Here is a 56,580-nt window from a genome sequence, read left to right as displayed (position 1 = left end):
TGTCGTAGAGGGATGAAAGTGGTGTCTACGTGGGGATTTTCTGCCGCTCCGCACGCGCTGGTGAAGACCCCATGTCGATAGCACCAACGGTTCTGGACTTGGTGTAAATGGGTCCAAATTTGACGGAATAAAAAGGTCAAAGTGGCAGATAGGAGTGTCCGATCGGGCCGATTCCACCACCACTGTACTCAGCAGGCCCTGCCGGGTCGTTAGACACGCAGCATGGCAGGGATCGGTGACATAACATGTAGCAGTTTCCCTTCACAGAAGCGTCTGCAGCAGGTGGGTGGAGGAGGAGGGTTAGGGGTTAGGGTTAGGGTTAGGGGGGGTTAGGGTTAGGGTTAGGGTTAGGGGTTAGGGGGTTAGGGTTAGGGTAGGGTTAGGGTTAGGGGGGTTAGGGGGTTAGGGTTAGGGGTTAGGTTAAGGGGATTTAGCCAGAGCTTGACGGAATAAAATGGAATAACTGGGAAAGTAAGTGTCGTAGAGGGATGAAAGTGGTGTCTACGTGGGGATTTTCTGCCGCTCCGCACGCGCTGGTGAAGACCCCATGTCGATAGCACCAACGGTTCTGGACTTGGTGTAAATGGGTCCAAATTTGACGGAATAAAAAGGTCAAAGTGGCAGATAGGAGTGTCCGATCGGGCCGATTCCACCACCACTGTACTCAGCAGGCCCTGCCGGGTCGTTAGACACGCAGCATGGCAGGGATCGGTGACATAACATGTAGCAGTTTCCCTTCACAGAAGCGTCTGCAGCAGGTGGGTGGAGGAGGAGGCAGCAGAACCAGGCCTTTGGAGCACTGTGTCATCTCCTGGTCCTGATGCTTTGAATCTCCCTCTCTGTCTGTCTGTCTGTCTGTCACACACACACACACACACACACACACACAGAAGCTGGTCAAGTGCTGTGCAACTGGGATTGCACCTGTCGTCCACAGGAGGGCGCCTAGCTGGGAAGTCCAGTACATTCCATATTAAAGTTGTTGCAAGTGCATTTTTTGTGTAAAAGACAGACACACACACACACACACACACACACACACACACACACACACACACAGTAAGGTCTGAAGTGCAAAATTTGAATTACATTCCTTTGTATCTCTCCCTCTCTCTCTCTCTCTCTCTCTCTCTCTCTGTCAACACACACACACACACACACACACACACACACACACACACACACACACACACACACACAGTAAGGTCTGAAGTGCAAAATTTGAATTACATTCCTTTGTATCTCTCCCTCTCTCTCTCTCTCTCTCTCTCTCTCTCTCTGTCTCTCTCTCTCTCTGTCAACACACACACACACACACTCACACACACACCAAAGCACACAGACAGAAGCTGGTCACAACTGCTGTGCAGCTGGGATTGAACCAGGGGGGCTCCCTCTGCTGGCTCAATGCGGTACAAAGTGTCAGAAGCTGTTAGATATCTGCTTTTGACAATCAATTGCACCTGTCATCCACAGGAGGGCGCCTAGCTGGGAAGTCCAGTACATTCCATATTAAAGTTGTTGCAAGTGCATTTTTTGTGTAAAAGACAGACACACACACACACACACACACACACACACACACACACACACACACACACACACACAGTAAGGTCTGAAGTGCAAAATTTGAATTACATTCCTTTGTATCTCTCCCTCTCTCTCTCTCTCTCTCTCTCTCTCTCTGTCAACACACACACACACACACACACACACACACACACACACACACACACACACACACACACACACACACAGTAAGGTCTGAAGTGCAAAATTTGAATTACATTCCTTTGTATCTCTCCCTCTCTCTCTCTCTCTCTCTCTCTCTCTCTGTCTCTCTCTCTCTCTGTCAACACACACACACACACACACTCACACACACCAAAGCACACAGACAGAAGCTGGTCACAACTGCTGTGCAGCTGGGATTGAACCAGGGGGGCTCCCTCTGCTGGCTCAATGCGGTACAAAGTGTCAGAAGCTGTTAGATATCTGCTTTTGACAATCAATTGCACCTGTCATCCACAGGAGGGCGCCTAGCTGGGAAGTCCAGTACATTCCATATTAAAGTTGTTGCAAGTGCATTTTTTGTGTAAAAGACAGACACACACACACACACACACACACACACACACACTGTAAGGTCTGAAGTGCAAAATTTGAATTACATTCCTTTGTATCTCTCCCTCTCTCTCTCTCTCTCTGTCTCTCTCTCTCTGTCAACACACACACACACACACACACACGCACACACACACGCTCAATGGAGTATAAAATAAAGACCGGGGCAGTTCTCTCACTGGAGTCTCTTAGAGTGGAGGCTGCCCTTGCTAGCAAGAAGTTCTGTGTGTTTCTCTTCTCTGAGTCTTTACTGAAGAAGTGTTTTATAACATTTTCCTTAACAACTGACATGTGTTTTTTGTGTAAAAGAGAGAGAGACACACACACACACACACACACACACACACACACACACTCACACTCAGCGGCTCAGAGATGAGGGAAAAACAACAGAAATCAGGATAGATTTTAATGTCAGGAGATGCCCTGTGATGCTGGGGCCATTGTGTAAGATTGGAATGTGTACCAGTGGCTGGTGGGTGGTCCTTGAAGGTCCCAGGAGGAGGCGGCGAGGAGGCAGCGGGTGGCTGGGCTTGAGCTGTGGATCAGGGACGTCATTAATTCTGCCTGGTGCTGCGTGTGCCCTGTGCAGCTTGGATGTCTGCCGCTGACGCTCTGTGGTTCCTGTTCTGCTGATCTCCTGGTCCACACACGGCTTCAGGGTGCACTGTACAAGGGAAGAAGAAATGCATCATTGGTTACCAAAATAAAACAGTGTCTTTCTGCCTGTGTCATTCTGTTTGGTTTCTTTGAGCGTTTGTTTCTTAAATACACAGCAAGTGTCACTCTCTCTCTCTGTCACACACACACACACACACACACACACACACACACACCAAAGCAAACACACCAAAGCGCACACACACACACACACACACACACACACACACACACACACAAGCTGGTCAGCTGCTTTGCAACTCAATGCGGTACAAATCGACTTGTGTGCCTCTTTTTCTCTTTGGGTTTTCTGTGTGTTTTTTAAAATTTTTAAATCCACAGCAAGTGTCTCTCTCTCTGTCTCTCTCTCTCTCTCTGTCACACACACACACACACACACACACACACAAGCTGGTCAGCTGCTTTGCAACTCAATGCGGTACAAATCGACTTGTGTGCCTCTTTTTCTCTTTGGGTTTTCTGTGTGTTTTTTAAAATTTTTAAATCCACAGCAAGTGTCTCTCTCTCTGTCTCTCTCTCTCTCTCTGTCACACACACACACACACACTCAGTAAGGTCTGAAGTGCAAAATTTGAATTACATTCCTTTGTATCTCTCCCTCTCTCTCTGTCTCTGTCAACACACACACACACACACACACACACACACACACACACACACACACACACACACACACAGTGAGGTCTGCAGTGCAACTGGGATTTAACAAGAGGGGCTCCCTCTGCTGCAATTGCATCTGTGGTCCACCGGAGGGCGACCAGCCGGGACGTCCTGTGCTTTGCATATTAAAGTTTTTGCAAGCGCATTGACATGTGTTTTTTGTGTAAAAGAGAGAGAGACACATACACACACAGAGAAGCTGGTCAGCTGCTTTGCAACTGGGATTGAATCAGAGGTGCTCCCTCTTCTGGCTTTTTCTTATGCACACTATTAAAAAAAGTTGGGCGCACCCAAATCAGCGTTCAAAGATTGATGGCTCCCTGTCAGAGCACTGGCTATGAATTTCAGATCGATCAGGCCTTAACTTGACAAAAAAGTTATCAATCGTTCTTTTCATCTTTTCTCATTGCCCACGGTCAGTTATATCCACTTCTGTCGGTCCTAGGATATTCACAAGGCCTGTGTATCATCACTGATTTCTATAATCCACTTGATTCCGATTCACAAGGTCCAGATTCGATTTGGTGCAATTTTTACTCAGAAAGTGAGAGATCTTATAATTCTGATCATTTATCAGTACTGACACTAAACTTTATCAGAGATGTGACCATCACAGCACATGCCGTTGTGTCAAAGTAACTGAGAATAAAATAAAATAAAAAACATAAAGGAGATTTTCCTGGCATGGATTTTATAGCAGATAACCTTAAAAATATTCTGCAATTATACCTAATTTGAAAAAGTTTACATTTCTTCAGTATTAAACAGCAGAAATTAAGCTTTCTTATCCGACGTCATTTAAGTACAAAGGAAAGAAAAGACAGCGGCCGCCAGCGCTGTAAACAACGGTAGACTGATGGGTAATAAGCGAATGAGTAATGCAGAAAACACATGTTTGAGATGGGAAACTTTTCTTGAAGTTTCTCTCACAGTTCACGCACAGCTCGCTGTGCGTGAACTGTGGGTTTTATCGTGTTGGAAGCAAAACAGCAAAAGTAAGAAGGAATTAAGGATGATATTAGCCCCCACGCCGACTAAGCTAATTCTGATGCGTCGGTCCGCTCTGTTTACGTCTTCGTGTGGAATGCGTTTCCTGCTCTCATTTGCTGGTTGTTGTTGAAATAGTTTTGTGAGCTTTAACCTGAGATTCTGGCGTTTCTGGTAAAACACATTTATATTCATTCAATTCAGGATTTAATGAATCGATATCGCTTCATTCAAGCTACTCACCTGTCTATATCCACCTCCACTTCCAGCTGGACCACGGACATTTACTGATTGGTTTAGACCACGAAGGGGAATCACGTGTGTCTGTTGTTGATCACATGGACGTCTGTGGCAAATTTTACAAACACTTCTCATAATGAACGAACTCAGGAGGTTCAACGTTCCAGCGGTGAGCTGCTCTGTGCCACTTCCTTGAATATTAGCTGGGGAAATCAGCCAGATCAGCAGCAGGTGGACACAATCACACAGGTGCGTGGGCCAAGAGCGAGAGCCCGTAAGGATCTCCACCCAGGCAGAGAGGAGGAGGAGAGACAAAGAAAACAAAAACGAACAACAAGAACAACAAAACCTGTAGCCAGCGTGAGCGAACCAGAGAGACACGGGGACCGTGACACATTTTCCCCACCAAGTTGAAGTCACTGATTTTGCTGTTCCAGACTTTTGGACTGAAAGTGAACAGCGGGTCCTGACTCCGCGTCCGTGGTAGAGGTTGACTGTCATGTTGTGTAAAGGTGGCATCCTCCTGCCCTCGTAGGAGTTTTTTGAGCTGTGGATCTAAACAGCTTTTTTTATTATTATTTTTATTTTTGCTTTGCCAGACTTCTACAACCTCAACTGAAAACTGTACGCTCCATGGTAATCCGCTGTTACTGGGAAAATATAAGTCAATGCAGTACTGTGTAAATACAGGGAGTTTATTGAAACACAAAGAACTTCAACAAAGCATAGCATGTTAAACCATGCAATCTGAATGGGAAAAAAAGCCCCCCCCCCCAAAAAAAAGTGGCATTTAACATGATGATATTCTATTGCCTTCTGGGGGAGGAGGTGGTGCGCTCTTTCGTTTTTTCGCCTCTTTGGTGCCGCTCTCCTTCTTCTGTTTATTGTCCTCCTGTAGCTGTAACAAAGAGGGACGAAATAACAAAAAAGAGAAACATATTTGTCAAGTAATTTTACCCCCCCCCCCCAAAGTGGCATTTAACATTTAACATGATGATATTCTACTGCCTTCTGGGGGAGGGAAGGAACAGCGGTTTTTCTTTTGAGTTTATATTCAAGTTTTCTCCTTCTTGCCCCCTCTGGTGTACAATTTCTTCCTTTTTCCTGTTTAAAAAGAGTTCATATATTTTGTCATTTGACTGTAAGCAGTGCAAGGAGGAGATGCTTGCTTTTTGCATGACAGTCTGCCACTTCAGCCTTCCCTTTCTTTATAAGGCTGGAAAATACTTCAGACCCCTCCTCAGGCAGTAAGGGGCCTGAGGTGGGGTCTGAACTGTGGGTACCGGTATGAGGAGAGAAGGGGCACAGGACTGGATGGTGGGTTAAGGTTAGGATTTGGTTGGGGGAGGGAATTGCTAAAAGTCCTCATCTCGTCTTCAAATCCCTTCTTTCCTGTATTAATGAGAATCCTGCGACAGTCTGTTCAGACCCCTCCCTGACTGAGGAGGGGTCTGAACCGGGTCGGGTAGAAGCTGGAGTGGAAAATGGGTTAGGGTAGAAAGGGAAGGGTGACAGACAGTCACACAAAAAGCAAGCATCTCCTCCTTGCACTGAAGTGGCTGCAATCAGCTGGAGGTCCAGGCTCCAGTGGATGAGGGTACAGGTACTCAACAGGTACAGGGGGCAGCCACGGCATGTTGGTCATGAACTGTTGAGATGGAGATGAATGGCTGCTGGGGTAAAAACCAAACAACCCAACTATGGAAGGCTCCTCACATACCCTCGAGGATACTGGGCAAACCCCACTCAATGAGGGCACCTCAAGAGCCGAAAGAAACATCCAAAATTATTGTTTTATATTATATTATTTTATATTATATTGTTTTATAAAAAAGCAAGAAAAATCTTTTCATTTCAGACTGTTGAGGCACACTTGGTTGAGTGGAGCTTCAGTGGCACTGTAAACTATCTGAAAACACATTCACTTCAGTAATTATAATCTTTTAAATGGAAGTAGATCAAACAAGCAACAAGAAAAACTACTCTCGTTCAGTGTAACAAAAAGCACTGTAACAGCTTCATATAGCAGAAGCTTCTCCTGACCACTGGAGCATAGCTGATTCTATAATGAACAGAATAAACAATTATTGAAAGAAGAAGAACTTATTTCTGTCCAAAGGACCTACTGAGCATTGGAACTTAAGAAAGGTGAATCACTCCTCCCACTTTTCCAAGGCTTATGGGGATGGCTCATTTACACACTGGTTCCACTGTTCTAACATACACATTGCTGCTCTACTAGTCGAGTGAATGTTGTCCTTCTGTGCCGAATATCACAGTAGGAAGTGCAGGAATCTGTTCATCTAAACCTGTAATAAAGTTGTTAAGATCCAACATTGTGGCTTGTTCTTTACAGATAAGGGCCTTAGAAAGATTGCTGACTGCTCTGCCTTTAGTCCCATTTTCAGCTCCATCACTGGTATTCAGTCCAAAGTTATAAAACCAGATTTTCCACAGGGTGCTTTCTCCAACTGGGCCTCACCGGGTGGCAACATTTCGCTCATGGAAATCTGTCGATCTGTACCCCTCTGCTTTATAGGACGGAGGAGTCTGTGCACATAGGAGTCACCGATGATCACAGATATTTTCTTCACATGAAGATTCCAGTCCTGCAGTTTCCTCTGTGTGTTGGGGTCTCTCGTTGGAGTGCAGACCTGTCGTTCTGGTGAGGATGGTGAGGAAGGAAGACAATAAGAGGAGGAGTCCTCTGTTATTCTTGTTTGGAGGCAGGTCTGCACACAAGGTTTCAATCTGTGTAGGTTTGTGAGTGTAACTCAAAGCTGTATTGTTTCAGTGAGGGGTTGACACGGTTATTCAGCTGTGTCGTTTCCCTGCTCACCTGTGGCTGTTGTTCTGGTTTACTGGGTGTGTCACTGCTGGTGTGGTAGCTGGATTCCAGTCTGCTAGCTCGGCTATAACCACCGCCTGGTTCTGGTCCAACGACTCGGGCTGGAGACGGCGGCCCAGGTTCCGTTTCTCCCAGGATGCTGCCATCTCAAAGGGGCCTCTCTAGAAAACTGAAAACAAATTTTAAACTCATACTCTATGCTTTGGTTATAATAGTCATGAAGGATAAAAATTGATCTCTGAGCTGAGTTTTTAGCATCTCCTCAATTAGAGTCTGTGTCCTTCTATTGAGATAGCTGGTTTAATCAAAGTTACTAAGTTTGTGGTTATTTTTATTCAGAGATTGATGATAACGGTCTTCTGAAACATTTTTCTGATGATCAACCGCTTTAATAAGTCTGTAAATTTTGCAAACTTTAATAAAAAAAGTGTGGATCATCCGATTGTACTCTATTCCTCCGAGGTTCAGCTCTTTCATTCAGGGTGGATTTTACATACCGTTTGTCTCTGGCCACTCCTCGTTAAAATCTCCGATCTCCACCAGTCTGTACAAGGTAACAGATCATGTTGTTTTTTCATGTTAGGCTTCTTCTGGGTTAGGCCTTCCTGTTGCTCATGGTGGAAGATGGGTGCCTTTGTTGACCTAGGAGGGATAGCTGGAGACAGGTATTCTGAAATTGCCTTCTTTATTTTTTTTAACGTAATTTGAGATGGGCTACGTAAAAGGTATTTGCACATACCAAGGCAACTCTTTGGATTCCCCGTCCATAAACATCCGACAGTTCTGAAACATGGTTTTTTCCACACAGAGGATGGGAGAGGAGGAGGGGTGAGGAGGGGAGAGCTGGATGGGGAGGGTTCTGTGGGTTCATAAAATGGAGGTGGTCTGGTCTGATGGATTCCTCAAGCAAACGTGTCCGGTGGCAGTTTTATTTTCACCTAAATAACATTTGGGTGGGAGGAATCGGATCCACCGCAAGGCTTCTTTTTAAACAATTTTTCCCCGTTGTTGTAGCCGTTAACTTTTTAAGTGTCATGAGGGACTGGTTGTCTTGTATACTGGGCTGCGGAGCAACCCAGGCCTGCAAGATGGCATTGACAGTGGGCTTGTTGGTGTGCCATTTCTCCTTGTCCAAAGCCATCTGCACACGTGCAGGCTGAGGTGGGTAAAAGTATTTTCATTCTGAAATACATACAAAACAAACAAAGCAATGCAACAGAAGAGGCTTCTACTGAGCTTGATGCTGACTCAGCCATAGCATCCCCAGGTTCAGTGCTCAGGTATCTGTGGTTTTTAATGCATGCAAATTAATTAGAGCCCAGAGAGATGAAAAAACCAAAATACAAGGGGCGAACATCTCTGACATACAGCAACATATGTGGCTGACTGTTATGAGTCCAGGGTTAGGGTTTCTCTGTCAGATCAAAGAAACAAATCTTTCTTAATATGCTATTGATCCAGTTAGGTCAAGCACTCACCTCGCTTTCAGGCGTTTTACATCTAATGATGGGTTGGACAGTGGGACCCCACATTCTCCTAGGAAGAACTTGCCCCTGTCATCGCTGCCAGCAATTTGATTTTGCAAGGACACTGGACGGATGTTCCTAAAATAGCAGTCCAACAACTGCAGAGAAAAAAAGGAATCAATGTTAAATATCTCATAAAATCAATTCACAAGGTGCCTATAGAGCAAGAAGAGAGTCGCTGCTGAGAATGAATGACTTACTTGTTCTTCCTGGCTGGTTATCTTCAAGTTACCACTCAGCTCAACACCATCAGCTACTGCTTTCCGCGCCATCCAGTCCTCTACCTGTGTATGTAAAAAAAAAAGGTGTTGGAGCTTAAAGAAATACAGACTTACATCAGCTGTCATTTCACTTATCGTGCACTTTGGTTGTTGGTGGCGCACTTACACAAAGTTCTTGAACAGCATTTCCTGTCAGTCCATGTTGTAAAATCAGGATGGCCTCACAGTACTGTCTGAAGGTAGTCATTGCATATGTGGGGATGCAATCACCGCCAGAAAGTCTTGTGTGGAAATATTCAATATCCTTCTTGGCCACAGCAAGAATTTCCTTCTTATCAGACCTATTGCAAATGTGACAGAGGTAAGACATTATTGAAAGTTTGTATGTGTCATCCAATATGTGGAAGTGGCAATAAGGTCATCATACCTCGCTGTTGGCACGACTGTCGAAAACGCTTGGGGACTGTTCGTGATGATAAATCCACGTGTTTGAAGGCGAGTGCAGAGTTTAATGCAAGATTCTTCATCCTTGCAGTACTCCTGGAGCTCTGAGAAGTTCCAGACTCTACCTTCATTAGAAAACAGCTTCTGTGAAGCAATGGCTCTGGAAGCTTCTTCCTCACATTCCTGTGGTGTGCAGTCTTTCAGGCACACTCTGCTCAGGTGTGTGCGAATGGACTGTTGCGGCTTTTTACAAAGCAGGCAGTAGACAACGTTTCTCTCCATCTTGTTTGCACTGTAAATACAAAGAGTGAGAGGCAGAAAGTGAGAGAGAAAAACTGCATATCAATTTAGTTTATTTTGATAGTATGAGAAAACAAACAAAGAACAACAACAATACATCCACACACAAACTTTGCTTCCATCCCACCCCCCCAAAAAAACTTAAAGAAAAAAAAGTTTTAAAACAAGTTTTAAAGTTTAAAAATGAGGAGAATGGCACATGCAAGTTTTACATGTTCAACCTGTCACGGCTGCCGAGGCGAGCCGTGTGGATTTAGAAGGAGGACCCAAGATGCAGGCAGTGGATGAGATACCGGTGGTTTTATTTACAGAGGTGTAGAAGCAAACAAACAGTGGGGCATAACAAACAACTAAAGACACCTAAACTGGGAGAACTAAAATAACAGACCTGGGAGCATATGACAACGGATGATGAATAGCAGAGAGACGCAGACGAGGAACAGGACTCCGTGGAACACAGGGTAACAGACTGACACAGAGTTACACAGACTGACACGGAGGAACACAGACGAACCGGCAACAGGCAGGAGAACACACAGGGCTTAAATACACACACCAGTAATCAGGGGTTGAGAGACAGGAGGGCAACACAGCTGGGAGGAATCTGGGCTGACGGGACAGGGGAAACGTAAACTGATCACACTCACATACGACGCGGACCTTCACAATAAAACAGGAAACTTGCATTAAAATATTCATTAAAATACCTCATTTGTAGATACCATCATTTTGTAGACCGCGGCTGAATACCCGCTAACTAGCTTTAGCATCCAGCTTCACCACGAGACAAAGAAATCACCCAAACACGCATAAATTCCAATCCAGGCAGAGAGACATACGCATAAATAAATCACTTTCAAACCGGGAGACGCTTAATATCCACTAAATAGCTTTAGGTGCCGAACATGACCACGACAGACAAAGAATCACCCAGTCACATGAAAATAATCGCGATCGCCAAGATACACATACAAAGAAAAAAAATCACTTCGCTTCTTACAAGTTTTAATTACAAACGATACCTCTGGAATAAAGTGACGTCCAAGTGCTAACCACACCATCATTTTGTAGATACCTCATTTGTAGATACCATCATTTTGTAGACCTCGGCTGAATACCCGCTAACTAGCGTTAGCATCTGCCGAACATGACCACGACAAAGAATCACCCAGACACATTAAAAAATCACTTTCAAAGCTAAATTTTAAACCGGAGAGAGAGAGATACACTTACCTTGTCAAACCTTACACTGTTGTTCCGAATACTTCAGAAAATGATGTTCAAATCTCAATTTCAAAACGTAGGAGAGGTGGACAGATGCATGCGGGTCCAGCATACGCTACGGTGTCTTCTAAGGTCAATTTCAAACTGGAGGAGGGGCGGACTGACGCGCGCCGTTGATAGTGTCATCATTACGTTAATCCGAATAGGCCGCACCACTCCCGGCATACCACTAGAATAAAGGAATTATCGGCCCATATTAACGAAAAATAAGTCCAGTGTGAAACAGTCGCTTGGCGAGCGATCGGGTGGTTTAGCGAGTGTCAGCCTCTTAAGTTTAAGACAAGCCCGGCTGCTTTTTAAGCGACGCGGCGCTAGCTACCCAGCTAGCGTCAGTACACAGGAACTACTTCCGGTAGTTATACAAAATAAAAGCGTCCCCCATTATAATCCGCTATAATGCTCTTATTGTGAAGGGCAAGCGGGACGCCATACTTCCGCTGCAAAATGTATTCTAAACGCTTTTAGGTTGTTTTTTTAACTCACTTTATGTGTCTTCCATAATGTTATTTCTCTTTCCTACAGTGTCTGTTACAAATGCTCAGGCAGGACCAATTAAGTAAATTATGGGATTAGTTATCTCGCGACTTCTTGGACAGCCAATAGCGATCGTCCTTACGTAGGCGTTGACAAAACTGGGCGCGATTGGGAACTGCTTTCTACAAATCGTCAGAGGACAGGATGCCTTCGCTGACTCTTAGGGGAGTGACAGTGAATTTCCCCTTTTCTCCGTATGAATCTCAGAAGGCATACATGAACAAAGTAATCGAATGTCTTCAGGAGGTAAGAATCGACTGTCATGTGTATGTCTGTTGATGGAAATGGGGGCAATACCGAGTAGTCATGGCTGCTGGGCTTTGGAGTTGACACATTTCTTGCAAGTATCAGCTCGTCTCACAGCTGCTATCCAGGCTAGATGACTTCTTTTGGTAACATCTGATACACGAGCTCCCTCATGATGCTTCCAGGTGGGGAAAGAATAAAAATAGAGCCGATTTTCCAGCTTATTCCCTTCCCGATCGTGCGATTTAACAACCAACAACACATTAAGTGCGAGCCATTGCTGATGCTTTCGCTCCTTCAGCCCTTTGTTTGGCCTGCTAAAATGGCACTTCGGCAGTCACACCCCCTCCCGTGACATCACGCTCCAAAGCCCCATGAAGCCACCATGCTTACCATTTGCCGAAAGACAAGCCGTCTGACGTCTGCTTGTCCAAAATGTAGCTTCACATAATATAATGATAATAATGGGGAAAAAAACATATGACAAAAGAGGCTTCATGTCATTGACCTGTCCTTAGAATTTCTTTACAGTTTCTATGTAATACAATAAATAGCACTCTGCTGACTTGTCTTGGGTTTACCCTGGCTCTTGACAGCTGACAAACAGCTCAAATACCCCCGATGTTTAATCAAGAACTGATTTAAAAATCTGCCTTTTCATGTGTATGAATGATTACAATGTTTTTCAATCATAAAATATTTGCTCTGGCAGTGAAAGCTTACTGAACCTGAACCATCCTTATGTTAGGCTCCCGAGACAGTTTTGCACTAAACATGTGGTTGTGTACTCTCTCTGATAGTTTTTTTCTACTTCTCACCACACTACACATCTGGCCAAAGGTCTGATCAGTTTATGCAATTGCAAGGTGTATATCCACATATCAGCCACAAGTCACAAGAATTTCTACTTCTACAGTGCTGGTCAGAGTTTGATCAAACTTGTACACAATTGTCACCTAATGGATCTTGACACACGCTGTGCTGTTTTATTTATTTATTTATTTTTCACCTTACCTTTTAACTGATCTGTGCAGATATCTGCCCTTTTATGAACCTGATCTGCTAGATATTTCTTTCTGCTAAAAGGGAGATCTTTTTCCACAATGCCAAATCTTTGCTCATAAAAGCGTAGTCTAATACCTGGAAGTCTCTAATATTTTAATGTTGTTACCATCACAATTTGTGTTTTTGGGTTTTCTCCGTTTGTTTTTTATTTTATTTTATTTGATGTATATCTTTACCTGTCTGGTTATTTCAGAAAGTCAATGGGGTTCTGGAGAGCCCAACAGGCACAGGTAAGACTTTGTGCCTGCTGTGTGCCACCCTGGCCTGGAGGGAGAACTTCAAGGACACCATGTCTACCTGTATGATGGCAGAGAGGCTGGGCCAGGAGATGTTTCCAAACACACCTATGTCTTCCTGGGGGACAGCTGACGGTGACAAACCATGTATGTTTGTATCATCTGCAAATCAAGAGTCATTTGTAATTTTACTTGTCAAAGAAGAATAACAGATACATATACAAAAACGCAAAGGATATAAGCTACGAAGACATGCTGTGTGCTTACATCGCTATGCAATAGAAAATGAGCTAGCACTGATTTCTTTATATTTTGATAAATGGTAAATTGACTGCTTCTTCTATAGTGCTTTTCTACTCTTTTTGAGCACTCAAACCACTTTATATTTTGTTAGGAAAATAGGATTTAACGATTCACTCAAACATGTAATGTTTCCAAACATACATGGAAATATTCTACATATTTCAAGACAGCATTTGTACTACTCTAACAAGGTTGTAAGTCAATATTTGGTAGGATGTCCTTCTTCCATTCCCTGTCAAGATGGGTTGTCATCCCCATGTTTCAGCTATGCATTCAAATCGTACAAAGAATGGTTGAGATGTAGGAGGCTGCTCAGCTTGGTGTTCAGGGGCTCCATGAGGTGGTAGCACAGCTAATAGCTGTGGCAGGTGCTCAGTCTCTCGCTTTGGGAAAACAGCTGTTGTAGAAATGTCAATCTGGACAGAAGGCTGATATAGAAGTTTAGAATATACATCATGTTGCAACTTTTGCATATTTATTGCTCAGCTGTTTAATCTGTTCAAACTGTATTGTCTGTGTTCTTTTGGATCATTGCATAAATTCTCAAATTTCTTCAAAGACAGATTTGCGCATATACACTGTTAGTAAATGAGGCCCAATATCCCAGAAGTTTGACTTGATGGTATACTATGTTAAAAAGTGTTCAGTTAATTTTTTTCAGCAACGTATAAAGCCCTAATTGTCTTTTCTTATTGTTGTCAAGCCTACTACACTGATGTCCCCAAGATCATATATGCAACGAGGACACATTCTCAGCTTACACAGGTTATTAATGAGTTAAAGAACACTTCATACAGGTAAGCATTTCTAACTTTTTGATCATGCATGATTGTCTGAATGACAGCTATTCACAATATAAAACAACATTTCTAATAGGTTTTGTGATCATGGTGTAATGAGGACACCAAACCCCTACTGTTAGTATATACTAGGGAGATACAAATTTTAATTACCAGGTTTACAGTATACATTTTAGTATAGCTGAATTTGATCCTGGAATGGTACAATAGCTACCGTTTTTATTTTGTTTTGTTGTGTAATGAGTTCAGTTTCACAAAAAAACACTCAGGCCTGATAACTGAAACCTAATAACAGAATGTATCTGACAAAGTTTAACAGGCTAAAAGATCTCAAAAAGCAACACACAAGTCCCAATTAACCAAATACTACTGGTGCTTTAAAGGGTTATTACATAAGCTATAATCATTTTGAAGTCTTACTGAGTGCAGCACCTTTTGTCTGTTCTGGTTTTTTTGGCTATTTGTGGTAAACCAGTTCTCCCATGTCTCTTTCGATTCAGCCCAAAGGTGTGTGTGATGGGCTCAAGAGAGCAGTTGTGTATTAACCAGGACGTCATGTGTCAGAAGAGCAACCACGTCAAAGTAAGTTATAAAGGCAATATTAGAGATATAAATATAATGGGATGTTTTAACTGCTATGTCTAATGAATTGTTTTAAACACAAAACAGTGAATTTCTTCAAGCTCACTGCTGGAAAAAAAGGAGGAAAATCTACTTAAAGTTTGACTACATTCACAAAGAACAAAAATCAGTTGTGCCAACTGTATTCTATTGGACTTCCACTCGAAACAGTAACTTCATCCTTGTTCTGGTCAGCCGCCAACAGTAGCATTATAAAATCAGTTCTCCACCTGCTGCAGGTTCTGGTTGGTGTGGTGCCTTCAGTGTGCATTAGATCTCAGGAACACAAGCACTACTATCGCCCGCTCTAGTTCAAGACGGTGGAGCTTTATTATATCTGAGAGCAAGATGAATTCCTCATTTTTGTGGAAGCAGCTCAATGAAACCAACGGCCACCACACCAGCCCCTTTACATGAATTCCAAATCCTGCTCCTCACATACAAGGTCTTAAATAATCAGGCCCCATCTTATCTTAATGACCTTGTAGTACCATATCACCCTATTAGAGCACTTCGCTCTGCAGGCCTACTTGTTGTTCCTACAGTATTTAAAAGTAGAATGGGAGGCAGAGCCTTCAGTTTTCAGGCCCCTCTTCTGTGGAACCAGCTTCCAGTTTGGATTCAGGAGACGGAGACTATGATCATGCTTAAAACCTTCCTCTTTTCTAAAGCGTATAGTGAGGGCTGGATCAAGTGACCCTGAATCCTCCCTTAGTTATGCTGCAATAGGTGTCTACTGCTTCTACATTTTAAATATTTACAACATTACATCATGACAATTTTCTAATTTTGGTGGGCTCAGGCCATTTGCTAGTAGTTGTCTTTCTACTGCGTGCCAATAGTGCCTCTACCAACTTGTTATACTTGTTCAGTGTCAAACAGGGAAACCTATCCAGGGTAAATTTTCTCAGAGTTTAAAGTAGGCTACTCCTCCACATTCAAACGAGCCAGTTGAGGTGGTTTGGGCATCTTACAAGACCTCACCAGCATGTCAAAAAATAGTTATTTCATCTGCAACAAGAGTGTCTCAACCGTGTTTTTCACGTAACAGTCACATGAAGATTCACCTTCCAAGGCCTCGCCCCGCAGGCCCTCTCAGTCCCAAAGGTCAGAGACGGGTCTCCTCTTCTCCAGTGATTTATGGTGCCTGGGTGTGCCAGTCTACATATAACTTGCAATACCTAACTGTGTGTGGAATAAAGCATAAAAGACATATGTGACGCTATCCTTTCTAATGTCTGTATGTGTACTATTAAAAATGAGCCAATGAGCTAGCTGGTGGAAAAAAAATGATAAGTAACGGGTTATGGGTAGATAGTTAGTGATTTTTGTCTTATTGTGGAATCAATTTTTTTGTTTTTCAGGTTCATATGTGCAGAGGAAAAGTTTCCACCAGGTCATGTGTCTACTACAAAAAACTTGAAGGTAATGGTCTAACAGAGTGACTATATCCGTGTAGCATAATAGTCTAGAAAAGCATGTAATTTACCTTTTTTGTTTGTGTTGTACAGACTACATATATCATTCAAATATTATATTATTCAACACTAATAACTTTCTATGTATCGCACAACCTTGGCCTCACGTACTACTGTGAGGAAGTTTGAAGTCCAGGAATGTCCAAAATGTGGATATTAATGAAATGTCTACTGCCTGCTTTTAGTGGCTGTAAAAATTTGAATGAAAATTGTTATGTTGAGAATGTGGTCCATGCATTTGTTACTTCGAGGATAGCAAATTATAATAACTTGTTATGACGCCGTTCTATAACTTATATAAAAATCCCCCATTTGATAGAAAACAGGAAACTTGACACGTGTCATTTTTATACATCTCTCTGTAAATTTTTATCTGCACATATGAATTTGGTTTCTTGTGTATAAAGGACTACTTGTGTTTATATCTGTCTTGCTATAAGAGCTGTGTAACCATCCCAAATTTCTAATTTCTGGGAATATAAAGGTTTAATCTATTCTATTCTATTCCATCAGTGATTTATAGCAATTTATCTTATAAATACTCAATCTTAAGCTTGATCTTCTTTTTTTCTTCTAGAAAAGAGCACTGATAGAGACTTTGTTAGTTCTATCCTTGATGTGGAGGATTTGGTCCAATTTGGCAACAAGCAGAGGTGTGTAATTGATGTGTTCTTTTTTTTTGTAAATTTCTGTTTCACTAATAAGTCTCTGTTCTGCACTTTCTTACTTTGGTAAGAAATAATCAGCATTGGCAGGTGGGTATGTCTCTGTGTGACACCAAAGTATTGTCTTAATAGTAGCTAATGAATCAAATAGTATTTTATTAATCAGTCACTTGATTAGTAGTATCCTCTTTACTTCAGTATAAGATGCTATTTAGCGCTGTCCAGCAAAACCCTTTAAAACTGTAGCCAGTGTGAAACCCCTGTAGGTAATCTATAGATGGGTCACAACTTAAAGTTAAGCTGAACTCTTGATTGGAACAGTGAGGTGACCCAATAAATATGTTACAAAATAGAGGCATTTCATTATAGTGGGTGGAGTGGGTTAAGTGACTTGCAAAATGAATGGGGCTTAACAGATATTTGGTGTTAACCGTTTAGGAATTGCAGCCATTTTTAATGCATCGTCCTCTATTTTTAGCAGTTTAAAAGTAGTTGGATAACTGACTGATAGACAGTTTCATGGCCAGGTAAGGACTGGTCTTTCATCATTTCATGACAAATTAAGCAGAAAAAAGATCTAGAGTTGATCAAAGTGTTGAATTTGTATTTTGTATCAGTTCACTAAAACTTTCAATACAAGGACCAAAGTCATATCAATACAATTGAAGGAGAAACATCATAATGCTGAAAAAACCCAAAGAAATCCATCAGAGGTCGAAAACAAAAATAAATAAGAGTGGTCAAATCAACAATCTAAAAGTACCTGGGTGTACCATAGCCGAAATAATAAAATGGCCACTGACACCTTATATAGGCTACTGATATCAGGACATACGGTGTCCTCACAGTTTATAGAGATCTTCACCCAAACTCCAGCACCCCAACCAATAGAAAGAGGCAAGGTGATTAGTGAGTTCAGGATGAAACCCTCAGCATCCATGAAGACACTAGCAAGATGGGCCACCCGAGATGAGCTGCTTGGGTGACTCAAATACATGATAAGGAATTGTCATGCACAATCCCTCTAGCACACGCACCATTGACATGGCAACTAGCAAAGGCTGGCTTAAAGGACAGCACAGAGGCTCTGATTGTGGCACCACAACAATAGGCCCTAAGCACCACTTCAATAAAGCCAGGAGTCAACCATAGCGCACAGGACCGAAACTGCAGAGTGTGCAATGGCTCCCCGGAGACTATCCAACACACAGTAGCAGGATGTAAGATGTTATATAGGCCTGGCTACACTTAGACCCAGCTATCAGGATGGGTCTGTTTTTGTTTGAAGTTCATGTATTTGATTTCGGATTTGCACATTTTTCCACAGAGTCTGTCCTTACTACCTCTCTCGTTCACTGAAACAAGAAGCAGATGTCATTTTTATGCCATACAACTACCTGCTAGATCCAAAGGTGAGCTCAGTCATCCATCCTCATTACATCTCAGGATGATATATGTGACCATAATTGAGCATTGAAAGAGACTTTAGTGTTATGATTGGCACTGTCATTTCCAATTTCCATGAATCCTAATATTCAACTGCCACTCTCTCGCTCTCTCCGTCTTTCCATTCCACAGAGCCGTAAGGCACTCAGTATCGACCTGAATGGAGCTGTGGTTATCTTTGACGAGGCTCACAATGTGGTATGGTTATATCTTTCCTTTGTTAAATGTATTCACTAAGTAAACTAAATTAAAGCTTCGAAGACCAGAAGTGACCCACTACTAAGGCTTTCAAATTCATTTTAACTTGTATGCCACATAGAGCCTAAATAAAGACCGCTGGGCTGCTCAAACCCTAAGCACATATTAAAACAAATGCTTCCAGATTTTCCTTTTGTTTTAGTGTAGAGAAATACAAGTACATGCACAAATTCACATTAATGAACTATCCTTTTGCAAGCCAGATATTGAACAGCATAGCTTCACAAAAAAATGCATTTTTTAATAAATCCCATGTCATTACTGTGCATTACAAGTGATTGATTACAGTAGATCTACAATTTCACAAAATGCTCAGTGTACAGTATTTAAACATGAACAAATATTTTCTTTTATTAATTAAAGAACCTAAAAAACATAAATTCAAACTCCTGTATGAAATGTACTCTTGGGCATACTAAAGTACTAATGTCATCATCATGCCATAATAGTTGAAGTGAAATGTATTAAAATTTCCAGTTACTTAAGCTTTACAAACAATTTGTAATAAATAAAACACAATGTGGTGCGATCACTATTATTTATAGGCTGATACATATTCCATTTTCAAACATGAAGAGAACGTTTGCAGACCTTTCAATTTGGGGTAGCAATGTTTATATTATATTATATTAGATAAAACTTTATTAATCCCTCCGGGAAATTTTACTTCTTTTATTTGCAGGAAAAGACATGTGAAGAATCAACATCATTTGATCTCACTCCCTACGATGTAGCCTCAGCCATTAATGCTGTGGACAGGCTGCTTGTGGAGCAGTCTAAAGAAATCAGCCACAGAGACTCTGTGAATGTAGACTTTCATGGAGAAACCTCCGCTTCTGGTAAGAAAACCTACTTGTCTCAATTTCTCAGGTTATATACATGTTTCTAAAAGAGTTTTCCATGGAATATAGTATAGTTATGTATAAATTTCATGGCATTTTGGGCTACTTGTATACTTGTATAAGTTTGGATTTACTTCTACCTTCTAAGTCTTCACTAACTTTATTAGCCTTAGTTTAGCCTTGGCCTTATTAAATTATTAATAGTAATAATTTTTTGTTGTTTTGTAAAGCAAGTAAAGGATTGTCAGCTGCACGTCTTTTAATATTTTCTTTTTTTGTTTTAGGTTTCAAATTAGGTTTGTCCACCATTGCAAAAATCAAACGTAAGTATTTATTAAAGTATTGCGGAGTCAGTCGTCCTGTTGGTTTGTGACAAGAGTTAATTTTCAAAACTTATTTTCTGCTTTAACAGAGATACTACTGGATCTGGAAGCTGCCATTGATGCCTATGATCCAAGTGATCAAGGCATTACCAAACCTGGAATGTAGGTGACAGCATGGTAGAACAAATAAAGTGTGGTCATAGAATGTCTCTGTAGTTAGTACCTTAACCGTAGTGCGGGTTCTCACTTAAAGCTGCTGAGAGAATGATTCTGAATCTTAACTGTTATAATAAACCTAATAAGCACTGCATGTCTCTATGTTGTGTCTTAGCTTCATCTATGAGGTGTTCGAAAAAGCTAATCTGACCTTCAGCAGCAAGACAGCAGTCTATGAAGCTCTGGAGCACATCATTGGATACCTGGCACAACGTAAGGCATCATATTTTGGCTTAGACACATTATCACATCATTTATCATTTGTAACATTGGCTGGTTTTATTATACCGATCAGTGCAACTAATTAACAAATGACCTGTTTGATGCATGTTTCTCCTCAGAGCCAGGAATATTTCTCAATACTAGTGGACTCCAGAAGCTTTCTGATATCATACAGGTACACTTTGTATGGCTATTAAAGAATTTGGTCAATATTAAACTTTTTTTGGGGGGGGGGGATTTTTGTCTTTTTGAGTGAAAATTAATATGCATTGGTCCCATATTATTTGTGTGGCCTAACAGATTTGATTGAGGACAGTCAATAAAATTATAGAATTCATTACTCTTCGTTGTATAAAGAGTAGTTATTTAATCACCTTGTGGCATGTTTGAAGGTTCTCCTTTGTTTTGTTATTTCAGCTGGTATTTTGTGGTGAACCGTCAGAAAAGGAGAAACTACACCAGATGGAAACCAACACGGCTCATTTCAAGGTGTGTTCATTAAGTCAATGGAATTTTTTTTTTTTAAATTTTTTTTTTTGGGGGGGGGGATACAATTCGTGTTCATATTGGAACCAGCTAAAAGTAGCATATCTTTGCCACAACTATCACCATTGTTCCGGTATATTAAATTTAAAAAGAAATCTTGGAAATTAAATAACTAATTATGAGCTTCTGTCATTTGTTCGGCTCAGGTTCATATCCATCGGGACACCAGCATTCACTCAAAAAAACATAGTGTTGATATGTGGGCTTCAGGTTCATCAAAAAAGCAAGGTAACGGTGCACAACCTGATGCATTGTTGTGTTACATGGATCCACATTGACAGAATGAATTTTATTAATACCATTTATATATTTCCGCTAGAGTGTGAACCCTGTTAAAAGTTATAGTTTCAATCGTTATTAGTGTATGAAAGATTCGTACTACAGGTAAATGTGATGTGTTTCTCTGGAAATTGCAGGAAATATTCTGAGTTACTGGTGCTTCTCTCCGGCCTTCAGTATGCAAGATCTGGTGAATCAAGGCATTCGCTGCATCATTCTGACAAGTGGTACCCTATCGCCCCTGTCTTCTTTCACATCTGAGATGAGAATGTAAGTTAGCTGTCACTCTGACTGCCCTGCTGCACAATTACATTTTTCCCACACCAGCTTGAGTAGCAACTACTTTAAAATAAAAAAAAATAAAAAAAAACAATCACCTTTATACCTGTTTAGTCTGAACATTGAACAGAAGAATTAAACCCTTTCTACAGTGAACTGCTGTTTGATGTAGAAACTGTTCACTATCTCATAATTTAAATCTTCTGTTCATTATTTGATTTTTCTAGCAATTGAACGATGCTCAACATAAAAGTTAATGATTCATTTTATAGCCAGGAGAACTTGTTTGACATGGTCTATGAATAAATCAGAATGATTCTGACAATACACAGATCTATGTAATCCTCTAACAATTTGTTAGCATCCAAAGGCATTGTCATCTCTGCTATATACAGTGTAGTATATAGCGAGACAAGACGATGAGGCTCCAATTCCATGCAGTGCAAATGACTAACAATAAATATAAGAAGAGTAAGAAACAAATACACACTTTATGACTAAAGTAAAAGGATCAATAACAATTTAAATTTACAAGTTACAGTTGAAAGAGTTAAATTGACCTTGATGGTCAAAGGAGCTTGCAAAGGAAAGCGTCTGGACTTCTTTAAGTTGCTTGAAGACGTTTCACCTCTCATCCGAGAAGCTTCTTCAGTTCTAAGGTCAAATGGTGGAGAGTCCCAGATATAAACCTAGTGGGAGTTTCTCCCCACAGAGGGACAAAAGGACCCCCTGATGATCCTCTAGTCGCCTGAGCCAAGGTGGGAAACTGGGTGTGGGTCCCAATCAGCCAGAGTTTCGGGTGTGTTCATTGTGAAACCTGGCCCCACCTTATCATGCGAATTCCTGAGGTCAGATGGCCCAGGATGTGAGTGGGCGTTAAGGCGTCTGGGAAGGATCTCAAAACTGGATTATAGATGGCAGAGAGTTGGTGTCGTAAACCCCGCCTCTGTTCAAAGATGGTCGCTCACAGTGGACATAGATGGCTTCTTTCACTCCTCTTTCAAACCATCTGTCCTCTCTGTCCAAAATGTAAACATTGGCATCCTCGAAAGAGAATGCCAATTGACCTTGATGTTATTTAAAGTGACGAGTGTAGCAGCTTGTAAATATGGGCAGGATTCTTGAGAGTGGAGTTAGTCAGTATGACACATGCCGATGAATTTGCGGCATTTTATCTTTACATTTTCAAAAAATTCTGTCTAATACATCTAACATATATGGTTTTCTGTAAGTGTAATGCTTTTTGAAAATGTTGTAACCTCCAATTTTTCTGTCCTTCACTGAATAGAAATTCATCATGAAGTATCATATGAAGTAGCATTACTAGTAAACTTTTGTTTGCTGCATGGACAGCGGGGTAAACCTAAAACTTGATCACAGTGAGTTTCTGCTCCTCCTCTTACAGAGAATTCCCAGTATGTCTGGAGAACAGCCATGTGATTGAGCGCGACCAGATCTTTGTGGGCGTCATTGCACAAGGCCCAGATGGAGTGCCCTTAAGTTCAGCGTTTGATCGAAGGTCAGTATTCTTTTTTTAGCATATGATTACTTTCTAACAGGTCACTTTGGAAATTTGCAGTTGTTTGAAATGAAATATGTTTTGCCATATGCCTAAATACAAATTAAGGTGCATGGCAAAACTTATAATTTGCTCATTTATTTGCTAGTTTTTCTGACTTCTGGAGTCAATTATCGTTGTGTAACGATATTTTTTTCTCATGTTTTGATTTATTATAAAGTCAAGTTAAATCCTTTTATGTGTATGTAAGACTTTAGTTAATTTTTATATAATACTAATTCAAGAAAACAGTCTTTTCTATGCACTTTGTATTGCAAGATAAGTATTAGAAAGAACACCCCACCAATCATACTGTTTTATATTCTGCACTCCAGATGGATTGAGTGCGTTAAAATATTTTTCATGTTAATTGTGAGGACTGCCTTAACGCGTTTAAGCCTGTTAACGCCAGATTAACGTGTGAACGCTGACAGAACTAATATATACCTACATTGGTTCTGACTGTGAAGTTTTTACTTGATTGCTAAACTCAAACTTTAAATTTCTGTCACAGGTTTGTTCCTGAAAACATGGCATCTTTAGGCAACACTGTTGGTAAGATCACAATATACAGTATTGAAATTGTTTGGTTTTGCTGTTTCTAAGGAGATTTTTTTTTCTTACTGACATCAGCAACACTGTTAACTTAATGCTCTGATCTTCATGGTTATTTCATATTGCTTATTATCTTTTTCATTAAGTGATGACGTACCTGAACCCAGTTTCCGGGCCCAAACTACTCTGCATTTATTGAGGCTGTTGTGTTTTTAACACATTTTAAGGCTTTTATCTTGTTCTATTCAATCTGAACAAGCCCATTTTAAAAAAAAAAAAGTTAGCGTCCATCCTTCGGCTGTATGTTGTAATGTTTTTTTTTAGAAATCTCTCGATCAGAACATGGCGTACTATGTTTAGGTGGAAACTAGCAAGCTAACTCTCTGCTAACTTTTAACTCTGTTAAATTTCATAAATTCTATTTTCACAGATGCCTGGATTTTAAACTTAATTGTTACCTTGGTTTTGATTGTGATACAGTTTTGTAACCTGTGTTCTTTTCTCAGCCAACCTGAGTCGTCTGGTTCCTCATGGACTCTTAGTATTTTTCCCTTCCTTTCCTTCAATGGAAAAAACATTGGAATTCTGGAGGGTAAGTGTAATTCAGCAGAATCACCTGTGGAAAACCATAAGGGTTTGGTTTTTTTTTTTTTTGTTTTTTAGCTTTTCTAGTCACTTTTATGTTTTGTGTTCTCTTTCTCCATGAATTATATTTTGTATTGTCTAGCAAATTAGAAATACATTTAATGGAAATTTAATATACAGACAACTCTGCTATTGTTTCCAGTGGATGATGGGCCATGCAGACGAGCTTTTGCAACAGTCGTATACGGATCGAATGGCCCGGAGCAATGGGCCAGACACCCTTCTCAAAGTCCACAAAACTTCTCAAAGTTTTGTGGACTTCTAACTATACCCTTACGTTCACGTGGTCTGTCCAGCATTCTCCCTGGTAACCCTGTCCCGGGTAGTAGGAACTGTTCCTTTGACGTTCTATTACCAGGGGCCTTTTAAATCGCTCTTTGTGTGGCCCCTCAACCAGGACCAGTTTGCCATGGGTGACCCTACCACGGGGCAAATAGCCCCCTCACAATTTAGCCTCTGGGATACCTGGGACATACAAACCCCTCCACAACGATAAGCTGGTGGGGCGGGGAGCCATCAGGGTGCGTAAGGGTACAGTGTGCATATTTTAAAAAATAGTAAAGATATCAAAATATAAATGTAATAATTAAAAGTAAAAAGCCTTTTAACCAGTATGAACTCATTTCTTTCTTTCTTTCTTTTTAAGTGAGGTACTCCACAGTCAATTTAATCATTTATAACAATCTAAGATGTTACTGTATAAAGTAATTTCCTGCGTGTGTATATGTGTTATCACCAGGCTACTGGACATGCAAACCGCATTGAGAAGTTAAAGCCCATGTTTGTTGAACCTACAGAGAAGGGCACCTTTAATGAAGTTAGTATTTATTTATATTTTAGGTGTCTTATCACTCGGCTGTGAACCCCTCTTTAAACATTTCACATCTGAAGAAATATCCTAAGCTTTTTATAGTTATAAAAATCTAAAGATTTGAAAGAAATTGAGCTTCTTTCTGTCTATTCCTAGGTCATTGATGGTTATTACACCAAAGTCAATGATCCCCGATCCAAAGGAGGAGCCTTCTTTGGTGTGTGTCGAGGGAAGGTGAGGAGGCTGTCCATGGACTCTGCAAAAGTCCTACAATGTTTTCTGTTGTCATGTTTCAGCTCCAACTTTTGCTGTATAGTGTGGGTATACAGTTGTGATCAGAAGTTTACATACAATCATCATGATCATGAATGTTCGTACAAATCATCCATCTGTACCATACTTGATAGTTGGTGCAGTGTTGTTAGGTGTTAAGCCCTCACTTTTACTCGTCCAAACACACCTTGTAATTGTGGACAACAACTCGATCATTGTTTTTCTCGGTCCAAAAAACTGTTCTCCAGAAATCATTTGGCTTATCTATGTGGACACCTGCAAATGTTGTAGTTGTTGATATCCTAGAGTCCCCCCCTTCAGAGCATGGTAAAGTAGTGAGTCATTTGAATATCTTGTATTTAATTGAAGTTGTTTGAACTAATGATCTTGGAATTGCAGTTCAGAATGGTTCCAAGAGACCTTCCCAATTTACATAAACTGAGTTCCTTGGACTTTCATGTTGTTCTGAATATTTGTCCTTTTTATGCTTGCAAAGAGAAACTTCCAGCTGTAATAAATCACAATCACTGATGAGTTTAATGGCCTTGACCTCATCAATTTGAAAGACAAAGACCTTATGAAAGATTTAAGTGGATGTCTGTTGATATTTGAGTTTATTATATGCCTTTGACCCTGTGCGATTAATATAAAATCTCAATTAATTTAAAGTAGTGCATCCAATAATGTTCAAGTCATAATAGATGAATGCTGTAAAACCATTTCAACCTGGAAAAAGAGCAGTTGAAAGAAATCATTAGAAGCCCAAAATAATCATGACATTCATACCCATGATGAGTGTTCATAAACTTCTGATCACAATTGTATATGATATTCAAAGGACATGTCATATCTTTGGTACCCTTGTCCTCTTGTGTCAACATCAGGCAATTTTTTTTCTTTTGTTTACAAGTGTATTACCATACAATGTTTTGGGAATGACTGTTCATTTTTGTGACATGAATATCTCTCTTTGTTAACCGTTTTATGCTGTTTTTCCATTTTGCAACCTACCTCTTTTTCTATGATGGCTGTGACTAATTGGATAAACATTTAAGAAAACGTAGATATGGAGTTAGGATTCTCTTTCATTTTAATGTAGGGTTACACAAAAACTTTCTCTCAAAGCTGCTATGTAATTATATCTTCTTGTCTTAGGCGAGCGAGGGTCTGGATTTTGCAGACATGTTTGGTCGGGGTGTCATCATTACTGGCCTTCCTTTCCCTCCAAAAAAAGACCCTCGCGTTGTCCTGAAAATGCAATTTTTGGATGAGATGAATCAAAAGAATTCTGTAGGGCAAAAGGTGAAAGAAAATCAACAAAATTAACTATTGAGGTACACTAAAGGATTGCTTGGTCGTATAACGGTAGTTGGATTTCTGTGTGTGTGTGTGTGTGTGTGTGTATGTGTGTGAACAGTACTTATCAGGGCAAGACTGGTACAGACAGCAGGCTTTCAGAGCTGTGAATCAGGCCATTGGTAGAGTGATTCGTCACAAGGAAGACTATGGAGCGATCTTCTTGTGTGATCAGAGGTCAGATATAGACCACGTTTACTTAATTAAGTAACATCATACAAGAGGGAACATTCTCCACTATACCAGACAGTGTCTCCGAAGCTTCACATTTAAAAAATTCTCAATTAAGTGCTTAGTTCACCTTATTAATTGAAAATGTAAAAAAGTATTCTTAAACTAAAATGAAAAGTTTCCCAACAGATTTAAAAATGCTGATACCCGGGCCATGCTTCCATCATGGGTGAGGTCTTATGTGCGCCTCTATGACACCTTTGGCAATGTCGTCCGTGATGTCTCTCAGTTCTTCAGGACTGCACAAAAAATGGTGGGTAGTCGCACCTGCACAGTTCATACAATGCTGCAAATTCTTTCATTATTCAGTTTTGTTAAGGAACCAGCTAATAGTACTGTTGGTAATCCGGATTTGTGGGTAGGTTTTTTAAGCTCTGAAAAGATAGGAAACTTGAGTTGTGATTTAAAACAAAAAAAATCCAGAGTAGTTAAAAATGTGAATATTTACCTTGAGTATTTTCATTAATGTCTATGGCACTATTTATCTCGCCAAAATATACTTTTAATGAACTTTGATTTCTAGTTTTTTCTGCCAGTTTTTTTATAATAAAGTTAGAGTTATGGGTTTTTGTAACACCGTGCCAACCTTTGTTGTCGGATTCTTTTAATAATAAATATCGGCTAACATATCATATCATTGCATGTGCAGTAAAATGTGTAGACGCTTTTATGAAAGTTGTTTGCAGGTCAGTTGGTCAGCTTCTCCTGACAGTGTGTGCATTAAACATTTAAGAGGCCTGTGGTTGGGAAGAAGGCTCCAGCACACAACCACGAGACTGAGTGTTCACGAGACACTCAGTCCTCCAGTTCCACTTCTCGCCGCTACTTGCAAACTTCTCACACCCAGAAGGCCAAGGTGTTGGACACATACCTTCCCAGCTTGAAGAGGAGGAGACTCAGTTAGTACAATGGATGTGGTTTGATGTTTTGCTATGTTTCGTTTTAGCATATTAAAGATCAAGGTGTGCTTTTGCTATACCAGATATATTTCACTAGAATGTCTTTACAATTCATTGAGTTTAAATGGAGAAAAACTACATTAGAAACAATGAGTTCAATAATAAATGGTATAAATTGAAGTGACTAAAAGCCAGTTAAACCGAAACCTACAGAAATGCAAATATTAGTTTTAAAATGTACAGCTGCCCCAATGTGAGTCCTTGATTATTTTTTTGTGATCAGATGAGAAGAATGGAGCCAATGACATGGCCAATTTCCTTAATCAGTATGAGGTGCTGCACAATAACAGGAGACCACTCAACTTGCTGGATGCTTTGGAGCAAGCCAGCAATACCATTGAAGAGGACATGCGAGAGCAAAAGGTAGATCATTTTCTGACATTGTCACAGTGTAAGAAGTACTAATTCACATCATGAGTAACAGACAAAGTGTGTGAGTAATTGTGTGTGTGTGTGTCTGTGTGTATGTGTGAGGGGGGATTACTATAGATTTTGAAGAGGATGAAAATTGGAAAGGCAGTTGGTACAAATGACATACCTGTGGAGGTATGGAGATGTATAGGAGGGAGAGCAGTGAAAATTTAACCAGATTGTTTAACATAGTCTTGGAAAGTGAGAGTATCGCTCAGAGAAGAAGGATATTGGTACAGTTATTTAGGATGTGCAGAACTATAGTAACTACAGCAGGATAAAGTAGATGAGATATACCAGCAGCTAAGGAAGATATATATTCTTGGTGCATATATACCAATCTGTTTCAGGTATGCTAAGGCACGAAAACTAGATTTGTTTTTTGCATTGAGTGTTAACAGAGAAGTATGCCAGTATGGTATAACGTTATAACCATTTTCCTAATATTGTGTTGGTTGTCCTTACTTTCCGAAACAGTCCAAAAGACCTCTGAAGGTCGTCTGGGTTATCTGGCACCAATATGTTTGCAGCCAGAGTTGTGTTCCTCAAAACATTTTTGAACGTATTTTACATTATCTTGCTTAGCCATCATGGAATACTATTTCCATGAAAGGGTGTGCATGATCTGCAACAATGTTTATGCAAAATTTACATCTCAAAGTAACATCCAAGTAATGATCATCTTCTACTGTGGCTCCATTGAAAGTGTGCTCACATGCTGCATCTGTTTATGGTTCTCTAGCTGCACCATGCCACACAAAAAGGCATTTGAGAGGGTCATTAATATGACCCAAAAAAATAATTCAATTCTAATTACCTATTATTGGCAGTGGACAGGGCTTAGCATGATCACCCTGACTGGTCTGAAGCTATGTAGCCCCATACTTATATGTGATCCACTCTGTATTCTGACAGATTTCTATCAGAATCAACCAAGACTTTTTTAGCAGTTTTAGCCACAGTCGCTTTTTTTGATTAGTACACATAGGCCAGTTTTTACTCATTAGTGAGCCTTGGCCACCCATGACCCTGTTGCTGGTTCACACACTTTCTTTCTTGAACCACTTTTGATAGATACTGACCATTGCAAACTGGAAATTAATATAAACCAAGACAGGTACCATGATGAAGAGAGAATCAATCTTCTTCACTTCAGCTGTTAGGGTTCATAATGTTAAGCCTAATCTGGTATATAGAGAAGGTCAGAAGTATTCGCATTGTGTCTTTTTGGACCTCACATGGTAGCATGCCAAGAAAGGAAATATGGTACTGCAGAAATAAGTCAGAGTAAGAGCCAGATACATGAGTAGGTGTGCAGTAGGAATGACAGATGGGGATCTGATCTGGGCCACTTTTGTTTGCAGTACTAATGGTTGACAGATGAGGTCAGGCAGTAGTCTCCATGGACTGTGATGTTCTCAGACAACATTGTGAATTGTAGTGAGAGATGTAAGCACGTGGAAGACAGTCTTGAGAGCTGGAAGTATACTTAGTTTTTGATTGATTTCTGTACTTGTAAAATAGTGGTAAAAAAGTTTATGCTGCTCAGATTTTGTTTCTTCTAATGTCATTGAAGAAGCTGGGTGTCCCTGAGGATTTGTCTCAAGAACGTAAACCCAGCAGGGCTAAGACATTCCTGGCGGACATGAAGAAGTCCCTGAGTGAGGTCTGCTGTCACCGCATCATACGGGCGCTGCACACCTACAAAAAGACTGATGACCTGAATCACCTGCTGACTGAAACCGCATTTTTAGGCAAAGACACTAATACTCAGAATCTCCTACATGGTAAATCTTCTGCTGTCATAAATTAATAGCTGCAAAAATACCTCACTTGGTTAACACTGAGACTTTAAGAATGACAATATACTCACTGGAGGCATGAGAGTACGCTCTCTCACCTACATCTATGAAGTATACCTGCTTTGCACAGGTCTGAACTCGGAACACGTTTTCTAGATTTACGAGTAGTTCATATTACTCTCTAGGTAAAATGTGTCTAACCAATTCACTTATTTACAAATCCATTAAAGTCATTATCTTTTTTTCAACTCTTTCGAATTGAATGAAATATTTTAAATTATTATTTTTTTAATATTAATTTGTTTATTTAAAATCTCACGCCAGCAAAATAGTTGAAATATGTGCAGAATGCATTGACTTATTGAAACAAGCAGGGATTTTGATTTTCAACTTGGTCATGCACAGTACAAAATTGTAAAAGTTGTGTTTTGTCCAAATGGTAAAGATGAAATGAGCTTTAATTCAAGATAGAGAGAGAACTCTTTATTGTAATTGCACATTCATACCTATCACAATAGTAAAACAAAATAGAAAAATTTCCCACGTCGGCACTACAAACCAGGATAATTGTTAACATGGATTGTTTTTAATAACTGGGTAAAAATCTCTTGCAGTCAGTGATTTCCTAAATTGTCCCATCAACATCACCATATTTAATTTCAGCCTTCATACATGTTGACCATGGCTTGCCCACATTGGTTGAGGGGTTCCTAAGCTATTGTGAAAAACTGGGCAAACTACAAAGAACGCAATGATCCTATCCACAGTACATAGTTTAATTACGTATACATATTATGGTAGAGAAATCAATTTAAGAAAAGACTGGAAATTCATATTGACCAACTATGATCTGCACTGTATCCAAACATGCCAGTTCATCCAAGTTGAGGTTACTTTTAAAAAACTGAATATATCTGTATTCATTATCAGACATTTACACAATACTAATAACAATGTCAAAGTCATAATTTCGCACCAATATAACAGTGTGTTAGTGGAATATTGCTAAAACAGTTTGTAGTTGATTGCTATTGCTGCCTTGTGTCACAGGCCTCTACCACTTTGTTCGCCCACACCACAAAAAGAGGTTTGATGAAAATTGCCAGAAGATGGCAAGGCAGGGCTGTGGATACAAACCTGATCACACTCTGTCCAAGGATAGGAAGAATACAGTAATGCTGCAGAACGGTAAGAAACATTATCTGATATTTACTTAGTGCTCTTGTGCGAACAGATCAAGTTAAATTTTAGTTAAATGCCTGCTGTGGATGTCATATTATAGTTTGTGGTGTATCTACTCACAGACAAGTCCAAGTAGTTTGGAGATGACATTTGGGTGGAAGATGTCAGACTGGCGTATCACCTCTTCCAGGATGTCTCCTATTCCAGCAGAGAAGATGACTTGTCATTTGAGGACAACTTTACAAAAATGTTTTCAACGTTCAATAAAATAAACCAGCCATTCAGTGACTCCCGTACCTCAGCTTGGCTTCAGAGTTGTGTTCTTATGAACGTATGTATGTATATGTGGACAGTGATTGTGGAGAAGTGTTCTGGCAAATTGGAAAGACAATTAAAATTACAAAAAGCCAAACAGACAAAAGCTGTCTTGGAATCAACATTCAAAACATGATCACTACTGTATAAAAAAAAAGGTCCATAAATTACAAATGAATATGTTGCTTAACTGTAAACTGTAATCTCAGGTAACAAGGCAATTCAAGTGGCTTTTATTTTAATTTCAACCATGTATAGTGTTACAGTACAGAGTGAAGTGAGACAGCGTTCCTCTGAGACCCTGGTGCTACATACGACATATAACGGACAAACACAGGACTACTAACATCAGTCATAGTAAATGTTCTGTAAGAAAGATTGCCAACTCTAACTACATAAACCTGTAGTGGACATTTCAGTTAAGTAATTATATAATCTACACATTAAGGCCACTATTCAGCATCAACATGGACTGTCAACTTACAACATGAAGCATGTAGAGGTGAGCACTATTGCTGTTTTTCTAGCAATTTATATAGATCCAGCCAAGTGCTGCCTTTTGGTGGTTGCATTGTGCATAAGCAGCATGACCCTATAGAAAACAAGACGAAAGGAAAGCTTTGTACAATGTCATCACTCTGAGATGGACATCAAAAGTTTCCACGAGGACTCTGTGCCTCCCTGGACTACTTCAAGCACAAAAACAAGAAGGGCTGGAGATGTGTCAAACCTCAACATATTAACCAAAGGAAGAGCAGGGAAAGAAGAACTAAGTAAAATCACAGGGGGACCCTGAGAGCTTCAAAAGACCAATCCCTGGCGCTCTGATCAAGATTCCTGTGGATGCAACTCATCAGGGAATGGCAACGAGGAGGAGGAAGAGGAGAGGGGAGGCCTGTGGGAGTAGCATAGTGAGAACAACCACACATCTGCCAACTGAGTCAGCACTGCAGGATTGATCAGAATGACACAGAATGGCCCTGTCACAAGCCTATTTAGATATGCTTGAAAACAGACTTTGGGGGGACATGTGATACCACTGACTACTCCCCAGCTTTTTCCAACTTGGATGTTGTATGTGGAGTTTGTTGCTTTTTTCTCCTCTATCTCTCTCCACGTTTATATACATTATTTTAATCGTGTGTGTTTTGGTCTGCCTCTGTAATGTGAGTGTCAGCCCAGTGATGCTCCAATTCAAAGTGACATTGCTTTGGCAATGACTCCATCTAATGGTTAAATTTCTGAACTGCAGGCTCAGTAAGTAAGTAAGTAAGTAAGTAAGTAAACTTAATTTATTAAGCGCTTTTCACAGACAGACATTCACAAAGCGCTGTACACAAATATTAAAATAAACAATAAAATCAATAGACATTATATACAATGTAAAAGATCAAATGTAATTAGTGTAAAAAATATAAAATGTAGATCAACAAAAGGCTTGTTTGAACAGAAGAGTTTTTAACTGTTTTTTAAAAGAATCCACAGAGTCAAGCAAACGTAGTGGTAGTGGTAAACTGTTCCACAGCCTTGGTGCAACAGACTGAAAGGCTCTGTCCCCTTTTGTCTTCAGTCGTGTACGGGGAACAACTAAGAGACTCTGAGTCTGTGAGCGGAGATGACAAGCAGCAGTGTATTTTAAAAGAAGCTTGGATAAGTAATCTGGAGCCGTTTAGTGCTCTGTATGTTTAAACAAGAATTTTAAAGCGAATTCTAAACTCTATTGGGAGCCAATGTAAAGAATATAAGATGGGAGTGATGTGAACACGCTTGGTAGAGCGAGTTAGTAGTCTGGCTGCTGCGTTTTGTATTGTCTGGAGGCGAGAGAGAGATGATTTATCCAAGCTAGTAAACAGGGAATTACAGTAATCTAAGCGTGATGACACAAATGCATGAATGAGTTTCAGTCACAAAAACGCAATATTTTGACCATTACTGAGCTTACACTTGAGAATACTATTTGACCTTTGTGACCTTTTGTACTCCTATTGATATATGTTATATTGTACAAATAGTTCATTAAACACACATTTTCTCAATTTGATGACAAAACAAACAAACTGGGAAATAATTATTGGCTTTATTTGTCACACCGTGACTGTGGCTGTGGTCTGTGGCAAATTTTCATCTTCACCACTGTACGTGGAGTCTAGCAGTTATCTTTGTGAAAAACAAAGGATCTTGCGGTGCTTGCGGGCAAAATTGGTGCTTGAGGGCACTTCTGAACTCCTTTCAGGCTCTTTTACTCGGTCTTGTCTCACTAGGGTGGGCTGTTATGCAGTGAAAGCAGGTGGGAAGATGTGAGGGACACTTCTTCAAAGAATTTGTTTTCAAAAAAATATTTATCACTTTACACAATATTTATCACTAAGCAAATGTCTACGTGACTTTTGACATGAAACTCTTGTATGATAAACAACTTACAGCTTCCTCTTACTGTAAGAACATGCAGATTTAGAAAAAGGGGAACCTCAGCTCTGAATTCTTAGAATAACTCTGTTGTATTTGTACACACACACACACACACACACACACACAGACACACAGAGAAGTATAAATAAAGCACGCACACAGTGATGAGACGCAGGTCTTGCGTCCATGACTGCCCTCGCGAGTTAAAGACAGCTGCAGTGTTTGTGTTTTCTAACTCAGGTGTCTCAGCTGAAGAACTGCGGGGTGATTTTAAGAAATCCCCTGTCAATTGGTTATGAGCAAAAATTGTTTCTATAAAATAAAAATTAAAAAAACACAAAAAAACCCCCAGTTTTAACCGTAACGTGAAGTACACATTTTATTATTTTTTTCCTTTTAGTGAAAGGAAACAGCCGTCGCCGGTATGCTAGTGCGCACGCTCCACCCCCTCCTACGCCTCTTTTCCCCCCTTCTTTTTGCTTTGTGAATAAACAGAAATGTGACTTTTGCTTCATAAACAGTTTGACAAACAAGTGGTGCCTGCAGGGTGTATATTCATGGTATAACCGGCATAAACACAGCCTCACTTCGTGTGTGATTGTGCAGGAAATACAACTGTGCGCTCAGCTTCGAAAAAGGACCGCATCTATCCATTTATCCTCATACCTCACCTCTATGTATGTGCTCTCTTTGAGCGCAGGTGCGGCTCTTTGCTGTGACACATCTCTAATGTAGTCTAGACGCTCCGGCGCCAGGGGTCATCGGGTGACACACACACACACACACAAACAACAAGTAACACAACATGGACCATGAACTCTGCGTGACTCAACTATACCAAGACAGTTCACCTATTACGAGCCTTTAAAGTAAGCTTATTGCTAAATAGTCTTGATATTTAATCAACAGGTAAGGTAACACCTGATTCTGTTCACATGGACGGAGTTTTTTCAGTGCTAAATAGTCTGCACATCCCGGCTCTTATTATTTATTTTGCTGCGTTATTTTGCAAAATTATCTAATCTAAAAATAAACTACATAAATGAGTGCGATGCAATATTTTGCTCTTGGTGTTTTCAGTCCTTTATGTCCATCTTATGTGTCCTTTTTTTCTGTTATCAATCAACCAACCGATCATTCGATTAAAGGCCTGTCAACGGGCTTCGTAAAGGTTCTTTTAAGGTCACCAGAAAGCTACATAAAAGACTGCACCTGCACCTGCACCAAAGTTCTTTTTTTTTTCTCTCTATCTCCGAACATTGTTGCATTTTAAAACCTTCTTCAGTGAGCTATAAATATGAGGCGCTCCAAACACACTCTCAGTTTTACTTCTGCCAAAAAATGACCACAATGCCGAGACAACTGGAGGTCCAGAACTCGATCCTCACTGGTGGGGACAGCTTTAACATGTGGCACGACTACCTGAATCTGAGCCAAGTGTTCGAGAAACTGTGCAGCAACCGTGAGGTTGATAACCGAGACACCGAGCGTCCAAAGAAGGGACAAGCGCCCCCTTGGAGTAAGGTCCACACTTCCACTCGGGGGAAGAAATCCTCCAAAAACTCATCACAGTCCAGTCCGACCAGCAGCGCGTCGGACACCAGCAGCAGCGCCTCATCCTCGGACTACTGCCGCTTATGCAAGCAGAACGGGGAGACTCCGAGGGTGTACCTATCTCACAAGCTCAAATCAGACGACGGGATAGTTTTCTGCCCCGTCCTCCGGAACTACACTTGCCCGATCTGCGAAGCCACCGGTGACAGCGCTCACACACGCAAGTACTGCCCGCAGATGAAGTGCGAGGCTGCTGGGAGGATGCAGACGGTAGGCAAGTTCTGGTAGCTGCTGAAAACTGAAGCTGCGAGAAACTGTACATATTTACCGAACTGTTTGGGGTATGTGTTCGTGTTGGCAGAGACCGTTTCAGTTCCAAAGACTGTTTCAAGTTTGACTGTCAAACACTCCGCTGCAGTCTGCAGCAAGGAGCTCTCATCCAGCACATCTGTGGAGCCCCGAGCCGGGGTGAGCGCTCTCAAACCTCGGAAAAAATTAAACTCTTTAAAGTCCTCGAGTGTTTATTGTTGTTGTTATTGTTGTTGTTGTTGTTTAATATGATACAATTTCGGGGGTACTTCATAGGTCACAAGTGAAACACTAAAGTGGCTAACCTTTCTGTGGAATTAAATAGATTTCTAAAAATGTGCCCATAGTGTCAGTGCGCGAGTCTTTTAGTTAAAATGCAAATGCTATATTATCCCTCATGTCAGACAGATTATTCGACAAAAACGTCAGTATTTTGTCTTTTTTTTTTTTTTTTTTTTTTTTTTTTTGGTATTATAGAAAATTTTTAACTCACATGCAACTCTTCCACTTGAAGTTACAGATGTACCTGAACTCACCAGAGAACATGCGTCATAAAAAAATAATTAAATTAAATTAAAAGTAACACTTCAAGGCAAAAGTGAAACGATTATGTGAAGTGAGAAATTGAATTAAGGTTCAATAGTTTTAGTTTCAAAATAGAGGGGCTGGGGAAATACAGTATACAAGGTCAAAACAGAGTTTGTACAAGTTTGTACAAAGACAGCTGCAGTGTTTGTGTTTTCTAACTCAGGTGTCTCAGCTGAAGAACTGCGGGGTGATTTTAAGAAATCCCCTGTCAATTGGTTATGAGCAAAAATTGTTTCTATAAAATAAAAATTAAAAAAACACAAAAAAAACCCCAGTTTTAACCGTAACGTGAAGTACACATTTTATTATTTTTTTCCTTTTAGTGAAAGGAAACAGCCGTCGCCGGTATGCTAGTGCGCACGCTCCACCCCCTCCTACGCCTCTTTTCCCCCCTTCTTTTTGCTTTGTGAATAAACAGAAATGTGACTTTTGCTTCATAAACAGTTTGACAAACAAGTGGTGCCTGCAGGGTGTATATTCATGGTATAACCGGCATAAACACAGCCTCACTTCGTGTGTGATTGTGCAGGAAATACAACTGTGCGCTCAGCTTCGAAAAAGGACCGCATCTATCCATTTATCCTCATCTCACCTCTATGTATGTGCTCTCTTTGAGCGCAGGTGCGGCTCTTTGCTGTGACACATCTCTAATGTAGTCTAGACGCTCCGGCGCCAGGGGTCATCGGGTGACACACACACACACACACAAACAACAAGTAACACAACATGGACCATGAACTCTGCGTGACTCAACTATACCAAGACAGTTCACCTATTACGAGCCTTTAAAGTAAGCTTATTGCTAAATAGTCTTGATATTTAATCAACAGGTAAGGTAACACCTGATTCTGTTCACATGGACGGAGTTTTTTCAGTGCTAAATAGTCTGCACATCCCGGCTCTTATTATTTATTTTGCTGCGTTATTTTGCAAAATTATCTAATCTAAAAATAAACTACATAAATGAGTGCGATGCAATATTTTGCTCTTGGTGTTTTCAGTCCTTTATGTCCATCTTATGTGTCCTTTTTTTCTGTTATCAATCAACCAACCGATCATTCGATTAAAGGCCTGTCAACGGGCTTCGTAAAGGTTCTTTTAAGGTCACCAGAAAGCTACATAAAGACTGCACCTGCACCTGCACCAAAGTTCTTTTTTTTTCTCTCTATCTCCGAACATTGTTGCATCTTCAGTGAGCTATAAATAGGTCACAAGTGAAACACTAAAGTGGCTAACCTTTCTGTGGAATTAAATAGATTTCTAAAAATGTGCCCATAGTGTCAGTACAGGATTGTGAACATCGCAACGCAAAGTTTTTGATTTCTCTCAAAACATATATTTCTTTTCATGTTGAACAGATAATATCTTTAATTTGAGTCAAAGTGATTTGCACTTGAACACGCCCACCAGAAATAGACCGGGACCCATTTTTATTCTGCATGGCTGCTGGAAACATCATGTCACATCTTTGATTAATTTCATCTGAAAATAAACGTAAGTAAAGCCAAGTGTGTTACAAAAGCTTTTATAATTTGTATTGCCAAAATCGCAGAAAATAACCCCATTTAAGCTGGGTCGACAGCCACCCCTAATTTTTGCATGATTGTAGCTGCTAGCTATAAGCTAGCTAGCTATCCTGCGCAACGTTAGAACTGGTTACCAGAAACCGACCATCACAGTCGGGAATACAAGTTAGTATACTGGTAAAAAACGGCTTTTTGCCTAACTAGCTAGCGTTACCACGATGCATCGGTGGTGGATAAAGCTAGCTAGCATAAGTTCATAGTTCATAACATTCATAGTATAACTCCGTGCTCCGCTTCGTTTGAATTTTTCTGGTGAGCTCGCGGTTTCTAGACACAAGCTTGTGTTTGTGCGCGCACGTTTGTCTCTCTTCATATAAATATCTGTGTGTTATGTGTGTGTACACCGAGGGCAAAAGATAATTATTAATGTGCATGATTTAGAGACAGAAATAACAAGCCAGCATATAAGATCAATGACATAAGACTAATTCCTTCAATTGACTTTCAGGCGCAGCTCGGAAAAATGTGCATTTTCTGAAGAAATTTTAATTTTAACAGCAAAAAATTGACCCTATGCCAAACTTAGTCGCTAATGGCTGGTCTGTAGACTGTTTGGTATGTCATGTTACGTATTTCTTGGTTTTTCTATGTAATGTGTTTTATAGAGAAGTAACATTATTCTTTTTTTTCCTGTATGCTTTCAGAACCACAGATCGCTCCATCCATTCCATGGCTGAAGCATACATTTTCATTTAATCTGAACAGGTATCATTTTGCATTTACACTGCACATCCTTTTTAAACATTTCATAATAATCTAGACTCTCCCTCATTATCCTCTCATTCACCTTGCTGATGTGTTGAGGACTTGATAAAAGAATACATGGTATGTCCATATCTGTTCTGTCTCTACATGAGATGCAGTCTCTTGATGTAAATTTGACAACTCTGCTATTAAATGCAGTGATTAATGTAGGACAGCAACGATTAATCAACTCATCAAGTTAATATCTTAGGGTTCTGTATTGTTTTCTTTTTTTTTCTTGGGCTTTGTGGAACATTTATGAAAATGTTCCACCATTGATTTAATTTAATGATTATGCAATTCACAATCTGATTAGTCAAATAATTGTTCTAATAGTCTGTGACCAAACAACTATCAAAATAGTAGTTTATTATGGTCAAAGATTTATCAGGTGTGCCAGACTTCAATTCTTCACTTGTACATTTTGTTCCATATTTTACCTCAAGATATCCCAGAAAGATGAAGCTGAGGAAGAGCTGCAGAGTACAACCATGGCACTCTTCATCTTCAGGGACAACTCAAGCCTCCTACATCAGCCTCGAGACATCGGGATAATCATTGATGGTGTGGAAGTCCTGAATGAGTTGCCTTCTGTGGCAGCTGGAGTGGCAATGGTCTTTGGACTCTGTTATGCTCTTAATATGGAATATCCACGAGGATTCAGGTTCACCTTTGAGGCTCTTCAAAAGATTATGATGGAGCTTGACTTTAACAAGATGACCTCTAAGATTCGCAAACTTAATTGTGAACTTAACACTGCACAGTAGTGTGTTTGCATGCATGTGTGCATGTGTATGTGCACATGCATGTGCATGTGTGCTTGGTTATTTTGCTTGGTTGGCCTGCAGTGGTATTCTACATTCAAAATTTATAAGAACACCCATTTGAAAGGGAGATTTAAGTTGATTTCATTGATACATGTGTAGATTTTTTTTTTTTTTTTACATTGTACAGGCACAGTGCACATATAAACATTTTTGAGTACTTGCAAATTGGTTTAAAAATAGTTTTTATAATGGTTTTATGCCAGTTTTAGACAGGTTGCAGGTTTTATACTGGTTTTCAAAAGATTGCAGGTTTTATACTGGTTTTCAAAAGATTGCAGGTTTTATAAAACAAACATTTCTCTAATCATTTCTGCCGTAGCACTAAATCTGTATATTACTAATCCTCTCTATTGATTATAGTTAAAATGGTTTGGAACAATAAATAATTTTGAAATAATTGGTTGGCCAACTGTCTTGTTTTTTATAGGAAATGCAGAGCATTTTTGAACTGAAATGAAATGTAAAAAATATAGTTTGAATATATGTAAATCAATTACCTGGCTTCAACACAAACATATTAGTTCATGTTAATTTGGTTCGATGTGAATACATTAGGTTGGTTAAATTTCAATATATTAGCTTGGTTCAATAATTAAAATATGGTTCTATGTAAAAAAATCAATTTGGATCAATGCAAAATTTAAAGTTTCAGTCAAGTCTAGTAATATTGTTTATATCAACATAAAAGTATCAGGTCATATCAAGTGACTCAATTTGGATTCTATAAAGCCAAATATTTTGGATGTGACAATTGGACATCATTTTTTTTAATTTGAATAGGGTTATTTTTTTTACAGTGTAGTTTATTTCTCACAGTTTTTTAAAAATTCTCTTGCTTTATGGTTCTTAGCGCTGTTACCAGTCTTTGCATTTATCATCGTTTTTTCTCTTTTTTCTTTCATGTTACACAAACATGATTACATATTGCATATGAATCAAGGTTGCGCAGAGGTGGTTGCATTTCCCAGACAATCATGCAAAATATATACATTTCTTTTTTAAAAAATGACATGGTGCGACAGGACTGTAGCACAGTAATACAGCAACATCAGAGGCAAATTCCATTCAAGTTTTGCAAGCCTAGCTTTGAACTTTATTTAAATAAACGGCAGTGACTCGTTATGACAAGGATCATTCTTAATCTCACTCAAACCATGCTGAACGGCTCTAACCCAATTAGGAACATAGGGTTGTTGTTTTTTTTGTTTTTTTTAAAAAGAAAAGAAAAACATAACTGAACACAACAGTATGTCAGTGCAGTGACTAATCAGGCAGTACAGTTTCAGGAACCGTTTTAACTGAGGCAGGATGGCATTTTGGTTTTTAAATGGGCATTTAAAACCTGAAATAATCCTAAAGGCTTAGACAAAAAGGTGACATTTGTTTTCGAAATTGAGGTGATGGGCATCTTAGTCGCTGTCACTCCTCTCTCCTCTCTGGAGCAGCCTCTTTCCACTGGAGGGCACGGGAACCTCATGCTTCACTGAGACCTTTGACTTGCTTTTGCTGTCCTTGTCAAGCAGCTCCAAACCGTCATTGATCTTCTTCAACATCTCGTAACGCTCACGCCCACGAACAGGGAGGAGAAAAACCTCCTTGTCGTCCCCCTCAGCACTGGAGGTACATTTGGACTTCTTTGTGGATGTGGTGTCAGGAGGTGGTGCGCTCTTTCGTTTTTTCGCCTCTTTGGTGCCGCTCTCCTTCTTCTGTTTATTGTCCTCCTGTAGCTGTAACAAAGAGGGACGAAATAACAAAAAAGAGAAACATATTTGTCAAGTAATTTTACCCCCCCCCCCAAAAGTGGCATTTAACATGATGATATTCTACTGCCTTCTGGGGGAGGGAAGGAACAGCGGTTTTTCTTTTGAGTTTATATTCAAGTTTTCTCCTTCTTGCCCCCTCTGGTGTACAATTTCTTCCTTTTTCCTGTTTAAAAAGAGTTCACATATTTTGTCATTTGACTGTAAGCAGTGCAAGGAGGAGATGCTCGCTTTTTGCATGACAGTCTGCCACTTCAGTCTTCCCTTTCTTTATAAGGCTGGAAAATACTTCAGACCCCACCTCAGGCAGTAAGGGGCCTGAGGTGGGGTCTGAACTGTGGGTACCGGTATGAGGAGAGAAGGGGGACAGGACTGGATAGTGGCTTAAAGTTGGGATTTGGTTTGATTAGGTGAGCCGGTTTTTGGTTGTGTCTGCTTATGATTTGAAACAGGTCTGAAATGAGAGAAAGAGGAGTTTGTTCCTGGGGAATTATAAGACAGTGGTGTCCCGTTTTCCTTCTCATTAATCATATGAGAAGAATGAAGGCGTTTTAAAGATTTTTGAGTTGAGGTTTGTCCTTCTCTTTGGTTTTTCTGTGTGTTTTTTTTTTTCAAATCCACAGCAAGTGTCACTGTCTCTCTCTGAGTGCGCAAAACTTTTTTTCTTATGCACACCATTAAAAAAAAAAAAAGTTGGGCGCACCCAAATCAGCGTTCAAAGATTGATGGCTCCCTGTCAGAGCACTGGCTATGAATTTCAGATCGATCAGGCCTTAACTTGACAAAAAAGTTATCAATCGTTCTTTTCATCTTTTCTCATTGCCCACGGTCAGTTATATCCACTTCTGTCGGTCCTAGGATATTCACAAGGCCTGTGTATCATCACTGATTTCTATAATCCACTTGATTCCGCTTCACAAGGTCCAGATTCGATTTGGTGCAATTTTTACTCAGAAAGTGAGAGATCTTATAATTCTGATCATTTATCAGTACTGACACTAAACTTTATCAGAGATGTGACCATCACAGCACATGCCGTTGTGTCAAAGTAACTGAGAATAAAATAAAATAAAAAACATAAAGGAGATTTTCCTGGCATGGATTTTATAGCAGATAACCTTAAAAATATTCTGCAATTATACCCAATTTGAAAAAGTTTACATTTCTTCAGTATTGAACAGCAGAAATTATTCTTTCTTGTCCGAGGTCATTTAAGTACAAAGAAAAGAAAAGACAGCGGCCGCCAGCGCTGTAAACAACGGTAGACTGATGGGTAATAAGCGAATGAGTAATGCGGAAAACAGATGTTTGAGATGGGAAACTTTTCTTGAAGTACAGAGCGAGAGCTGTGCATGAACTGTGGTTTTTATCGTGTTGGAAGCAAAACAGCAAAAGTAATAGGGAATTAACGACGATATTTATCAAATGTGAAGCATAGTTTGGTTCTTCTTTTGCTGCTGGCCTAGTGAATTTTGGTTGAAGAGAGACAAAACCTGCAGCCCAGAATCTTGCGCAAAAAAGACGTAAAGACGATTCAGACACGACGAATCAGAATTAGTGAGCTTTTGGCTTTCAGCCCCGACGGCGGCTAAGCTAATTCTGATGCGCCGGTCCGCTCTGTGTTTACCGTTTCCTGCTCTCATTCGCTGGTTGTTGTTGAAATAGTTTTGTGAGCTTTAGCCTGAGACTCTGGCGTTTCTGGTAAAATACATTTATATTCATTCAATTCAGGATTTAATGAATCGGTATCGCTTCATTCAAGCTACTCACCTTTCTCTATCCACCTGCACTTTCAGCTGGACCAAGGACATTTCCAGAGGTCCCGCCCCTGACTATCTCTGATTGGTTTAGACCACGAAGGGCAATGACGTGTGTCTGTTGTTGATCACATGGATGTCGGTGGCAAATTTTACAAACACTTCTCATAATGACTAACTACTCCTGACATTTTTGAGATGTTAGCTCTTTATACAACGAAGTTATAGTGCGATACAAATAATATCAGGCTGATCCTGCCACAATTTGTTCCCCCTGTGTAAATCACGGACAAACAGTATCCCACATTGCTGATTTTTCATTCACAAACACTTCTTATTATGACGCATTACTCCTGAAACTTTAGAGGATTTAGCTCTTTTTAGAGTAAAGTTACAGGAGAATAAAAATAGTTATCAGCCAAAATGTTAATGTTTTATTAAAATAATCCCATCTGATACCCCGTGAGATGAGATAACTCTTTAATGTCATTGCACAGTCATACATAGTACAGTAGTACAATGAAACTGGAAAACTGTCCTACGTCGGCTTTTCCATATATATATATAATTTTCTGTTGTATGGTAATGTAACGATACTAATTTTTCACAAAATGAAAACATCAGTACTTCCTGCGTGCTCCCAGCACAGGGGAAACAAATTCTGTCGGGGATACCTACTTTGGCACAACAGATCCAAGTATAAAAACAATAACAAATACAATTTCTAGGTTCCATAACAGTTTTTATCATTACTTTATTGTGGATTAGGTGAAGAATTGTTAAATGTGGACAATTTAAATAATAGACTAATGCAATAGCAAATTGTGCCTTTTTCTCAGATGGACAGCAGATGGAGTTAGAGGAGATGAGGTAGGAAGAGAGGCAAAGATTGAGTCATGGGCAGAGCCTAGTTTATTTCTCATAGTTTTTTAAAAATTCTCTTGCTTTATGGTTCTTTGCGCTGTTACCAGTCTTTGCATTTATCATCGTTTTAAGTGTCTTGATTTTAACTGGATCTAAAAGGCTTGGATCTCCACATCGTTGGTGGGAGAAGGTTATCAGGGTGGCTTCAAAATTTGCGACCACACGTTTGCTTTGCATTTTCCCCACCAAGTTGAAGTCACTGATTTTGCTGTTCCAGACTTTTGGAATCTCAGCTGAAACCCACATTCGCCAGGGTAATCTGTCGTAACCGGAACAGTGGAGGCTGCAGGTGTAATGCCGTCTTTTTGCAAAATGTCATTTGGCAGCTCAAAGAGATTTTCACCAAAGTTTTCAGCTAATTGCTGCTCATTGATGATCTGAAACATCTCCATGGTGTCATCTGGCCTCCAGGTTTCATCATGACCCGTTGTATTGCTGTTCACGGTTGAGGTAGTGTCCAAACTGACGGACAGAGATTCAGTCACAGGTAGCTGTTCCCACAGCTCTTTAAATGAATTCTGGCTGAAGGGTAGATTCTGATTAAAAACCAAAATGCCATCCTGCCTCAGTTAAAAAGGTTCCTAAAACTGTACTGCCTGATCAGTCACTGTACACTGTTAGGGTTAGGTTGTGGAAGATAATCCCTTCTCCGAGAGGAAAAGGAGCGTACCCGTACCCGTCCCAGAACACTTGGCGGTCACGTTGGCGCCGGCGGCCATAGTGCACCACAGTCCAGCCGTTTTCCATGGCGTCCAGTCTTTTTTTCTTTTCCTCTTTTTTAAATTGTCTTTCAAAAAATCAAATGTTCTTCAAAAAAATATCTATTTAAGTTAATGTGAACCAAAAACGGGAGATTTTTTTTTCTTTTGTGTCCTTTCTCACTGTCCCTGTTGCCCAGTTTTTCTGTTCCTTCATCTTTCTCTCTCATCTCTCTCATCTTTCTCTTTCCCCCAACACTGTTTGTCCCGTCATGAACAACTGAAAATAAAATTTAATAAATAGTAACAACAAACGTTGATCAAATTGTTTTAATTTTCATTATTCAACATTTGCACAGTATTCAGGTGAGTATTCGCTACGACCAGGTAAGTATGTAGGTAGGTGTGTGCTTGGTGAACAGGTATGTATTCAGGTAACTTTGTGGGGAAGGCGTCACGGTGTGCAACTTGGAGTCACGCGCTGCACTCCGGGGATGGATGCACACAAGAGAATTTATTAACGTACAGTGTCCAACAAGTGTATATACAAAAGGTGAAACGGGCATGGCTCCGGGGGGAAATCCAGGGGAAAACTCTCGTTTCTCTCCAAACAATCACAGGAATCCACTCGAACACTCGCCACTCAGGGAACACCAGGGAAAACAGTCCAGAGGGTCTGCGCATAAGGAAACGCTTGTTAGTTTCAAACACACAACGACACGGAAAAACACTTGCTAGAATTTCACTTACGCGATTCTTACAAATCCAGCGAAAAACAACCGTTGTTTCCTGGCTTAAATGCAATCCACACTGACGAGGCACAGGTGTTTCTTCCTCCGAGAGCTGGCCCGAGGGCGTAAACCCGTAATCAGTTCCGCCCTGGAGAGAGAGATAGTGATAGGGAGAGAAACACCTGATCAGCGACCAGCTGAACCTCCAGGCAGTGACAGGAGGGTGAGGGACAGGAAGTATACTGCTCTGTCCTTCACTGTTATGGCCTGGAGGTTCAGCTGGTCGCTGATCAGCTGCTGGACTCTTTGGTTGTGTCCCAGAGGGACACGTAAGCCCTCACGCCACGTCAAGGCAGAGTCCATGTGAGGGGTGGTTTTTTTTTTTGGTTTTTTTTTATTTTAAATACCTCTATTTACAGTGGAACTTGTGAACACCACAAAATGAACTGAGATCACACTTCTTCAAGATCAACTACAACAGAAATCAAATTCACACTTGTCTTAAAGTGGATTCAAAAGATAAACAAATATGTCCTACTGTGCTAGTTCTAAGCATAAAGTCAAAATAAAGAAAGGACATGATTAGAACAGGAAATCAGCTTGTATGCCTATGCATCCCTGAGAAGGTCTCTTCGCTTTCTCCCAAAGCCCTTGTACGACCTTGCAGGTAGTCTTGCTGCTTTGCATTGTCCGACATACTCCTTGTACGCCACGCCAGTGGAGATTGTTGGATCAAGGTTGATAAATCCCTCTTCCTGCTGTGTCCAGTGTCTGCTGGTTTGAGCGGGCATGTACACAGCTCTCGTCTGCAATAGGTCAGGTTCCTCATCCTCTTCAAGTACAGGTGCATCCTCTTCCTCCATCTCCAGGGGGAGATCTGGAGGCAACTTTTTCTCCGCATGGGGTTTTGGGTTCCCCATTCGATAAAGAATGTCATAGTGGAGCTTATAGAGAGTGAAGCCGAAAACCTTTTCACAGACTGACGTTGAAAGGATCCTGTACTTTTGGAGCTCTGCCTGTGTCATCTTCAGCTCCAGGAGTAGGTCCTTCACTTTCTCATATGACACAAAATCCTTATTCATGATAAGTCCCACTGAGCTGACCAGCACCAAGACCTTGTTCCGTGTGTGTTTTTCAGTCTTCCCCGGAATCCTCTTCATCACTTGCGCCAGCCATGGCATTCCATGCTCTCTGTACCTTTCAAGGGTCCTGGCGTAGCACAGTCCACGGCGCTCCATCTCCATGGCCACATCTCCCACTATGGCCATGGCCTGGGACTCGATGGAAGGCTCCCTGTCTTCATTATGTATCTCTACATAATCAATCAAGTTCCAAGAAGCCCTCCTTGTTCCCTTTATGTCGCGGTACTTAATGTCTGGGAACCACCTGACCTTCAGCTCAAGGAATCCTGCTCTCAGGCATTCTTGTACATTCTTCCCTTCCCCTTCAACAAGCTTCCTCGCCCGGGCAAAGGTGAATGGGGTCGGGAAGGAGTCTCTGGTGGCCAGGTTCTCCGTCAGTGCAGCCAGATTAATGTGTCCCTTTAGATTCTCTGGGCATTTTTCCCCTTGCAGCTCTGAGATGAAGATGCCGTCGTTCCTCCTGAAGAGGTCTTTCAGCAGGAGTTTCACAAGCTCAGGTCCCAGCACGGAAGGCTCGCACTCGAGAGTCAATGTGAGAGCAAATAGCCTCTCGATTCTTTTCATCTGGAGTGTGTCCCTTGTCCAGTGTGCCAGAGGAGGTGGGCAGTCGTCAACAGCTGCACCAGTTGCTGCACCCAGGCCCATGAAGCCCCGCATGTTGGTTGCACTGAATTCGTGCAGCGAGCTGGTCCCGAGTGCTGCAGAGTACTGTCTGTCCATGTTGGACAAGGGGTGCCCGTATAATGCCTCCTCCAGCGCAAGCTCCAGCTGGAATGCCTTCCACACTGGGAGAAAGCCGCCTTTGCCTGTGTGCTTCTCCCCAAGTTGCCGGAGCTGGTCAGCCATATACTTTAGACAGCGAGACAGTATTTCATTCACGCTTGGCTGTTCCTGTTCCCGTTTAAAGGGTACAACGAGGGGGAAGTCCGTCAGGCACTTATGTAATGCACTCAAGTCGAAGAATGAGCATGCATAAACAATGTCTGTAAAGTCTGCCAGTTCCTTCCCTTCTATCCCCTCCACGATCTCTATTCTCAGGTTATAATTACCTGCTGCCTTCCTGGCCAAGTCCATCATGTGGATGTAGTAGTCCTCAGCTCTGGTGGCCACCGCCTGAACGTAATTCGGGTGGCCGAGGCCACCAGTGACGATCAATCCACTAATGGGGTGCCGGAATGTGGACATATAATGAGTGTGTGGGCTGTCCACATAAACTTGCCAGAAGGTGACGTTAGGCCTAGTGGCAATCTCTGCCAAAGCTGGCAAGATGTCCGGTGGGTGCTGGTCAAGTTCTGTCTGCACGTTAACACACTCGTGCATGGACATGGACGTGAAGAGCCTAGCTCTGGGTCCAAACATCCTTTCCAGTCCTGCTCTTGACCAGAAAAGTGTGGTGTGAGGGTCCAGTGGTATGAGGTTGCAGGCCACGTGCAGAGAACATCGCACAACCTCGTCAGGGTCAGCTACTTCCCACAAATGAAAGGGGTCCCTTGTCTTTTGTCCAAATTTATAGACAAAGAACCGGACTTCCAATGTTGGATGCTCCGGCAACATCCTCTTCGCTTCATCCAGTTTGGAGAGTACGAACGTTTGATCCTGTGGCAATACGTTCATGCTCCCCTTGTTGTGAATGATGGTCTTCTGCAGCGTGGGTCTGCTCAGGTCTTCCAGTGGAAGGTCTTTGAGCAACTCAACAAATTTTGTTAAGATGCCATTAACAAGGTCCACCGTGTGTCTTGGTAAATAGTCAGCCATTTTACAGACTCTGTCCACCACCACAAGGGACTTGGGAATTACTATAGCTTCTAACTTGAATCCCCCGTCCAGGTAGGCAAAATCAAAGCCTCTTACCTTTCGCAGCACTTTTAAGCCCTCCACAGACAACTTACTAAGGTCAAAGTGTTTCTTTATGGTGTGCCAGGAGTTTTTCAGCTGGTGCATTTTGAAGGGTGCCATGTTCAACCTAGAAAAGGGTATATGCAGGCCTTCCAAGTTTTTTAGTTCAACCACCACTCCGTCGTAATCAAATTTACTCCAAACACGTCTCGTTGGATCCTCAACTGTCGTTGCCTGCAATGGAATGAAAATGTTGGGGTCCAGGAGGAAATCCTCAACGCTTTTAGATCTGGCGAAAGCATCCGCCAAACCCTTCATGTTTTCGACACCAACGTCCTCCATGGCTGTTGTGTTCTGGAAAGAACAGAAAGTATAATCAGGTAAGTAAAAAAGAAGTGAAACAATGTAACTGAAAAACTGTTAAACCAGGAAAGACAAAAAAAGTGTAATCATGTAAGTAAAACACATTAAAATCAAGTAAGTAAAGAACAGGAAAGAGCAATTTGCAACAGTTAAGAATATGCCAAAAATATTACCTGTATTGTAAATACAGTCTTTCAAGACAGCAGATAAAAAAAGAAAAGTTGTGTGTCTTAGTTAACCAAGACGCTGTGGTCATAAATCCAGAGACACTGCTCCTCTGAGTTTCAGGGCATGAATGACTGAGCTGAGCACTCCTCCCCTTATATAGGGTCCAGTCAAAAGTTGCCGCCATAGGAAATGAATGTCGTTCAGTGAATGAGCCAGTGAACGACAACCCCTGAACGACACTCACTGAATAACCCACTCAACGACACTGACTGAATGAGCCAGTGAACGACACCCACTCAACAACACTGTTATTAGGAAAATTGTGCTTAGTAGTCAGTATAATCTTTTAACACTAGCATCCCCAGGCTTCTACCTTTCTACCTATAAAACCCGAGAGCAGTCAAATGGTGGAAGTGGAAGCTAAATTGGCTAAATTGACCGCGGAGTCATCATTTTGCGTTTCTACCTTTAAAAGCCGGAGAGCAGTCAGTCAAATGCTGGAGTCGTTCATATGTATATTAGGTCGTTACCTAGGAATTCTGGAGGGAGGGGAGTGGGGGTGAGTGATTGAGGGGGTGGGGGAGTGGAGTGTTTCAGTTTGCCATCTTAGGGAGAAATCAACACGTCCTTTGTATGTCCTTTGTTGCTGACATTTATTGATGAAAACAGTACAAAAAACCAACCATTTGTACACATATTTACAAATGGCCTGCTGAGTGGTGCATGGAGCATGTTCATTGGTTCATGGACCTCCCTGAACTAATGGCATTTATTGCAATTGTCATCTTGCAGGGGGTTTACAGGGTTCCATCGGTAAATGACTGCTGGTCAGCAAACCTGGGAAACCCACAGATAATTGGAACTATGGCACGAAACCGCTTCCAAGACATCATGCAACACTCCACTCCCCCACCCCCTCAATCACTCACCCCCACTCCCCTCCCTCCAGAATTCCTAGGTAACGACCTAATATACATATGAACGACTCCAGCATTTGACTGACTGCTCTCCGGCTTTTAAAGGTAGAAACGCAAAATGATGACTCCGCAGGGGTCTAAGGTAGAAAACCAAAATGACTGCTCTCCGGGGGTCTAAGTGCTAATGATATAAGTTTGCATATGGTAGAATGCTGCATGTAATCATTTGTGTGTAGAAGTATATGGTAAATATATAAATAATAAATATACAAGTATATAGTTGGTGGCATATTGAAAGAATGTCTCATCCTAGGAGGTCTGTAACATTTTAGGATGTTCACCCCCACATCCTAGGAGCATGAGAGAGGTCGTACCTTGTCTTATTCTCAGTTCTGGAGACTGCACTTTTGCTAGCAAGAAGTTTCTCTTCTCTGAGTCTTTACTGAAGAAGTGTTTTAGACTATATTTCTTAACAGACACTGACTGCATGAGCCAGTGAACGACACCCACTGAACGACACTCACTGAATGAGCCATTGAACGACTCATTGAATGAGCCAGTGAACGACACCCACTCAACGACACTGACTGAATGAGCCAGTGAACGACATCCACTGAACGTCCCAAATGTTATTCTATGTAATAATTTCTGAAAAACCTTTAGGTATTTATTTTATAAAGTGCATTAGTTATGATTTCAAGTATGGTTTTAGGAAATTTTTCCTCCATATGTACAATTATATAAACATACAGACACACAGACACCTTTTAAGCCCTTGTCCTCTGATCAGGTGTCCATGTAGCATTTACCTGGACCACTGTCGCCAAACCATCTGTTTCATAATACATGTAATGTTTAATCCGCACTGGTCACTCCACTTTATTGTCATTGATATTTATATTTAAAAGTGCAATACTGTAATTTTCTGCTGCTCATTCCTGTGCAATATCCCATCTGCCCTCCCGTCATATTTCTTTTCAAGATTTTCTTATTTAATCACTAGTGTACATATATTTATAGATACATATATATTTAGTCATCTTTTCTCTTTTACCATGTCTCTCTAATATTTTGCTCCTTACTATTTTTCTATTTTCTTATTATTTTATTTTCCTATATTTTCTCCTACTGTATCAAGCTGCTGAGTGACTGCTGCTCGTCAAACACATTTCATTGCAATGTTGACCCTGTGCTAACTTGCATATGACAAATAAAACTGAAAACTGAAAACATGTAAGCTTTTTCTCTTTGGTTTGTTTGAGCGTTTGTTTTTTAAATACACAGCAAGTGTCACACACACTCTCTCTCTCTCTCTCTCTCTCTCTGTCTGTCTGTCACACACACACACACCTCCACATTCCAATCTAAGGAACAAACGCTCACTGAATTATAAATAAAGACCGGGGCAGTTCCTCAAGGCAAGGCAAGGCAAATTTATTTGTATAGCACAATTCAACAACAAGGTGATTCAAAGTGCTTTACAGAGACATTAGAAACAAAAACAAATAAAAAGCATGATTTAAAATAGATTAAAACAAGCAAAGAAACAAACTAACTAATTAACAAACAAACAAACAAAACAGTATATAAAATCAAAACAGATCAGCATCAGAACTTTAAAGTCTATCCTCTGACGGACAGGCAGCCAGTGTAAAGACCTCAGAGCTGGACTGATGTGGTCCACTTTTTTGGTCTTAGTGAGGACTCGAGCAGCAGAGTTCTGAATGAGCTGTAGTTGTCTGACTGATTTTTTAGGTAGACCTGTAAAGATGCTGTTACAGTAATCAAGCCTACTAAAGATGAATGCATGGACTAGTTTTTCCAGGTCCTGTTGAGACATCAGATCTTTTATCCTTGAAATATTCTTGAGGTGATAGTAAGCTGACTTTGTTATTGTCTTAATGTGTTTTTCTTTTCTTTTTCAAGTTTAGGTCTGCATCCATCACTACACCCAAATTTCTCGCCTGGTTTGTGGTTTTTAGATGTATAGATTGAAGTTCTCTGGTGACCTGTAATCGTTTTTCTTTGGCGCCAAAGACTATTACCTCAGTTTTGTTTTTGTTTAGCTGGAGAAAATTGTGGCACAACCAGTCATTAATTTCCTCAATGCATTTACCAAGAGCCTGTACAGGGCCTCGGTCTCCTTATTTATCTTATTTATCCAAAGTGCGACACCTGAGCGCAGACCCGGGCTGTTAAACAAATATGAGTCAATGCAGATGTCAGACAGACTGTCCAAATTCTCCCAAAGAATCTGCAGGCACCTGTTTAAAATTGGCTTAGGATAGAAAATTCTAAGTCTATTATTGAGATATTCTTATTTTCTGTTAGTAGTTAATCTTTCAAATGACAAGAGATAATGCCTAGATATCTCACCTCATCTTTCATCTGTGTATTACATATTAACTGCAGGAGACACTCATGTAGAGCTAGTATCTCACATTTATTATTATTATTGTTATTATTCATCTGTAAACCTGACGTGTTTCATAATCACCTTGGCTATGTTAATCATCATGCTCTTCAGGAGGCATCAAGACGCGGGGAACACAAATGAGAAATTAAAATGGAGCCACAGTGGAAGCAAAACCAGACACCTGAACATGGAAACACAAGACTTTCACAATAAAACACGAAACAGTGAACGTAAATAATACAATATGAAGCAGAGTGAAATTTGGAAACATCACACTTTATTTCAATACGTAAATTAAAACAAAACAAAACAAAACAAAAAACCCTCAAACCACATTTAAATTACATGCAAGACAATGTAAAAACAGCTGTGTTTTTTAAGAATAAAATCACTACATAAAAAAGCCCATGCAAAGAGAATAGGAAAAGAACAGATAAAATGAAAGTCAGCTGTCCAGCCACTCCAAGTCTTCCCCTTCACCACCATAAGATTTCCGAGTTACCCCGTAGTCCCATAACACCTCCTCACCAACTGCGATGTCCTTCAGGGCAATGAAAAGTATTGTCTCCTGAGGTCCTGCAGGGAAGTTCATTGTAAACTTCTGGGGCTTGATGTTTGGATTTTTTCGGGAATGGTTCATTCGCCTCCCATAGGTGTCAATGTCGGGATGACAGGCACAGGGGAATGCAGTGGCATCGATGCACATCCCTCGGTCACACTCGTCCCTGAAGAAGAACAGATACCCCGACTGGGGCCTCCGTTTCCCTTCTGCTTCAGTGATATATGTCCCGTGGTAATCGCACACTATATCCCCTTTGTGGAAAGGCATAAGTGCGATCACACCTGTAAGTTGAAAGATACCATCGGTCATGACAGGGCTCTTAGAAACGTTCACTTGCAATTTGTCTAAATGTTGTGTGCATTTTACCTTTGCCCTTCCGTTCCCCGAAGTCTTGCAAAGCCAGGCCCTTCCACTTCTGCTCTGCAATCGAAGACATGAGGGACTGGTTGTCTTGTATACTGGGCTGCGGAACAACCCAGGCCTGCAAGATGGCATTGACAGTGGGCTTGTTGGTGTGCCATTTCTCCTTGTCCAAAGCCATCTGCACACGTGCAGGCTGAGGTGGGTTTCCTCTTCTGCCAACTGACTGACCTAAATGAAGTGGTCACAAAGCGATGTACAAGAAATAATGCAAGTGATTATTGCGGCTTAAAAATGAAAAATCAACCATATGCATTTTAGTCAATCACGTATTTGTACCTTAAAATATTCCATATATTTATAATTGAGCTATCTGTGTATATTTGGGTGTACAACATTGAGTGGGTTATACTTACATGTATTGTATTATTTAATTAGTTCAGACTGTTACTGCTATTGTCTCTACACAAGTGTAACCCACATAATTTTCTTAGAGATTATTAAAGTATTTTCATTCTGAAATACATACAAAACAAACAAAGCAATGCAACAGAAGCAGCTCCATTAACATGACATGCCCAGGCCTTACCGAGAATGTACCCAACTCTTTTCTTCAGCTGAATATCCCTCCATTTCTTGTAGTGGTGTCTGTGCTGTGGAAAGCCAGCCTGTACACACTGCCGTTTGGATGGTGGCTCTCCATTCAGGGTGACCGGGAAGGCCTGGAGGAAGGCATCCCATTCTTGGAGTGGCAGGTGCGTAGATGATGTGCTACATGAAAGGTGTAGAGGAGGGGATGCATCAAATCCATCAAAAGTTTTTAAATGTGGAAACGTGTAACACAGGTTGACTTGTGGTAGTGTGTGATATTTTTAAAAAAAAAGTGTACCTGGCCTGTCCTGGTGTCGGTAGTCCTACTGAGCTTGATGCTGACTCAGCCATAGCATCCCCAGGTTCAGTGCTCAGGTATCTGTGGTTTTTAATGCATGCAAATTAATTAGAGCCAAGAGAGATGAAAAAACCAAAATACAAGGGGCGAACATCTCTGACATACAGCAACATATGTGGCTGACTGTTATGAGTCCAGGGTTAGGGTTTCTCTGTCAGATCAAAGAAACAAATCTTTCTTAATATGCTATTGATCCAGTTAGGTCAAGCACTCACCTCGCTCTCAGGCGTTTTACATCTAATGATGGGTTGGACAGTGGGACCCCACATTCTCCTAGGAAGAACTTGCCCCTATCATCGCTGCCAGCAATTTGATTTTCCAAGGACACTGGACGGATGTTCCTAAAATAGCAGTCCAACAACTGCAGAGAAAAAAAGGAATCAATGTTAAATATCTCATAAAATCAATTCACAAGGTGCCTATAGAGCAAGAAGAGAGTCGCTGCTGAGAATGAATGACTTACTTGTTCTTCCTGGCTGGTTATCTTCAAGTTACCACTCAGCTCAACACCATCAGCTACTGCTTTCCGCGCCATCCAGTCCTCTACCTGTGTATGTAAAAAAAAAGGTGTTGGAGCTTAAAGAAATACAGACTTACATCAGCTGTCATTTCACTTATCGTGCACTTTGGTTGTTGGTGGCGCACTTACACAAAGTTCTTGAACAGCATTTCCTGTCAGTCCATGTTGTAAAATCAGGATGGCCTCACAGTACTGTCTGAAGGTAGTCATTGCAAATGTGGGGATGCAATCACCGCCAGAAAGTCTTGTGTGGAAATATTCAATATCCTTCTTGGCCACAGCAAGAATTTCCTTCTTATCAGACCTATTGCAAATGTGACAGAGGTAAGACATTATTGAAAGTTTGTATGTGTCATCCAATATGTGGAAGTGGCAATAAGGTCATCATACCTCGCTGTTGGCACGACTGTCGAAAACGCTTGGGGACTGTTCGTGATGATAAATCCACGTGTTTGAAGGCGAGTGCAGAGTTTAATGCAAGATTCTTCATCCTTGCAGTACTCCTGGAGCTCTGAGAAGTTCCAGACTCTACCTTCATTAGAAAACAGCTTCTGTGAAGCAATGGCTCTGGAAGCTTCTTCCTCACATTTCTGTGGTGTGCAGTCTTTCAGGCACACTCTGCTCAGGTGTGTGCGAATGGACTGTTGCGGCTTTTTACAAAGCAGGCAGTAGACAACGTTTCTCTCCATCTTGTTTGCACTGTAAATACAAAGAGTGAGAGGCAGAAAGTGAGAGAGAAAAACTGCATATCAATTTAGTTTATTTTGATAGTATGAGAAAACAAACAAAGAACAACAACAATACATCCACACACAAACTTTGCTTCCATCCCACCCCCCAAAAGAAACTTAAAGAAAAAAAAGTTTTAAAACAAGTTTTAAATTTTAAAAATGAGGAGAATGGCACATGCAAGTTTTACATGTTCAACCACTTAAAAGCCCAACAAACAGTACTTACATTAAAATTGAACCGTTGTCTTCTGTTGTCGTCTTTCTCTCTCTCAGTGTCCTGCGGAAACAGAGTGGCAATAGCATATCACAAGTTGGCTACATTTATGTCCTTGTAGCTGTATGCTTCCCCATCCCCTTTTGCCCACTGAATGACAAAATGACAGGCCCACTTTTATCACCTACTGAACAACCCACTAAACGACCCACTGAACGACCCATTGACCCACCCACTGAACTGAATTTCTTGGTGAAAAATGTTTCTCATGTTACTTTAAGAGCTGTTAAAACTAACTAGTCCATTCTCCCGAGTGTTACTTTGTGTGTGTGTGTGTGTATATATATATATATATATATATATATATATATATATATATATAAATTGTAAAAATTAAAGCCGGCTATTGCTGTGCAGCAGTCTTTAAAGAAGGTGGTGCTCAAAGTAAAAAAAGGGGCACATATAACCAGGCTGTATAGCAACAACACACATTCATTGGTATTCATATATATATATATATATATATATATATATATATATTTTTTTTTTTTTTTTTTTTTTTTTTTAAACTTTTCTATCAGTCCTTCACAAAGAGGGAACAGTCTGTCTACATATTGGCCATCTCTCAGCTGGTGCTGGTTCCTGCTCATACTCTTCCTTAGGCGCTTGTGACTGTGTCCCCCTGTATCATCAAGGGTCCCAAAGCCAACACAGATGACCCTGCTAAAGTGGGTCCCCCAGTC

The 56,580-nt window shown here is 40.7% G+C and overlaps 5 protein-coding genes and 1 long non-coding RNA gene across 10 annotated transcripts; 3 read left to right on the top strand and 3 right to left on the bottom strand.

Annotated features, from left to right (window-relative positions):
• Positions 1-5,366: 5,366 nt before the first annotated feature.
• Positions 5,367-11,566, bottom strand: LOC106674818 (uncharacterized). Of its 5 annotated transcripts, none has more exons than XM_076881620.1 (9): positions 11,265-11,566; positions 9,715-10,023; positions 9,454-9,628; positions 9,267-9,350; positions 9,019-9,164; positions 8,038-8,824; positions 7,532-7,709; positions 5,701-7,354; positions 5,367-5,505 (listed from the first exon to the last, which is right to left on the bottom strand). In XM_076881620.1, the coding sequence occupies exons 2-6, from the start codon at positions 10,011-10,013 to the stop codon at positions 8,566-8,568; spliced, it is 963 nt and encodes a 320-aa protein (XP_076737735.1). In that variant the 5' UTR covers positions 10,014-10,023; positions 11,265-11,566; the 3' UTR covers positions 5,367-5,505; positions 5,701-7,354; positions 7,532-7,709; positions 8,038-8,565. The 5 variants fall into 5 exon arrangements, with proteins under 5 accessions (XP_076737735.1, XP_076737736.1, XP_076737734.1 ...); XM_076881621.1 differs by having other exon boundaries at positions 5,367-5,590; positions 7,175-7,354; XM_076881619.1 differs by having other exon boundaries at positions 5,367-7,354; positions 8,038-8,195; positions 8,280-8,824.
• A 282-nt stretch (positions 11,567-11,848) lies between these two features.
• Positions 11,849-31,741, top strand: LOC101468303 (regulator of telomere elongation helicase 1). The gene is made up of 29 exons (XM_076881617.1): positions 11,849-12,095; positions 13,354-13,543; positions 14,403-14,496; positions 15,000-15,081; positions 16,485-16,545; positions 17,176-17,251; positions 18,591-18,675; positions 18,842-18,907; positions 19,650-19,806; positions 20,094-20,132; positions 20,222-20,294; positions 20,464-20,561; positions 20,690-20,745; positions 20,988-21,059; positions 21,263-21,344; positions 21,533-21,665; positions 23,080-23,193; positions 23,747-23,787; positions 24,294-24,379; positions 25,172-25,249; positions 25,400-25,477; positions 26,672-26,818; positions 26,934-27,049; positions 27,233-27,356; positions 27,837-28,002; positions 28,286-28,425; positions 30,050-30,260; positions 31,326-31,463; positions 31,580-31,741. Exons 1-29 carry the CDS (start codon positions 11,994-11,996, stop codon positions 31,591-31,593), a joined length of 2,919 nt encoding a protein of 972 aa, XP_076737732.1. The 5' UTR covers positions 11,849-11,993; the 3' UTR covers positions 31,594-31,741.
• Positions 31,742-35,478: 3,737 nt separating this feature from the next.
• Positions 35,479-36,354, top strand: LOC101465344 (nanos homolog 2-like). Its single transcript, XM_004546904.4, has one exon. It carries the CDS (start codon positions 35,523-35,525, stop codon positions 36,021-36,023), a length of 501 nt encoding a protein of 166 aa, XP_004546961.4. The 5' UTR covers positions 35,479-35,522; the 3' UTR covers positions 36,024-36,354.
• Positions 36,355-37,892: 1,538 nt separating this feature from the next.
• Positions 37,893-40,186, top strand: LOC112433309 (uncharacterized). The gene is made up of 3 exons (XR_003023457.2): positions 37,893-38,126; positions 38,863-38,923; positions 39,409-40,186. It is a non-coding gene; the product is annotated as an uncharacterized LOC112433309 (long non-coding RNA).
• A 667-nt stretch (positions 40,187-40,853) lies between these two features.
• LOC112433511 (cellular tumor antigen p53-like) lies at positions 40,854-44,977 on the bottom strand. Its single transcript, XM_076881616.1, has 3 exons — positions 44,901-44,977; positions 44,395-44,692; positions 40,854-41,555 (listed from the first exon to the last, which is right to left on the bottom strand). The coding sequence occupies exons 1-3, from the start codon at positions 44,975-44,977 to the stop codon at positions 41,199-41,201; spliced, it is 732 nt and encodes a 243-aa protein (XP_076737731.1). The 3' UTR covers positions 40,854-41,198.
• Positions 44,978-52,798: 7,821 nt separating this feature from the next.
• Positions 52,799-55,898, bottom strand: LOC143416197 (uncharacterized). Its single transcript, XM_076881623.1, has 9 exons — positions 55,850-55,898; positions 55,283-55,591; positions 55,022-55,196; positions 54,836-54,919; positions 54,588-54,733; positions 54,313-54,393; positions 54,013-54,194; positions 53,430-53,654; positions 52,799-53,344 (listed from the first exon to the last, which is right to left on the bottom strand). The coding sequence occupies exons 2-9, from the start codon at positions 55,579-55,581 to the stop codon at positions 52,947-52,949; spliced, it is 1,590 nt and encodes a 529-aa protein (XP_076737738.1). The 5' UTR covers positions 55,582-55,591; positions 55,850-55,898; the 3' UTR covers positions 52,799-52,946.
• Positions 55,899-56,580: the final 682 nt, after the last annotated feature.

This window comes from Maylandia zebra, unplaced genomic scaffold (genome assembly GCF_041146795.1).
Source record: "Maylandia zebra isolate NMK-2024a unplaced genomic scaffold, Mzebra_GT3a scaffold32, whole genome shotgun sequence".
NCBI classification, from domain to species: domain Eukaryota; kingdom Metazoa; phylum Chordata; class Actinopteri; order Cichliformes; family Cichlidae; genus Maylandia; species Maylandia zebra.
Note: the sequence above shows the minus strand (reverse complement) of the source record. Positions and strands in the feature narration are given on the sequence as shown.

Excerpts from the sequence above, each read along its gene's own strand:
- LOC106674818 (XM_076881618.1), bottom strand. The coding sequence starts at position 10,013 with ATGGAGAGAAACGTTGTCTACTGCCTGCTTTGTAAAAAGCCGCAACAG. Across the intron at positions 9,629-9,714 it reads ACAGTCGTGCCAACAGCGAG|GTCTGATAAGAAGGAAATTC; the intron begins GTATGATGACCT and ends CATTTGCAATAG. Across the intron at positions 9,165-9,266 it reads TAACCAGCCAGGAAGAACAA|TTGTTGGACTGCTATTTTAG; the intron begins GTAAGTCATTCA and ends TTTTCTCTGCAG.
- LOC101468303 (XM_076881617.1), top strand. The coding sequence starts at position 11,994 with ATGCCTTCGCTGACTCTTAGGGGAGTGACAGTGAATTTCCCCTTTTCT. Across the intron at positions 15,082-16,484 it reads AGAAGAGCAACCACGTCAAA|GTTCATATGTGCAGAGGAAA; the intron begins GTAAGTTATAAA and ends TTTGTTTTTCAG. Across the intron at positions 23,788-24,293 it reads ATCTTTAGGCAACACTGTTG|CCAACCTGAGTCGTCTGGTT; the intron begins GTAAGATCACAA and ends TTCTTTTCTCAG.
- LOC101465344 (XM_004546904.4), top strand. The coding sequence starts at position 35,523 with ATGACCACAATGCCGAGACAACTGGAGGTCCAGAACTCGATCCTCACT.
- LOC112433511 (XM_076881616.1), bottom strand. The coding sequence starts at position 44,977 with ATGGAAAACGGCTGGACTGTGGTGCACTATGGCCGCCGGCGCCAACGT. Across the intron at positions 44,693-44,900 it reads GTGTTCTGGGACGGGTACGG|TTTGGACACTACCTCAACCG; the intron begins GTACGCTCCTTT and ends TCTGTCCGTCAG. Across the intron at positions 41,556-44,394 it reads GGGGAAAATGCAAAGCAAAC|TGTTTCTCTTTTTTGTTATT; the intron begins GTGTGGTCGCAA and ends ACTTGACAAATA.
- LOC143416197 (XM_076881623.1), bottom strand. The coding sequence starts at position 55,581 with ATGGAGAGAAACGTTGTCTACTGCCTGCTTTGTAAAAAGCCGCAACAG. Across the intron at positions 55,197-55,282 it reads ACAGTCGTGCCAACAGCGAG|GTCTGATAAGAAGGAAATTC; the intron begins GTATGATGACCT and ends CATTTGCAATAG. Across the intron at positions 53,345-53,429 it reads CGGGGAACGGAAGGGCAAAG|GTGTGATCGCACTTATGCCT; the intron begins GTAAAATGCACA and ends TTCAACTTACAG.